The sequence below is a fragment of the Humulus lupulus genome, chromosome 8 (assembly GCF_963169125.1).
Source record: "Humulus lupulus chromosome 8, drHumLupu1.1, whole genome shotgun sequence".
Classification (NCBI taxonomy): domain Eukaryota; kingdom Viridiplantae; phylum Streptophyta; class Magnoliopsida; order Rosales; family Cannabaceae; genus Humulus; species Humulus lupulus.
The window spans coordinates 33483135-33547885 of record NC_084800.1 but is presented as its reverse complement, the minus strand read 5'-3'; the positions used below and the strand labels follow the sequence as shown (position 1 = coordinate 33547885).

At 35.5% G+C, this 64751-nt stretch overlaps 2 protein-coding genes and 1 non-coding gene across 10 annotated transcripts; 1 reads left to right on the top strand and 2 right to left on the bottom strand.

Annotated features, from left to right (window-relative positions):
- The first annotated feature begins 13764 nt into the window (after positions 1-13764).
- On the top strand, positions 13765-19627 carry LOC133796717 (uncharacterized). 5 transcript variants are annotated; one of them, XM_062234362.1, is made up of 8 exons: positions 13765-14026; positions 14747-15062; positions 15350-15560; positions 15805-15875; positions 15951-17613; positions 17716-17846; positions 18068-18254; positions 18367-19627. In XM_062234362.1, the coding sequence occupies exons 3-8, from the start codon at positions 15410-15412 to the stop codon at positions 18951-18953; spliced, it is 2790 nt and encodes a 929-aa protein (XP_062090346.1). In that variant the 5' UTR covers positions 13765-14026; positions 14747-15062; positions 15350-15409; the 3' UTR covers positions 18954-19627. The 5 variants fall into 5 exon arrangements, with proteins under 5 accessions (XP_062090346.1, XP_062090345.1, XP_062090343.1 ...); XM_062234361.1 differs by having other exon boundaries at positions 14715-15062; XM_062234359.1 differs by lacking the exon at positions 13765-14026 and adding an exon at positions 14054-14375.
- A 1192-nt stretch (positions 19628-20819) lies between these two features.
- Positions 20820-24949, bottom strand: LOC133796716 (uncharacterized). 4 transcript variants are annotated; one of them, XM_062234357.1, is made up of 5 exons: positions 24706-24949; positions 22590-22694; positions 22058-22144; positions 21540-21613; positions 20820-21431 (listed from the first exon to the last, which is right to left on the bottom strand). In XM_062234357.1, the coding sequence occupies exons 3-5, from the start codon at positions 22115-22117 to the stop codon at positions 21176-21178; spliced, it is 390 nt and encodes a 129-aa protein (XP_062090341.1). In that variant the 5' UTR covers positions 22118-22144; positions 22590-22694; positions 24706-24949; the 3' UTR covers positions 20820-21175. The 4 variants fall into 4 exon arrangements, with proteins under 4 accessions (XP_062090341.1, XP_062090340.1, XP_062090342.1 ...); XM_062234356.1 differs by having other exon boundaries at positions 22612-22694; XM_062234358.1 differs by lacking the exon at positions 22590-22694 and having other exon boundaries at positions 22058-22135.
- Positions 24950-46411: 21462 nt separating this feature from the next.
- On the bottom strand, positions 46412-46518 carry LOC133798831 (small nucleolar RNA R71). The gene has a single exon (XR_009876049.1). It is a non-coding gene; the product is annotated as a small nucleolar RNA R71 (small nucleolar RNA).
- Between the last annotated feature and the right edge of the window lie 18233 nt (positions 46519-64751).

Here is a 64751-nt window from a genome sequence, read left to right as displayed (position 1 = left end):
ATGGAACATGTGATATATGATTGGCGGCATGACTTACTTGTGTATGACACTGACTAGTCAGGGACCGACTCTAAAGTCGAGAATCACGCATTGAATGGCTCTATGGCGTTAATGCTAGACCGACTTTAAGGTCGATGAATCATGCATTGAATGGCTCTATGGCATTAATGCTGGACCGACTCTAAAGTTGAGAATTGTGCATTGAGTGGCTCTAAGGCACTAATGCCAGACCGACCCTAAAGTCGATGATCACGTATTGAATAGCTCCATGGCATTGATGCGGGACCGACCCTAAGGTCGAAGAACTTATAAGCGCTTGCCTGGTCTACGACCAGATGACTATAGCCAAGGTATATGACCCCGGTGACCGTTTGTCACATGGCTAAGGGACGTTGTCCATAGTTTCGACTCTATAGTCGTGAGGAAGGTTATGTTGGTGACTAATCACCTTGCACCTGTCCTAATCAAACTTAAGAAAGAATCACTTATCGGTTAAGCCCTGGTGACCCTATCGTCACATGGCTAGAAGGAGCGATGCTCATTATTGTGACTTTTGGCTATTGTCACCTATTTTCCTGGACTGATAGTCCTGAATGGTTATTATGATCGTTGTTGATATAATATCATGTTTTATTGTGTTTTCTTGCTGGGCTTTGGCTCACGGGTGCTACGTGGTGCAGGTAAAGGCAAGAGGAAGCTGGACCATCCTTGAATTAGAGAGCTTAGGTAATGACGTGTACATATGCAGCTGCTCGTCCGCCACGACCGAGGTTTAAAATGGAACTAGGGTTGAACCCTGTTTTGCCGCTTAGAACGACCTGTTGTAAATATTTTCTGTAATAAACTCTGAAATTATATTTTCGGGATCCCAATGTATATATTAAACGTTCTAGTGAAACGTTACATCTTAACCAAAATGTTTAATCCCTTAAACGCTAATCATACTTAGTTACACGTTTTTGGCCAAATGACTCGATTAGCGAGTTTAGCACTGTTTACAAGGCACACCGTAACGGTCCCTGGAGTTGGGGCGTTATAGTGGAGTGCTTTTTATTCCATACTACCTTGTTCCTTGCTTTCCAAATTGCCCAGCAGTGCATGGCGATGAGGCAAACCTTGTCTGCTGCAGCATTCATAAAAATAATCTCCAACCAGCTGCCAAAAGAACCACCGAGGTCAAAAACTAATGGAGTTGCACACCTGCTCCAGCAATCGAGAGCAAACTGGCAAGACAGGAGAATATGACTGGTGGTTTCAGGTTGAGAGTTACACACTGGGCACGTGACAGGAACATCAACATGCTTAGTCACCAACTGAACACAAGTGGGGAGGGTTCCTGTAACCACTCTCCACAAGAAATTTTTGACTTTTGGGGGAATTTTTAATTGCCATAACTGGCGCCAGAAACCAGAGTTCGCAGCCACCACATCGTTACTTACTTGGTTCTGAATCAGCTTATAAGCACTTTTGACAGAAAACTCACCATCTCTTTCCCCTATCCAGGACCATGAATCATTGGAAGTATTTAAGCTTAAAGGAATCCCCAGAATGATATCAGCATCACGGTTGTTAAACATATTCCGGATAAGCTCGGAGTCCCAAGAGTGGCTATGCTCATGGAAGAGGGAGCTAACCTGTTGATTCAACAAGCCAGGGTGTTTTGTAGAAACATATGGATCCTGCTGCACAGGGAGCCACGGGTGGTTAAGAATGCTGACTGTGTTCCCTGATCCAATCGATCTTCTGGTGCCCAAATGAAGAAGGGACTGGGTTTTCCAAATGCTTCTCCAAACAAAGCTAGGATTACTTCCTAACTCTGCTGACAGGAAATCAGATCGAGGATAGTATCTAGCTTTATAAACCTTCCCAACAAGAGATTCAGGATTACAAAGCAATCGCCAACCTTGTTTAGCGAGCATAGCAATGTTGAAGTCATGTAAATGTCGAAAACCCATGCCACCATCAAATTTATGTGCCGCCATACGATCCCAAGACATCCATATAATACCTTTCCCTTTGCTGGAAGAGGTTTTCCACCAAAAACTAGCCATGAGTTTTTCAATTTCATGACATGTACCGACAGGAAGAAGGAAGACACTCATATCATATGTAGGGAGCGATTGGACAACAGTTTTCAAAAGAACTTCTTTGCCGGCACGAGATAGAATTTTCCCGTCCCAACTATTGATTCTCGAAATCACCTTGTTCTTTAGAAATCCTAAAACAACATTTTTGTTTCTCCCAATTATGTTCGGTAGCCCTAAATAGAGACTTCCTTCAGAGGCTTCAGGCATATGGAGAATATCACAAATCTGAGCACGTGCAGAAGAGCTAGTATTAGGGCTGAAGAACACTGTGGACTTTGAAAAATTCACCTTTTGGCCAGATGCGGATTCAAATTGGTTGAGTAAATTAGATACACTTCCAGCAGCACTAGGGGTTGATTGACAAAACAGATAGCTATCGTCGGCAAAAAGCATATGAGTGATAGAAGGAGCACCGTGAGCAACCTTGCATCCTTGTAAGAGACGATGGGATTCAAACTTCTTGATAAAAGAAGATAGCCCTTCAGCACATATGATGAAAAGATATGTTGAAAGGGGATCACCCTGCCGAATACCTCTCGTGGGAATGATAGGACCCAAAGTATGACCTCCATGAATCACAGAATAGCTAACAGATGACACACAAGCCATAACAAGATTTATCCATCTCTCAGCAAAACCCATACGAGTCATAACAAGTGTGAGGTAGTCCCACTCCACACGGTCATAGGCCTTTCTCATGTCAAGCTTGAGGGCCATGAAGCTCTTCTGGCCTTTAGTTTTCCTCTTGAGATAGTGCATCACTTCAAAAGCCACCATAACATTATCTGAGATAAGGCATCCCGGGATGAAAGCACTTTGTGTGTCTGAAATAACATGGTCAATGAGGCTTCTCATACGGTTGGCCAGAACTTTTGAAAGCACTTTGTAGGCAACATTACATAGAGCAATTGGACGCAAGTCACCCATAGAAGTGAAGTTCTTCTTTTTCGGAATCAGAACCAAGTATGTTTCGTTGAGTTCACGAGGAAAGCAACCCGAATCAAAGAAGTCAGATACCAGTTTAACCACATCCAACCGTACAGTATCCCAATGTTTCTGAAAGAAGCCAGGACCCATACCATCTGGGCCAGGAGCTTTGTCAGGGTGCATCTGGAAAAGAGTTGTTCTAACTTCCTCTTCAGTAACCAGTTTCAAGAGCTCTTCATTTTGTTCATCAGTCACGGAGCAAGTAATTTCATTCACAACATTATTATTCAAAGAATAGTGAGCAGTAAACAGATCAGAGAAATAAGAGATAATAACCTGATCTAGGCCATTTCCCCAATCGGTCCAAACTCCATCTAAGTTTTTAAGGTGCTGAAGCTGATTGTTCCTTTTCCTGGCACTAGCAACAACATGAAAATATTTGGTGTTTTTATCCCCATTGTGGAGCCAAAATTGCTTCGATCTTTGTTTCCAAAAGATTTCTTGCTGGGCTAGGAGTTCGAAGTAATTATTTTGTTCATTGATGAATTCGGTATTGGAAAGGAAGTCCTGTCGCTGCTTCAGCCGAGCCATTGTCTTCTTGCTAGCTGAAATTCTTTTTTTAAAGTTCCCAGTCAACTCCGTACCCCACTTATCCAAGGTAGCACCACATAATTTAATTTTATCATAGAGGGAGAGGTGACTATTACAGCTCCAGCAGTCTTTCACAATCTGTACACATATGGGTTCACGGGACCATGCATTTTCATAACGAAATCGGTGAGGAGAGGCAGTGATATGATTAACATCGGGTTGTAAGAAGATTGGGGCATGGTCGGAGCTTGAGAAACCGATGTTGGTGAGTGTAGCTTCAATGAAAATACCCAGCCAGCTATGAGAGACTGTAGCTTTATTGAGACGAATTTCAACACAATGATCAGTGCCACGCCCATGATCCCAAGTAAAGGGATAACCATGAAGGTCCAGATCAATTAAATTGCACTCATCAAGGACCGATTGAAAGCCAGAAATTAAAGATGTTGGGTAAGGGCGTCCAACTTTCTTATTGCTTTGGCTTGAAATGTTGTTAAAGTCATCGATGATGCACCAGGGGAGGGACGATTCGTGATGCAGAGATCGAAGCAGAGTCCATGTTCGGTCACGCAGTCGTCTGTTTGGTTCGCCATAAAATCCGGTGAGACGCCACTTCGGTCTGCCACTGCTACATACTTCAATGTCAATATGATTTGAAGAGAAACCAAGAAGGTTAGCTTCTTCAGAGGTTTTCCAGAAGAGAGCTAAGCCTCCTTTTCTGCCTGTGGCATCAACGGAGAAGCCACCTTCGAACCCGAGTTGAACCCGTAACCGCTCCACTAGTTCTTTTTTGTTGAGCGTTTCACACAAGAACAAGAATTTGGGCTGCTTTTGACTGCATATGTCAACTAGGAACTGAACGGCCCGTGGGTTCCCAAGCCCACGGCAGTTCCAACTGAGTGTGCTCATGATGTGTGGTGGGCCTGGACACCAGAGCCCACCATTTTTCCATTTTTTGAAAGCTCAGCTGCAGTTTCAGTAAAATTCATATAATGCTGCATACTATCTTGTATATCGACTGGCCCATTAAGCAAAGATAAGCCCAACCGCTGCCTTTTAAGTTCAGAAATGGTTAATTCCATATCTGATGAAAACATATCATTGGTTTCTTTTATGAGGACAGCTGGCTCATTAACATCGAAATTTGACTACAACATACACAATCATAAAAAAAATTACACCGAAAATCAACCGATACCAAAAACACGAAAATCATACACTCATGCATCTAAAAGTAGGGTGGGTCAAGGGTGCACCCACCAATTTCCCAATACTATTATTTTACTTTATTTCTCCAATCCCTTTTTGAACCACTTTTATTTTAGCCATTTATATACTAGGTAAAAATAACGTGAAATGCATGTTTACTTAGTTTTAAAGTTGTAAATATGCTTATTCAAACATGTATTTATTTTTATTATTTTTAATTATCATATAAATTTTAAATAAATAAACAATATCATAAAAATAAATAAAATATGTTTAATATAATGTATGACATAAATGTATTAAAAAATTAGGGCAAAACATTTTCTATAATTTTAATAAAGCCCGATTCATTTTTTTTTCAATATACAATAGAATGAATTAAAATTCTATAGTATATATATGTTATTCCCGTTTCTTCCAGCTTATACGGATTCACACTCTAAGTCCATGGGCCACCTTCCTGGGAGTTAAGGCCTAGATCGGGCCCATTAGACGAAGGGAAAACGGATGTAGGCAGCCCAAGTCTCGGCAAGGCCCAAAGGGTATCCGGGAGTGTAAGCCGGGACCATCGCCGGGGCAGGTTGTACAAACCCGGGACCGCGTACCGGGATGTCCCCTGAGATGCGGTAAATGAGGTCGCGGCTCCCAAATCCGAGATTGGGCCAGGATCGCTGTGGATAAACCCGGGTCCTGGTAAACGGACCGGGACCCTGGTAAACAGAGGGGGACACTGGTAAACGGACCTGGATAGGTTGGCTGAGTTTGGCGTGATAAAGTATCCCCGATACTGACATCGTCCCCAGAAGCATGGGGTGTTTTCCCCACGAGTAACCTGCAGAGGAGGCTACTTCGGGATTGTACGCCGTTGGTTCAGAACTGCGCTGCCACTACTCTGACTGATCTTGTACCCCACATCTTCCTCGTAGTCCATAACACTCAGACTGAAACACCAGTTTGTCTCGTGTCTTATAATAAGATATTGTTTGGGCTGGCCCAATGAGTTTTGATTAATGTATGTTTCATATTTCCATCATTTGTATTGGGCTCCCATCAGTGAAGCCAATGGTACTTACACCCTTATTGGGTCCGGACTAGCCTGGCCCAAGCCCAATGCACTCGCGTACCTATAAATACAAATAGTGATGCACTGAGGAGGGGATCCTAGATTTTTATTGTAAGCAGTTACTCTGCTCAAACTTGCAGAAAACTCCATTGTCAAAAGCCCTCTAAGCTCAAATACAACTGACTCGTGGACTAAGGCTCATTAACACCACAACCATGTAGAAACCTTGTTTACATTTCTTAAATCATTTCTTTCAAGCTCTCTAATCTTATATAATTATAGTTTCCGAAAAACTCGGTAAACAATATAAATATTTATATCAATAATCTATACATATATGACATCTAAACACAACATTGACATAGATATATATATTTACATGGCTACATGACATATATATGAATTATAATAATATTTAAAAGAAATTAATAATAGAATAAAATAAGAATACAAAAAATTATAGTGTAGAGTAGTATACATGCATCAACTACTTTTAGTTTCTAATGTAAGTCGCCATGCCCTTCGGTGAATTTGATGAAGAAAAATAGCTCAAATCACTTGATAAAAAATAAATTATCACACAAATTTATAAGATAAAAAAAATGATATGTATGAATTTATTATTTTTAAATAAATATGATTTAATTATATAAATTATCATAAAATATCTTTAAAATATCATATTTTAATTAATTAATTAATTTTTGTTTAAGTTTATGTTTGTTCTAGTTTTTGAATTTGACCGTGATAACAAGAGATTATATATTATATGTTTAATATAATATTAATATTATACATAGATTTTAAATTTAAGTTTGTTGCAAATTTTTCTTTAAAGAAGTTTGTTTCTATTTGATAGTAGATTATATTATGTTATATAATTAATATGATATTATTTTATTATGTGAAGTTTAAGTTTAATTAAATTTTATTTAATTTATAAAGTGTATGGCTTTATTATTTTTAAATAATTATCATTGTAAAATATCTCAAAAATATCATATTTTAATTTATTTATTTAATTTTATTTAAATTTAAATCATGTTTATAATATTCTATTAAAAATAAAAATATTATGCTATATATAAAAATATTCCGTTAAAGTTATCGAAAAAATATAAAAAACTGTTAAAACAAAGAGTTTTCATTATCTACACATGTATTATATGCAAGAGATATATTTGTAATAGTAGTAATACTGTGTCATCAAAATTGAATAGCACGCAGATTAGTTTAGTAGAATTTTGACTTGATAATTTAAGCTTTTAAAAACCTACTATATTTTTCTACCCAATTGCAATTTTTTTTTCATTTTTAAATAATGCACAAAATACATAAATTAATATTAATAATAACCATTTCAAAAGAGATCCAAAAAATCTATTTGATTTTTTTAACTAGAATTTAAATTTCTTCAAAATATCATTATATAATATAAATATCTGTTTAACAGAAATTGTTGTATTTCGTTAGATTTAATTTTTTTTTATTGTTTTCTAACCTCATTAGCTTTAAAATCATCTAAATTAATAATAAATAAACAAAAAGTAATAAATTCATTTTAAATAAAGTAAATAAATTGAAAAAAAAATAATATATGAGCCATAATAATTTCTCACAGCATATTTTAAAATTTCATATTAAACTATTTAAATTACTCTATCAATTATTTTATTAAAACTATAATGGAAAAATATTTACATGCTTAAATTTATTCTTTTATTAATTATTTATTTTATCATTTAACGTATTTTTTTTTTCCAAACATATTTTCTTATTTTGTTGTTTATGATTTTTTTAATGAGAAATTATTTATTTTAATTATTCAAGCCATAAATTAAATAATATATATTTATATATAACTTTTTATTGGCTTATTTTTTAAAATTAAATAATTAAAATTTGATCAAATTCATAATTTTAATTTATAGATTTTTTTAATATTTTGTTGTATTTAAATTCATAGGTATTTTTTCTAGAAAATAATATATTAATTTTAAAACTAGAATCCACCAAATATAATATATAATATATAAATCAAAACATAAAAAACACTAAATTTCAAACTAATAAACAAGATCAAATAATTTACTTGTTAAGCACACACAAATAACCTAATATTCATATAATTTACAAAAGAAAACACACACACAGAGTTCATAAATATTAATGCTATGAAAAAAATTATTGTTTTTTCATATTTATTTTAGATTTTGTTATTAGTTGTCTTAGTTTAGACTTAAAAATGACTAACTAAATACATGTAAAATCTTATTTAATTGATATATTATTTATAACTTTAAAATATTATATAAATTATTCAACTTAGTTGTTTAACTATGCAATTAAATACAAAAATGATAAAATAATATAAATAAGATAATAAAACTACTTTGTACGTATAGCTTTTTTATATTCTTTTCAATTTTAGTTTTAAATGATTTTATTAAATTGTAAAAAAAATGTATCCCTAACAATAAAAAAATATGCCATTATTTTAATATTTAGATTTTATTAATCACATTTTTTTATTATATTTTTTTATCTATATAAGTTAAATTAGAATTGCAGTACACACCATAGAACAACAGTCCTAATGGATGCTTTATATATGTCAATATGTAAAATAAATAGCTAAATGGGTTATAATCCTTCTCCATTAGATGCTCTAAATACTTAGTTAAAATACATTTGCACAAACACCCATAATTGTAAAACTAAATATAGCTAAGCATCAAAGGTGAATGTAAATATTTTTTAGATATATTTTTTCATCTTTTTTCCTTTCTCTCTCCCATTAGTTATTTTTTATTATTATTTTTTTCTTTTTCAAATTTTTTATTTGATTTTAACTAATAAATAATATTTATAAATATAATATTTAAATGATGTAAAAGAAAATATAAAGAAGTTGATGTATGGTGTAATGTAAAAGTGTGAAGTAAAATAGAAAAAAATAAAATTTTGATGAAATATTTTAAGATATAGAATAAAACATCTATTAAGAGTGCTTTTATGTGTACTTTTAACATTACCGTCTGGATAGCCAATTTTCCTAATGAAAAATTTGTACATTTTATTATTGAACTTCTCATACAAATTTGTATGTCCTAATACAAGTTTGAAAAATGATATTGGCTCAAAAAAAAAAAAAAACTGTTGTTGGCTTGTTTATATTAACTTATTTGGTAAACAAGAGATATTATTTTTAAGTTTTAATGAAATTTTTTAATTGTTTATTTTATATTAATAGTTCATATTTTATCCTTATTTTAATTAAAATAAATTACATTAAAATATACTTTTGTGATTTGAAAAACTGTATTATTCAATTTTTTTACTTTTACTCTTCAATTTTTAGTTTTAGAGTGTAGAAGAAAAAAGTAGAAATTTAAGTTTTTTAGTTAGTGACCACTAAAGATCTACTTCTTTACGAAGGATTTCCCAAAACAAAAAGAAAAGAAAAAAGAAAATTTACCTAAATATTTTCCAAAATAACTTTTAAAATCTGGAAGTACTCTCCATAAACTATGTAAAAGAGGTGATCATACAAATATTATGTGATAATCCTTTACGTCTTTTTTCACAATTTTCTTTTTTATACTCCAATACGTGTGGTCCCATTATAAGCATTTAGAATTTTGTTCACTACAAACAAAAACAATATATCGACTCCTTTAGCATACTACAAAACTTGGATACCAACAATCTCATTCACAGTTAGCCTGTTGTTGTTATCACTGTTACTAATATCATTATTTTTATATAATACACTTCATAAACTATGTAACGAATATGTCTTCTTTTTTTTAGCTCAATTATTAAAGAAATGTCTTCTTCATGAAGTCCAATCTCATTTATCCACCTCAATTTTTTTTTTTTTTAAAAAAAACCTATAATTAAATCAGAAAAAAAAAGTTGAGTCTCGTGGTGTAAGTACATGAATACTAAGATGAGATTTTGATAGTTTATAGAAAGGGAGACAAAATGCATGAATTAAAAAAAAAATAGCTTCTCGTCTATTTTTTCATATTCGACTTTAATAATAATGGGAAATTTACAAAAATACATTAACATTTAAAAAATATATGAAAAATACGGTAGATTACAAAAATACGGAACTTTTATGAAAAACACGGAGTGGCAAAAGCGTAAATACGGAGTAACAGTGAAATATAACTTTTTTTGTTAATAGTCGTTACAAATTCGTAAACATGTGTTACAGATACGTAAACCAGCAACATAAAAATATTTTTGTAAACAACATTTACTAATATATAACTAAGTTTTACATATTTGTAAACAAGTTTTACATTTTTGTAGACAATATTTACAAAATAATTCGTCGCTATTTTTTTTTTTTTTTTTGTAACAATGGTTTACATAACTGAAATTTTTTATATTTGTGACTAATATTTTTAAAAGTAAGTTGTGAATTTAGTTAACGTATAACATACAAAAATATATAAAACTAAGTTAAAATGTTAAATTGCATTAAACAAGTAACATATATATATTTTTTTAATTGTAACTAACATTTACGAAAATATTTTATAGTTAAGAAATTATAACCAAAATATACATAAAAATATTATACTTTTCCATATTGTTACAATATTGTACCAAAAAATTACAAGAACCTTCATATTTATGCTATATAACTTAAAAATATAAATTTAAGATATTCATTATTTCTAAAAACACTTTATTAAATATATATATATATAATGGTGAGATACAATATTTTTTTAAACAAGTTTTACATTTTTATAACAACAGCTTACAAAACTAATTTCACAACCAAAAAATTTATTTTTGTAACTATCATTTACATAAATATTTATAAATTGATTTAACATGATTGTTACAAAGATTTATAAATTTAAGTTTAATTTCAATTAATTCGATATTAACTTGTATAAATATTTATTTATTTTGAGTAATTGTATAAATATTTATTTTAATATTAATAAATATATTCATTTTAAATAAAAATAAATCAATCTACTGTATTGAAGGTAGTATTATTATATTATTTGGTACACCTGAATTCTCATTAAGAATGGAGACAAAAAAGCAACAAAAAAAAAATTAAAAAGAGATGAGTGAAAGAAAATAATTTTTATATATATTATCTCTTATAGTCAAAGCTAATGGATATAAATACATAAATATAATTTAGTTTGAAATTATGCATCAACCGCACAAAGAAAAGAAGGGCCAACATATATACGGTTGGGGACATCCGTATTTTTGTAATTAATGTAATATACCGTATAAAACGAATTTTTTTTTAAATTACAGTGGGACATGTAATTTTTCCAATAATAATCACTTAGAATTATTATTATTGATATTATAGCTTGCTTTCCCCACATTGGGAATAGTAACCAAAAACATATGGAGACATTATTACTTTATTAGCTGGTTGTCTTATATATGGGCCTTAGGATTAGACAAGTAATTGGTGGTATGTGGGCCCACTGATTTGGTGTTCCATCACCCGAACTAAACTTCATTTAGGCCCAACTGCTCCTCTCACATGCACTATGACAAAACATTTAAGTACCTAAAAATGCATGTAAAGTAATTTTTTAAATTGTAAATTTATACATTTCCCATACAAAAATTACCTTTTTGTTTTTACTATGGGAATATGAAAAATTCAGTGCCAATTTCTGCACTAGATTTATCATATTGTAATGTGACAAAATGGAATGGTACTTACCAAATATTCAAGTGCTCAATTTAAAGGGATCTTTGGACTTTTTGTTGGACTTTCTAGTAGTAAAGAATAAAAAACAATGTTTGAGGAATTATTTTAAGTTTTTGAGTTTGATATCAAGAATATTCACCAATTTAATCAGTTGTTGTTTTCTAGTAAACAAACCTAAAAAAATAAAAAGGAATCAACTATTTTTTTTTATAAAAAAAAAACTGTACTAAGTAAACATTGTAGGTTGTTACCACTAGATTGGTTTAGACTCTTAAACAAAATAAATCAGAAACTTAAAATTATACGGGTATTAAATTTTATGATTATTGTTTAATAAGATATATAATATAATCGATGATATAATCATCATATTATTTAAATATTTTTAATGAGTTGATTACATTTTTTTAATGTCAATTCTAGTGAAGATTTATATATTGTATTCTAATTATACTCTTTTTTATTTCATTTTTTATTATTTAAGTCTAAAGTTTAAAGCATACTTTAATTTGCTCATAAAACTTGATGGTACATTTGTTCTTTAGTAGTCAAAATTCAAATTATTCTAAAGTTGAAGTTGATATAATGACAGCCCTTAATTTTTCATCTAACCAGCATATGCACACACACGCACATATATATATATAACTTTGAGTGTGTCAGAAAAAGGAAGCAACATACTTGTATAAACTAAAAACAAACAAACAAACAAAGAAAAAAAAGAAGCAACAAAAATTAAGTTGAGCCCTCCCACTAACACTTTTGCAATGCTTTCTTTAGTCTACATTAAGCTAAGAAGCGGGTTTTTATTCAAAACACTAGCCATCATTATAAATTATAATGGTTTTGAAAAGAAAAAAAAAAAGATCAAAGAATAATGGCAAAGTGGCTTAAAATTAATCTCTATGCTTTTTATATTAATTAATATCTATTTATAAAAAATAAAAATAAAAAAAGTGCCCCAAATCATATCTCCTTCAGTGTAACGCGTCCTCCTACCTACTATATAACTATAATAATCATAAACGTGTACACAAATTCGAATATATATAATGTATTTGTACACATATGAAATTTGTTTGTTGTGTTTTTTATTTTTGTATTAAGGAAAAATATTATTTTCGTCTATGTATTTTTTCTGAATACAATTTTTTTTGTGTTTTGTTAAATTACAATTCAGATTTTGTGTTTTACAAAATGTATCAAAATAATACTCTAGACCTAATTTTGATCAAAAATATTTTCAATTATAAGATCAATTCTCGGGTCGTTAGTAATGCGATGAGTTCAAAGAAGTGAAGAAAGTGGTCGAAGAGTTGAGAATAAAATAATATATTTGAAATTTTTTTAACCAAAATTTGGTATAAAATACTATTTTGATCAATTTTATGAAATACAAAATCTAAATTGTTATTTAATAAAATACAGCGGCCAATCGGATATTTGTGAAAAACACTTAAAGACATTTCCCTTTTATTAAATCCAAAAGAAAACCCACATGATTATGTTTGGATAAAATAGTGCACTAACAATATATATATTTTTTTTGGAGTGAATGACATTCTTTCAATTAAGAAAAATTTATGCATATTTACACACATATAAATATTGTGAAAGAGACCATTACTTGATGTGTTACCAATACTTGGAAGTATATGATATGGAAGAGAATCCTTTATAGATATATAATCATAAATGTATATTTTATTATACTAACTAAACTGACCTAATAAGTTAATAATGATCCATCGATCTCCCCAACCCAAAAAAAAAGAAGAAAAAAAGCATGGCAGCTGTGCTTAATTTTCTTCTAGTGTTAGGTGGTTTATTTTAGATAAACGCCTTTTTTTTAAGACTCACTATATTAAATGTATAGAAATTAAGTTAGGAAAAGTGGAAAAAACTATTTTTTAAATAATTTGTATTTGGTGGCTATATATTATCTAAAAATGGAAAAGAATATTAAAAATAGTAGAATAAAAGGAAGGAATTAGATTTTAGAGTGATCATACCCAAAGTCCAAGTATCATATTCGTCCCTCTTTTTCATCTTAATTATTCTTCTACCCCTTTTCATTATTTTTTATTAGACACGTATATTACTCATGTCATGATCCAAATTTGAAAAACAAAAACAAAAAAAATCTGATAAGCTCAACTCAGAAAATTTCTCTAACTATAGCTATAGTACACACACACGTCAACCTAAATACGCTTTTTTCTACCGGTAATACCTGCAAAGCTAGAGAGAGAAAGAGAGAGAGAGGAGAGAGAAGCGGAGTGGTGAGTTTGATGATGGTTGAAGGTGGAAACTGTAGAGGAGAAAAATGGAGGAGACACACCTGACTTTTCTTCCATATAAAGCTCTCTCAATGGACCCCATTGATTTTACCCCAACTGGCGTATTCTACTGTCACCCAACAACAACAACATTGTAAAGCTCTCCTCTTTTACTTTCTCACTCTTCTTTCTCTCTCTTCTATTCTTCTCCACTTTCCTCAGTCTTTTATGGCTGCCCGCCTCTATGAGAATTTCTGAGTAAAAAACAATTAGTGGGTCGGCGCTGGATAAGCATTTTGGCCTCTCTCTTTTTGGTTGTCAAGAAAAGATACCCCATTACCCACTGAAAAAAGAAAAAGATAGTTTTTGTTTCTAAGCATGTGTTTAAGTTGAATTTGGTGTAAATTTGATCTGGGTTTTGCTAAAAAAGTGTGATATTTTGGACCCTTTTGTCAGAAAATTATTTTTAATAGTGCGGTGCTGAAACCTTGACATTGTTGAAGGTAGAGTTTTAGAAAGGCTTTCTCTTGTGTTAATTGGGTTTTTTTTGGGGGGGTGTTGTGATGTAATGAGTCATTTTCAAGGATCCATGATGCTACATCGTGGAGAGTCAAATACCTCAATATGCATGCTTTGTTCTATTTAATTGGCTGGCAGCATTGACCTTTGGAAATGGTTTTTGAATCAAAACTGATTCCTTGAATCACCCGAATTATTGATTCAAGTGTACAGAAATTATGAACTTTGGATTTGATTTGTGGTTATGGGAATTGGGTTGTGTTTAGAAGGCAAACTTTTATATTTTTGCTTCTCACTAGCTTTTGATCATAATTCTTTAGCAGGAGCTTATTAGTTACTGGTTTTGTTCTTGAAGATTGACAGCCTTACCAAGTTTCCGATTCTGAAAGTTGGAGAGGTTTAACTATCTGGGCTGGTTCTTTCTTTGGAGGGAAGAAGAGCACTTCTCCACATGAGAGCTTTTTGCGAAGAATTTTTTATTACCTGTTTAAAGCTTTTCTCAAAAAACGAAGGCTATAATATCTTGACATCCAAGGAAAGTTTTGGTGCCCTGAACTTCACTCTGTTACAAAGCTTTAGATTTTGAAACTGGAATCTCTGGACTAATCTGCACTAGATTTCTCCAGCAGCATTATTCTTTTCGAGCTTAACGAATTTCGACTCTATCTAAGGTACTTCTAACATTTATATTTTATTTTTATGATTGGTACTCTTTCCATCCACTATTCCCTCTTGTTTTTTCCAACACTATTAGCTGAAATTTTACATGTTTTTTTGGTTTCTCGAGAAAGCATTCTTTTTCTTTGTGGTCCTACTAAATATTCATCCAAAAACAATTCAAAAAAATGAAAGCATGGGAGTTAATACGAGCTAATAGATTAGAGATTACCCCCATGATCTGAATCCTATTGACCCAATTTTGTTGATTTCTGTACTTGTGTTGGTTTTTCTGATGCAGCGAGAGATTGGGAAGGAGGCATATAAATCTTTTTAAGGGAAAGAAAATCGTTGATTTGATATGGCTAAGAGGTCTCAGAGACGCGCGGTGCGGTATGAGAAAGATCAGTCAGGGTGTATGTGGGGTTTTATTAGTATATTTGACTTCCGCCATGGCCGCTCTACTCGTAAGTTGATTACCGATAGGAGGCATGGAAGCAAGCATGCTATTGGTAAGAACTATGTCCCATTTCTAGTTAACATGTGCTTATAGATAAAGCATGTTTGGAATGAAGAAATGGCATTCCTACAAGCTAAAGGCTTTTTTTCCCCCTTCTTTTTGACTTCACTGGATTTAGAAGTAATGATTAATTTCATTTCTGGTGTATTGAGTAGGGAATTCACATTTTGTTTTACTGGAAAAACCATTTTCTGAGTAGCTGCTGAAGTTTTCTTTCTTTTTCTCCACTACTGCAGGAACTGGGATTACAAAGAATAAGTTTGAATTATTGGGTAACTTGGAAGAGCATTGTCAAGGCACCAATGCAGTAAGTAAAGTGTTTGCTACAGTTGTAATATATTGTATAAAGACTTATTGATATAGAAATTGATCCTTATTTCAGGATGGTGAAAGAAGGACAGCAGCAACTTTAACATCTGATACAGTTAAGCCTAGTGTCAAGAAACTCATAGAAGAAGAGATGGTTAACGAGCAGGGCTTGAAGAAAGAGACTAGGGATACTGCAGTGGAACCTAAGTATTCAGATTCTGCTTATGAAGGTGATGTAAGGACGGACCATAAGAGGATAAAGAAGACTCGCAAGAAAAGCCGTGATATGGACACCCAAAATCTGAATGTCGCTCAAAATGTGCAATCTGAGTGCTCTTGTAAACATAATGCTTACCAACAACCTATGAAAGATCTAGCTATAGATGAGATAATGGAAGAGTTCTCTCGCCGGATTCACCAAAAAAGTGTTAGTTGCACTAAGGATGGTCTGAATGGTGAAGCTCCTGAGCTATCAACCGACAGGCATTCTGATTTTGAAGAGAAATTGAACGGCGTAATTAAGGAGTTCATAATTCAGAAGTTTACCGATGGGAAACATCTCAAGGAAGACCAGAAGATCCATCTCCAATTCAGAGAACTCATGGATAAACTACAGCTCACAAGCTCAGATGAGGAATTGTTTATGAAGCTCTTACAAGATCCACAATCTTTGTTAGTCAAGTATGTTCAAAGCTTGCAGGACTCTCAAGTGGAGAAAGATGCAGAATGCAAGCCCATTGGAGGATCCGACTTCTCAGAACAGAAGCTTGTCAATTCAACAAAATCTGAAGATGTTGTCAATAATAAACATCGCTCCTTTTTCAGGAGGAAGACCAAGTCTCAGGAAAGAAACCAGTTGGAGGAAAATGAACACCCTGACATTTTGAGTAAAATTGTCATTTTAAAGCCTGGGCCAACGGGTTTGAGAAATTCTAAAGATGAAAGTAGCCTCGGCCAATCCAAAGAGTATCATGATATTGTCAGAAGTAAAGAACCAAGTGATAGAATTGGATCCCACTTTTTTCTTTCTGAAATTAAAAGAAAATTTAAGCATGCTATGCGAAAACAACAAGAAATACCAGGAACTGGAATTTCAAGTAGTTCTTCCACCGCTCATCAGTCTAAGGGAAATAGTGAAAAGGGAGTTGGGAAGGGAAATGTGGGAAGAAATTCTCCTACTAAAGATCATTTCTATATTGAAAGAATTGCTAAACCTTCCAGTGGTCCCAGGAAAGTGGACAAGGTTAATAAAATGAGTGAAATAAGTAAACACGAAACTGATGCTTTTCCCAGTGAAAGGATGTCTAGTATCTATGTCGAGGCCAAGAAACATCTCTCTGAGTTGCTTAGCAATGGAGATGGTGCAGACTTATCAAACCGGCAGAATCCTAAGACCCTGGGGAGGATTCTTTCTCTTCCCGAGTACAGTGTTTCTCCTAATGGTAGCCCTAGAAAGGACTGGGAGAATAGCTTTGTGACTGCACAAATGAGATTTTCTTCCCAAGACAAATATCAAATGATCAATGAGAACAGATGCTCTTCCAAACCAGAAAACAATGTCAGTCCTCTAGGTAGGGAAGCAGAAAATTTAGAGAGTAATTCACCTGTTGCTGGCAGCAGCCTTGATCATAAAGTAGTTTCTCCTAACTCAAACACTGGTATGTCTGATGATATTGCTCATGAAATTGAAGTAGAAGAAGCAGTTATTTCCATTAAAGAGAATATCAGTTGTGAAGGTAATAGCACGACCATCTGAACATTAATACAAAAATCTTTTAGAAATCATCTCGTTCAGTTAAAAAAGAAATCAAGTTAAGTCTGACACAAAATTTTTGTAGGTGATTCAGAGTTTGTAAAGGAAATTAGCATTACTTCAGATGGTCCCTGTGAACCATGTAGTTCTTCCACTGCAAGGGATAACCAGAGTGGTGATGTTCCTGTCACCTGCGATTCTCTTTGCTTGAAACTGGTATTATTATATTTATTCACTTGTTTACTTTTGGTGCAAATAAAACTTATTGTCATCATATCAGGTGTTCCGTTTTCCTGTATATTAATTTCAGTGTAGATTTATCTAGATGAATATGAATGAAGTTCAGCATAAACACTATACAATGGGCTGGTTCACTAGTCCAGAATCTGTGTATAAAATATTTTTTGTCCTAATCAACATTTATGTCTATTAATTAGGATTTACATGAAGAGATCCAACCCCAATCTTCTCCACCTGGGTCCCCTTCCAGGTCTTTCGCTTCCAGAAAGGTTGCAGATTCAGAAAGTTCTATCGATATACCAGAGAGGCCAAGTCCTGTTTCAGTTCTTGAGCCTCTATTTGGGGAGGATGATATTAGCCCTGCAAACTCCATATCTCAACCTGGTAAGCATTCATACCCTCATTAATTATTTTCTTTGCATCCTTCATTTTCTCCTTTGATTTTCCTGTTGTTCAATCCTTATTGACTAATGTCAATTCATTCACTATACTTCAGTCAACTCAACAATACAACCTCTACGAATTGAATTTGAAGATCCTGGTTCTCCACCTGCTGCTGATGAAGCTCGCAGTGGAAAAAGATTATTGGAAGACAAGGAGTCAATATGTGCCTATGCAAAAGCTTTGATGCAAGCATCTGGCTTGGACTGGGATGAAATATGTATAAAGTTGCTTTCCTCAGACCAACTACTTGAACCATCATTGGTTGATGAGGTTGAGTTTTTCTCCAACAAACTCTGCTGTGATCAGAAGCTTCTCTTTGACTGTATGAACGAGGTCCTTGTGGAAGTTTGTCAATACTATTTTGGTTCCTCTCCTTGGCTATCATTTGTTAAACCTAGTGTATGCCCAATCCCAGACATGACAAATGTTATTCTTGTGGTTTCTAAAGGAGTTTATTGGCATCTTCTTCAACTGCCTTTGCCTCATAGTCTGGACCAGATTATCAGAAAAGATATGGCAAGAACCGGAACATGGTTGGACACTCGGTTTGATGCTGAAACCATTGGTTTTGATCTGGGCGAAACCATTCTTGAAGACTTAGTGGAAGACACCATATTTAGTTGTGTAAATGAAAGTTGAGAAAGCGAACATGGTTTGCTTCCAGAGTTGGGGGAAAACGCAAGAACTGTCGACTTGTAGAAGACAACTAGCATTTTGTTCATACTCGAAGTCTGAAACTGACCCACATTGCGTCACAATGCCATTCTATTTTGTTCATTGGGGGGATGGACAACTAATTTGATCTGATAAGAAGAGAAGGCCTTGTGTTGCTACTTGAAACATCCTGGATATCGTTTATCTAAGCTTTTCTTCTAACTTCGTGTAATGAATCAATCTGTACAGAATCTGCCGTATCAAAGAATAAGGGGTCATGGGCATTTCTAGGTGTTGTGTTTATCAACCTATATATCCTTCATGGGAAGGAGGGTCAGAAAATCCAGTTCCACAGTGTTCCTTTCATCAACATAAACAATGCTTTTTTCTTTAGGATAACAATGGTTAATGGTGTCGACTGTCTAATTTGATCGGTGAGGCAGCTAGCTATGTAGATTTTGTAGAGTTTTGCAGTGTTCATGTGTTAGTTGAGGGTGTGTTTATTTTGTTTGATTGATTCTTTCTTCTTTGTGTTTAGTTCTTGTGCCTTTTCTGGTTTTGTGTTTTGCAAAGCTCGTTTATCCGGGATTGTGTGAATTGTTACTAGGAAATGTAATAAAGAGAAAATAAAATAATTTTAATGCACTTCCATTTAATAATCTTTTTATGTATTAAGCTTCTATAGTTACTTGTTCAACATCCATAACTCAAAATATTTATTATCTGTTAAAAATAATTACAAGTAACTACTTTCTTCTGTCAATTTTCTTTTTGGTTATAAAAGATGAAATCTTATCCAAAAAATCAGAAATTACAAAAGTCAAGTAATATTGAAGAAGTGAGGCCATTCCCAACTACACTAAACAAACATTTAATATCATAAGCTAACTCTTGAGCATTCTCACCCAAATCAACAAGTCCATAATCAGACAAATCTTTACAAAATTAGCATAAATAGAGTGATCAGCACCCTTCTCTGAATGATCAAGAATTTTTTTTTAAGATCACATCCACAATGTCAAGCCTTGTCAAGGTAAGTATTTAACCTCTGAAGAAGATCACATGAAAACTAAGGAGGAAGAAGTTTTTGGTTACTATAGAAGCCAGTAAAATGCCAAAAAAAAATTATTACTTTTCCAGAGCAACTACAGACCTCTACTACTCCCTTCACAACTCACATGAAGCTATTAGAAAAACCCTTTTCAAACTTATTAAATCCTGCAAAACTGTACAGGATTTCAAAGCCCCTCTACATTCCAACAAAACCAGTATTCAAAATAATAATAATGTTGAGCTGCATTAACACGGCACCATATTGGCACGAGAAATTTGCCTCACTTCACCAAGCAATCTGTAAGTTACGTAGGGACCAAAACTTTATTTCTAATAAAGAATATGCTACTGGCTACTGCTAGTCTCATATCAATAACACCCTGAGATTTTGACTTACAGTAACATGATTTTATTGTTTATAAAAGACTCTTTGAAATCCATCAGAGTCTCTTTAAAGCCTCTAAATAATCGGTGATAAATTTCAAATTTTAAATGCCCCTCCAGAAATTCAAAATATGGAACAGACCAAAGAAACAAACCCCTTCATATCAGCATTTATAGCATTGTGATATATACCCCACAATACACAGCGATTTAACGACATTTATGAAAATCATAGTGCAACACTTTGACCAGTAAAAGTATGATACGTTTCTAATTTCTTGCCATGTTTAAATTTTGACATGTAAACTTAAAAGAAAAGAAATGAATGTTCTTTCAAATGATTTTGTGTGCGTGTGTATATATATATATATTTGAAATTTTTAGTTTCTTTGAAAATTTTCATCAATCCAAAAAGGATAAAAATTTGCGGCATATTTGTATATAGGGATATTGATCTCTGTTACAGTGTTCATAATGCTCTGCAAAGACTACTATTCCCGTGACCTCTGCCATCAACTACTCCCTCGATTTTTACATCAAAAAAAGTCCACAAGGATGACACTGCCTTGAGTTACTTTCCAAAATCCCTACATACTTAAACATCAAGAACAAGAACCTATCCATCCCCTTGATAAGGAGAACAATAATAAATAAATTATAACTCGTGTGGAATACAACTCATTTGCCTCGTGAACTAAACCCACTAACTTGCACATATAAGAAAGTTGGCATATTTTTTGAAAAGACAGCGCACAAAATTTGATGTTGAGTCACTTCTTCTTTTTCTTTGTCTGTACAGATGGCGGCGTCACTGGGTTTGCTGCTCTTTTCTTGTTAAATACTTGGGTTCTGCTTTCTATATCTTCACTATCGTCAGAGTCATCATTAGGCTCATCTTTAGTAGCTAAGTTAGACTCCTCGGTGCGTTTAGTTCGAGTATCCAATTTGGCAAAGAGTTTTCGTTCGATGGGATCAGATAATGGTCCAACATTGAATTGTCGTGAAAATTTGGCACCCAAGCCAAGCCTGCAGAAATACACGACAAGTTTTTACACAGATTGCAAAGAAAATATAAACATTAAAAACAGCAACCCGTTAAGAAGTAAATATAACTACGTTTGTGGTTATACTGACCTAGAAGGTCGTCCCTCTACTTCAGTTTGTTCATCATCTACAGCTTTAGTCATTTTACTAACCCATTGTTCAGCCTGCATACAGTAATATATTTTCGGGCACAAAAACATATTTTTCAGACTCGGAAGATAGAGAATAACGGTCAGCAGAGGAATGCCAGTATTCAAACAAAGAAATATGTCTTTTGGCACTAGCATGTGGATTTTGGAAATCTTATAGTCAGTAAGATCTCAATTCATCGGCCTTCTAAAGATGTATTATTTCTGAAAATAACTTGAGGAAAAATCTAAACGCCAAAGACCCAGATAGAGTTTAGATGTCATCCAAGTCATTGTAATTATAAGGACTTTATGGAGTCAGAAACTACCACTCAAGATTTAAGAAAATTGGTATAACATAGTTCAAGTTTGCCCATTGTGAAATTTAAGAAACCATCATCATCAAGCAATTAGAAAAAAATTCATATAAAAAACTGAGGCATGTTGACTCAGTGAGGAAAAAAGAGAGAGAAAGATTACCAGAGTTAATGCGCTGTTTGACTTAACAATGTTAGGAGGACTGAACTTTTTCTTTGTCATGGTGTTCGCTGTAGCTTCCTAGTTGACCTACATAAACAATGCATCCATAATCAAACCAAAATCCAAATACTACAACAACTTAAATAGAAGCAATGAAAAAGAAGCTATCTGTTTTGGAATCAATACATAAAAAATATGGTAATAAATTCATCTGAATATTCACAACCAAACAAATAATCTAAAACCAGTTTGATGCCTTGCAGAATTCTTTAAGGCCTACTCAATCTACCTTAAAGAAGAAGCTACTGAAACCATTTTAGTTCTTTACACAACTTTTTTTTTCTTCCATAGTTTACTGATATCAATCATAATTATTGTTCAAAATTACTCTAACCACAATCTCATTTTAGTTCCTTTTCTTTTCCTTGCATAAACAAAACATTTAGTACTAGCCCTGTGTTATGTAGGCAAACTTCAAATTAATAAGCAAAACTAGGGAAAGTTCACTTCAAATGGTTTGAGACTTAGCTACCAGGAAAGGAAAAAAAGCCAACAGTTTTCTTAAAGGCACATGGTTGAACAGCTCTTGTGCAGTGTTCCACTGTTCCCTTTAACAGCTCTCTTTGTGTTCTATCACCTTAAAGATTAAACCTACACAATCTTAGAGTCCCAGCTAATACTTTTAGCAATTATTTTTTCAGACAAAAAACCACAACTATAGTAACATAACTGCACTAGTACTAACTTTTATTTATTCTTATAAATAAACCTCAGATTTTATAAAATAAATATATAAGTAAACAACTAAATACAATTAAGGTAGAAGAAAGTATAGCGAGAATATGAAGGAACAACAACAATATAAAAAAATATGTATAAATATCCCAACCCCAAATTATCTCTCTAGTTCTTCGTCCTTTGTAGAAGGAACATTTCAGTCAATTCTGATAAAAAATTAGTCATGAACGAATTAGAAATCAGATTTGTTTTAGAAGGTTTCACAAATAATGATCACTAAATGATTCAAATGCATGATTTCTAAAATACAACTAATGCTAATTAGCCTCATGCCAACCAAAAAACTGAAATTAATTTTGGACAAAAGTGTAAGATATTTAAATGAAACTCAATGCATTAAAATTATTGCAAGAATGCACACAACATGAACTACAAGACAAGTTTAAGAACATAAAGTGAAACAGCTTGCATTTAGGAATGAGATGAATGATGAACACGCAAAAATCAATTCTCCTTTAAACAAAAACATTTATTAATAACCAAAAACTGAAACCCATTGCATATATCCCTTGTTCTAGAACTGAAACTCAGTGGTCTGAGATCATTTGATAAACAAAATATCCTAGAACTAAAGCAACCAAGGAAGAAAAGAAAACAGAACCAAATCCCAAATACCAATACAACCATATATCCCATGCAACTGAAAGCTCCAAAAAAGGGTCAAATCCAACCAACAGCTTCTTGAACACAAATACACCCATCAAATCTAATAAACAAGACTACAATACCGAATATTTTTACATTTTGAAACACGAACAACAACATGGGTTTGAACAAATTCAAGGAGCAAGCTTCATAGGGGACACAAGCAAGCTCTCGCAAAGCTTCATATTGGATATAGAAGATTTTTGTTGTTATACATGTCACAAAATATGAACATAGTATTAAGTAAAATTGTTAAACTCAAGACAATGCAGAGACATAATCATGAGCACAAGCATCAAAACTCAACTTGAACACGTTACACAGGTATATTTTTTGTTAGTTAAACTTGTACTAAAGTGCACACCTAAACTATAAAATGTACTAAATAACTATAAAGTGTGTGAACACATATAAACACCAAAATAAATTGAAACCTTGGCCTACATGAACTTGAACTGCATCACAAATTTAATTTGTTATGTCAAAAAGGGTCAGTATTGATGCAACCACCTCCTCGCCAAGAACAATCTGTTAAGCCCATAAAAGTCTATTATGAAGGCCAATCTATTTTTATTTTATTCTATTACCAAATCATGTTTGAACTGACATAGGACAAAACAAATAATTAAGCAACAGTATTAATGATCCCAAGAACCATTTCACAGTTGCAAGCATACCTAGTTAATCCCAAATAGAAAGCGCAAGTCTGTTAACAGATACAAAGTCCAAAACACTCTGCTTCAAAGTGTTAAATTTGGTTCTATTTTTCTCTAATCAAAACTACAAAAAAGCTTCAAAGAAACCAAAGCTACAATAAATCTCAGATCGAAGAATTAAAATTAAACTTATTTTTACCAGTTGATGAAGTAAACATAAATTTACTATTTAGACTTATTTCCTTGTTTCTTTTTAATAAATTCATTAATGAACATTACTCCTTTGCCTATGTAAACTTCAAGAGGCTTACAACTACGAACAGTAGCTGCAAACTGGTGGACTCTTTGAGTCAATCCCACACATACATGCATATATATATATATATAATATATATAAATTATCCTGCCATACGTAAAGTCAATTAAAGAAATGACTGGGCAGATTAAACACCAAATCAAACACTGCTTCAGTGATATAAAAACGACCAATCTAGAATCAAACCCCACAAAGTCAGCCTCCAACAGAGTGAAACCAAAGTTTAGTAATACCGTATGGCTGATGGCAAGAACACGACAGGAGAGGAGAGGGAGAACCGGAGTTAGAGTCGACTGGGCAGTGAGTCGACTAGGTCCGCCGATTTGGAACAGTCGCGCCGTCGAGGTTGGTGCAGCCACGCCGCCGAGGACAGGGATGGGAGACGGAGATGGTCTGAAGGGAGGGGAGGGGAGGGGACCAGGGGAGAAGAGAGAAAGAGAAGATTGTGATATTGATTATAGAAAGCGTGAAATTGTATAGATTTGAAAATGGTAAATAGCAATTGGTCCGAGATTTAGTATTTGTATCACTTAGGTAACACTTTCTTATACTAATTAGTCTTTATATTTTGGAAGGTTAAACTTAAAATGTTATATTTTATTAAATAAAATCTAATTTAGAGAGGTAAAGTGATATTTTTAACCAAAAAAATGTAGCATTTTTTTATTTTTTCTTTTTAATTCAATTAATTAATTAGTTATTACCAAATATATTATTTTGATAAATTCACATTAATATTCTTATCAAATATTAAAAATTTATTTTCTATTATAACTTTAAAAGATTTAATATCACTTATATATTAATTAGTTTATTATTTTTAATAAAAAAAAATATGCATTAAATTTTATTAAGAGTACTTCTATCTATAATATCATTTTTTTCTCATTACACACATTTTTATTTAAAGTGGAAATAATTTTTAACAATTTATGAGAAGTTTAAATAGAAATGTGTGTAGTGAAGAAAAAAATGATGTTACATATAGCCACATCCTTAATAACTTCCATGCTTCTAAAATTTAAAATATGTAAAATAAAATTATTATTTCTTAATATTTCAAAAGAATATTTAAGTCAAATACCAAAATAATTAATTAATTAAGAAAGGTGTAAAGAGAAAAAAAATGGTTGAGGTCTTCGCGGTGCTCCGCCAGTTCGGGATGAAGCTTAACCCCCAAAAGTGCACATTTGGGGTAGCCTCCAACAAGTTCCTAGGCTTCAGCATAAGCGCTTGGGGGATTGAGGCGAACCCCAAAAAAATCAAGGCTCTAATCGAAATGCCCTCTCCCTGGAAGCATAAAGATGTTTAAAGCCTGACAGGAAGGATCGCAGCTTTGAGTCGTTTTGTCTCCAAGGCAACGGATAAGTGCATCCCCTTCTTCAATCTTCTCCAAAGGAGTCAGAGGTTTGAATGCACAGAAGAATGTGAATAGGCGTTCCAACAACTCAAGGCGCACATGGCAAACCCTCAGATCTTATCCAAGCCAATGGACAAAGAACCTCTTCTGCTCTACATGGCTACGGAAGACGCCATCAGTGTCGCGTTGGTAAGGGAAGAAAGTCGCGTTCAGCACCCTGTCTATTTTGTCAGCAAACAACTCCTCAGGGCAAATATAGGTACCCACTGATGGAGAAGTCAACCTTTTGCTTAATAGTTGCCTCTCGGAAGCTAAGACCCTACTTTTAGGTGCATCCAATTAAAGTCCTCACGAATCACCCACTCAGACAAGTCCTTCAAAAGCTTAAGTCGTCGGGGAGGCTCTTGAAATGGTCGGTGGAGTTAAGCTAGTTTGACATCACCTATCACCCGAGGACTGCCATAAAAGGTCAAGCACTCACCGATTTCATCACCGAGTGCACTGGGAATCAGGAGAGAACCGAGTGCACCCCAGTGGCCGGACCAACATAGAAGTTGTTCATGGATGGGTCTTCGAACTAGAATGGCGTCGGAGCGGGACTTATTTTGGTTTCCCCCGAGGGGCATAAGGTGTATAGTGCTCTCCACTTCGGGTTTAGCGCCTCTAACAACAAAACAGAGTATGAAGCCTTAATCCCTGGGATTCGCGTGGCATTGGAGCTCAAGGCCGAAGGGCTCGAGATCTTTAGCGATTCCCAACTCGTGGTGAACCAAGTTCTCAGAGAGTACCAGGCCCGAGGAACAAAGATGGCAGTTGTTATCCCCAAAATTTGAAAACGATGACGTGGCAATAAAAGTGACAAGTGGCAAGAAATGTCTGGGACAAAGGGTTTAGATTAATCTGGTGATATTACTGGCATAGAAATTGTTTATCTGGTTTGGAAGTGATCTGTCCAACCTGGTAGAATTTTTGTCCGACAGGTAAGATTTTTGACTGACCAATCAAGTGCTTTGGCCGACCGGTGGAGTGCATGACCAACCAGTCAGCTGTTTTGGCCGACCGGTCGGCTAACCAGTCTTTCTTCAAGGAGTGAAGTTGACCGACTAAACAGATCATCGTTATGCAAGTGAAATTCCAATAGCGACTTCGGCTAGAATTAGTCGTACCTACGCAATAATCTCTCAGATTATCCCAAAGAAGTCGCATATTGTTGTATTTTAAATGTTATTATTAATTAAATATTGTGAGAGTAACAGAAATATCCCGATTATGAGGGGATTCGAATTTTGATTTTGCCTAAAAGAGTATTTGTATTCTGAGAGAAATATTGTATTCTTTTTATTTACACTGAAGAAACTCAGTTGACACAGGTTCATCTTGTAACGCCCCAAACCCCAGGGACCGTTACGGTGTGCCTTGTAAACAGTGTTAAACTCGCTAATCGAGTCATTTGGCCAAAAACGTGAACTAAGTATGATTAGCGGTTTAGGGATTAAACATTTTTGGTTAAGATGTAACGTTTCACTAGAACGTTTAATATATACATTGGGATCCCGAAAATATAGTTTCAGAGTCTATTACAGAAAATATTTACAACAAACCGTTCTAAGCAGCAAAACAGGGTTCAACCCTAGTTCCACTTTAAACCTCGACCGTGGCGGACGAGCAGCTGCATATGTATACGTCATCACCTAAGCTCTCCAACTCAAGGATGGTCCAGCTTCCTCTTGCCTTTACCTGCACCACGTAGCATCCGTGAGCCGAAGCCCAGCAAGAAAACACAATATAACATGATATAATATCAACAGATAACATGATGTAATATCATCAGGTAACATGATATAATATCAACAGATAACATGATATAATATCAACAGTAATTGTAACAGCCATTCAGGACCAACAGTCCAAAACAGGTAGGTGACAATAGCCAAAAGTCACAGAAGTGGGTACAGCTCAATTGATAAGTGGTTCCTTCATAAGCTTGATCAGGATAGGTGCATGGTGATAGTCACCAACATAACCATCCTCCCGACTCTAGAGTCGTAACTAAGGACAGCGTCCCCCAGCCATGTGACAAACAGTCACCGGGGTCATATACCTTGGCTGAAATCATCTGGTCTTAGAACAGGTAAGCGCTTATAGTTCTCATTGACCTTCCGGTCGGTCCAGCACTGATACCCTATATGGATCATCCAATGCCGACCTCGATTAGATCTAATCTCCATTTGGCCTGGCGTTCGCAACGCACCGCCACATCTGACTCTTGGGTCGGTGAAACTCGACCAATGCTCAGCCCGTTGTGAACTTAACCAATAAGTTACAGCTTCACAGACGGATCTGACACCATTGCCGATTCTGACTAATAAGCCAGCGCCATACACAAGTAAGCCATGCCACCAAACATATATCATGTGTCCAATATCTATAAACAAGGCATTCAACATGCTTACTAAACAAGTACTAGTACAATTAGGTCCATGCACAACACAGAGGCTCAAGCTCTGAACAACATCATACCCAGTATACAAAGCATGTCCTAATCACATGTTTCTCGTGCATCACATGCATCATACTTAATAATCCAACATGCACCAACAACCGCCATGCATGTCACATTCAGCAATTAACCAACATGCATCAAGAATAACCATGCATGTCATACTTAATAATCAACCCACATGCATCAAGAATAGCCATGCATGTCACATATACACAGGGTGCAGTTTTCTTAACTCAAAGTCGAGCTAGAATGATTAAAAGAACGACCCTTGAGAACGATCAACTTTTAGTCCTTTAGCGGCCACCTAGTCATAACCAAATATAAGGTATCATCAATAAAAATGATCAACTTAGGTTCCCAAACCAATATCTAGCCTCCGAGACATCAATCCTCACTTAACCGGGTACTAGGTTCAACCCCGAGGCCTATGGCAAGCATCCCTTAGCTAAAAACACAATTTTGGTCAAATCTGCCCTGATGGGCCGCGGCTCACCAGAGCCATGCCACGGCTCATCTCCCTGATAGAGGCATTTTTGCCTCAGAAGCCACCTTAGGCCGTGGCACACAAAAGCCAGGCCGCGACTCATTACCCAGATCAACCAAAAATCAGCAACGCACCAGCTCGACCCCCCTGCGTATTCCCTTAGAACCAAGCCTTCAAACTAGTTCCAAACCTTCTCCAAACACTCAATTAAACCTCTAAACATCACCCATAACTCCCCCTCATCAAAACCCAACCAAACATACACAAAAACTCCCCTTGATTCCCACTTTCTACATCAAAAACCTTAAGCTGAAAACCAAAAGGAAATAAGAGCATAACCTGAATTCAATGGCTAGAACTCACCTTAGAAATGATTTTGAGTCCCCTTAAATGTCTGAATCAAGTTCCCTAACTCCCACCTTTGATCTCCTAGCTCAACTCCTCAAAATGGCTCTCAAAATTCAAAGAAAGGATGAAGGAAGAACTTGTACGGGAAGAAAGGGAGAAAGATGAAGATAGGCTCTATTTTATTATCATTCCACAGCCTTCCAAAATTCCCTTAGGCTGATATAAATCCTTAAGGTCAAAAGACCATAATGCCCTTAAGCCATATAAACCCCTCTAAAAGCTTCCGAGGGTAAAAACGTCATTTCCCGCCTATCTCGTTAATTATAATTAACGCTCTCCAATTCTCGCTATTCTCAATATTCCCAAATACCAATAAATCATATCCCATTACCCTTTAATTCCTGGTAATGCTCTAATCATTAAATTCACCCCGAGACTCACCCCGAGCCCCGAACTTAAACTCGTTATGACTAGACCGAACACTTACATCTCATGATCGTCTCATGCCAAATAGCTCGAACCAACCCACCTTATAATGTGGCTATATTAATTAATCACAACCATGCACCCAAAATACACAATTACGCCCACAGTGGCCAAATTACCAAAATACCCTCACAATAATAAATCCTCCCATATGCATGCATTCACCATCATATAATAATATAATTCACGTAAACATGCATATAATCATTAAATACCATAATAAATCAATTATGACCCTCCCGGCCTCCTAATCAAGGTCCTAAACCTCATTAAGAAATTTGGGGCATTACACATCTCATCTTGAGTGTAGATCCATAAATCATAACTCTAAGTGGATTAGGCTATTACCAACATATTGGGGTTGAACCACTATAAAAATCATCAGTGTCGTTTTTTCTCTTGAAGGTTTATTGTAGTTTTGATGTCTGCTCGTCGTTGGGCAAAATCGTGGTCAACATTTTGGTGCTTTCATTGAGAGCCTGAAGAGAAAAACAGACAATGACCATATTATTATGGCGCCCAAGAACACCAATGCGGCCTCCAAGAAGTCAGGCTCATCTAAAGAGCTTGTTAGATCAAAAGGTCCTGGCCCTCAAGACCATGAGAATGAGCCCAGGGTTTTTCTCGAGGAGATGACTCCAGAGGTTGAGCAACTCCAGGAAGCCATGGTGGCCTTCCAAGAGGAGATGGCGCAATTCAACGCCCGGCACGAGTCATTCGCTGAAGAGATGGCCAGACAGAAAGCTGCTTTGAACAGCAAAGACGGGAGATGGACGCCAGGAGCGAAGAGATCAGGCAACGGCAGGAGGAGACCAATAGGCAACACCGCAAGGTTGCACTCACTCTGGAGGCGGCTACACAGCTAACCCAGGCCAATGCCCAAGCTGCAACACGAGGAGCAGCTACCCAAGGAGCAAGGACTACGGATGCTGGTCGAAAAACCACTGAAAGACCCAATTCTCGAGGACCGAACAGAAGCGGGAGTAACCCTCCTGGTCGGGAAGATGATGGAGTTCGATCTGGCACTGCCTCGACTTAAAGGGGGAACTCTAGAACCCCCTCTAGGAGCCACCGATCAGAAACTTCTAGATCCGGGAGTCACCGATCGGGCAGTAAAAAGACCCCACCTGGGCAGGGACAAACCAGAATTCCTCGAGGTAAAGGAGCTTCGCACTTCAAAGATGGGCATGGTTGTGATGAAGCTGATATTCATCACACCGACCAGTCGAAGGAAAAAGATGACAACGACCAGCAAGGAGGAAAAGACTGCCCACCGTAGACAGGGAGGCCACCACTGCATCCCAACCAGCAGTGCAGTGAGAAGGAGCACGTCTCGCGTAGTAAGCCTTCCGAAAAAACTCAGAGCACAGTGTTCGATCGATTGGGGAGACGTACCTCTTAGAAGGATTTAAGAGATGTCATTGCCGACAGAAGAAGGACCATCCCGGTCGAAGGACGAGATCCGACCCGACCTACCAGTCAAGTAGAAATACTTGATGACGGTGCACCGAATAGGAACGCCCGACCAGGCGGTCCAGACCTTGAGCCCCCAGCGGTAGCCCCAGGCATCCAGGTCCAGCTTGATGCTCTAACGGCTGCAGTTCAAGGTTTGTCGAAAAGACCTTCTGCAATCGATCCGGTAGACCACAGAAGTGGTAGCCCATTTTGTGCTCGAATCAGAGCAGCCCAGCTGCCAGCAAAGTATAAAGCACCGGTACTGCCAGTTTATACAGAAAAGGCAAACTCGATAAGGCATGTTGGGAAGTTTGAAGACCAAATAGAGCTGCTCGAAGTGAGCGATGACTATCCCTGCAGAGTTTTCCCCACTACATTATTCGATACTGCCCAAGAGTGGTATTGGAAATTTAAGCCGAACTCCATTACCTCTTGGGAGAGTTTCAGGAAAGGATTTTGTAGGCAGTTCAGCGTTGCTCGGACCTCTCCGGTTTATGCCACTCACTTGGCAGATATCAAACAAGGGAAAGATAAATCTCTCAAAAACTACATACAGAGGTTCATGAGAGAAGCCAACCGAGCAACTGCGGTTGGAGATGAGGGGAAGATGGTTGCCATATCTTCAGGCATAATCTATCAGAGTCCTTTGTGGGACAGTATTCATCACAATCCAATTTTAACACTACAACAATTTCTTGACCGGGCGGACAAATATATGAAATTGGATGACGCGATTGAGAAGGGAGAGAAATGCTTGAACAATCCAGGCGGATCAACTGATCCTCCTAAGAATGGTGGAAATGGACAAAGTGGTGGGAAGAAATATGGAAATAACGAGTCTGACCGCCATGAGGAAAAGAAGGCTAAGTCGAAAACAAACGACAAGCCAACTAAGTATGAACCTCGGTTCACCAATTACACCACTCTTTCGTCCAGCCGAGCAGAAATATATCTGGCGAGTCATCAAGAGGTTCCCTACCGGAAACCCCCACCCATCAGGAATGAGATGAGTAAGAGAGACTTGAATAAGTTCTGTCATTTCCATGGAGACTATGGTCACGACACAAATAAATGCAATCGTCTCAAAGACGAGATAGAGTTTCTCCTCCGGTCGGGAAAAATAAAAAAGTGTCGAGCAGAAAAGACCCAAGGAGAGGGAAGTAACAACAATCCTAGGTTTAAGCGACAGCAGTCTCCACCCTTGCAATCCGAGCCTGTGGACTTCACTCTAGACACTATATGTGGGGGTCCACATCTGGCTGGGGATAGCAACTAGGCAAGAGAGAGATATGCTTGAACGCTCCGACATGAGTTGGACACAGCATTGATGTCTGAAGTCATGACTGTAGAGGAGCGAGCTCCAAAGAACCCACGGTATGAAAGTGAGTCTCTCACTTTTACTAAAGATGATGCACGGCATGTGAGATATCCTCATAATGACCCCCCCGTCATTACAGTCCAAATAGCAAACATGAAGGTTAAGAGATGTCTGGTCGATACGGGGAGCTCTGTGAACATCATTTACAAGTCATCTTTTGAAAGGATGAAACTATCTATTAATGACTTGAAGCCATGCTCTCGGGTCATTTATGGATTTACTGGAGAAGGGTTGTCATTGGCCGGAACGATCAAGTTACCGGTCACAATAGGAGATGCTCCGAAGCACGAGACATTTATGATGGAGTTTTTGATAGTCGACTGTTCGTTAGCTTATAATGTGGTGATTGGTTGACCACTACTCATGGCCTTGCATGCGACAGTCTCTATAAGGCACATTTCTATGAAGTTCCCGACCAGTGCAGGAATAGGTTGTGTCCGAGGAGACCAAAGAGAAGCTAGAGAGTGTTACAATGCCTCGGTAGCTAAAGTGCGAAAGGGAGCTAAGGAAAACAATATGATTGTGTGTGTAGATAGAGAAGAAGTAGAGGAGATGGATGTCGACCAACAAAGCATTATGGTTGTAGCCGATCAAGAAAGAATTTTAGAAGATGTTGGCCAAGAAAGCACTCTTGGTTACAATAAGCAACAAGCTCCATCCGGTGATGAAGTCACCAAATAGGGCATTGCCCAAAGCGAGGGAATGGACTTTGATCCTCGCTTTGGGGATTATGATAGTGATGTGGGACCCATGGAAGAATTAGAGGAAGTCTCAATAGATGAGAATGACCCGACCAGAGGGGTCAAAGTTGGAAAAAAGTTGAAGTTAGAAGTAAAAGCATAGTTGGTAGAATTTTTGCGAAGGAATCAAGATGTCTTCGCCTGGTCTCACAAGGATATGATGGGTATCTGTAACATCCCAAATTTCCTAATGTGGCTTAGTGCCTGCATTAGGGGGCCGGGAGGCAATAATTGAGTTATTATGTGAATTATACTATAGTATAATTAAGCTTGCATGTTAGGGATATTAATATGTGTATGTGGGCCCGTTTCTTATAAGAAGGGTATTTTAGTAACTTGATCCGTTCGGGGTATAAATGCAATATATGTGATATTTGTGATATATTGGTGATATATTTGTGATGCGTGATCCGAGATGGTCCTAGGGGGCCAGTTAGCTAGAAAGTCACAACGGGTCAGATACCCGGCTAGGGAGGAGCCTAGGGGTATTTCGGGAATGTAAAATGAGTTCGGATTTATGGAGTAACGGGTAGTAGTTTAGTAAGGAATTGGACATGTTGGGATTAATGGGGATTTATAAGACTACTCGGGGACTTAACGGGGTATGGAAAATGACTAAATTGCCTTTGGGTTACCCAGGAGGTAAGGATAAGCTTAAGGGGCAATTAGGTCTTTTGGTGGGGATATACCTGGTTTAGGTAGGCTGAGGGGTCTAAGGAAGTCACTGGAAATTAAGGGATTGGAAAGAAAAAGAAGCAGAAACTTTCTCTCCCTCTCACTCTCTTGAGGCTTGGAAGTTTTGGGGGACTTTTGAGGAGAAAGCTTTGAAGTTAAGGCTGAGAGTTGGGGAATCAAAGCTAGGAACAGGATTATAGACAGCTGAGGGTCGAAACCATTCTTGAGGAAAGGTTCTTTGCTCTGGTTTTAATGAATTCCTGCCATGTTTTAAGAGTTTTCCTCTAGGTTCAAGTTTAAGTTTTGATTTTGAGTTTGATGAAGTTGTTGAATAGTTCCTGGGGTTCTAGAGCTGCTTAAAGTATATTAGACTGGTTATGGGACTCAGTTTCTGGTGTTGGGGTGTGTTTGAAATGATTTTCAGGGAGGTTAGCTTGTAAAAGTTGCATGGAATTTCTGGGTTTCGGGGTTAAGTCGCGGTCCGCTTGAGTTTATAAGCTAGTGGGGCGTCAAGAAATTTCCCAGGCACCGCAACGCAAGGTTTGAGCGCCGCGGCCCTAGGCTGGAAGATGCGAGGCATGTTTGCCTCTATTTTGGGGCGCGCTGCGGCGCTTAAGGGAGGCTGGGCTGCGACCCAAATGTGGATTTTTGGCAAAATGAGGGTTTTTAGCTCAAGAACTTGAACGTTAAGGCTCGGGAAGGTTTCTACTACCTGGTTTGGTAGAAACCAGGGTCCCGGAGGTTAGAATTTTATCTCTAAGTTGTTTAATGGATTAGAATGTGGTGGTTGATTATTATTCATGCGTTGTGACTAGGTTTTCTTCAAGGCTCGAGTTAAAGGATTATGCTCGTGATCGCGGTGCATGGATAACTTGGGTCACAGGTAAGAAAACTGCACCTGTTATGTGAATGCATGATTAGAGCTTAGTCAAGGTGATGAATAAGGAGATGAATAAAGCTTGGACTATGTTGATGAACATGATTATAATTATGTTTGTGAATATCTTATTAGGTACAATGTAATGTGCATAATTATGATTATGCCTATGACTGATGTGTGAATGTAATATAATGCATTGTGATTGTTGATAAGTATGCTATATGAAACATGTGACCGTCTGTTATGACTGTGAAGCTTGGTTTATAAACTAGAGGGTTATTAGGGTGTTAAGTGGGAATCAACTTATAAGCTGAGAATATGATGGACTCTGGGAGACTCGCCTCATAAGTTGAGAGTCCCAAGGCTTCAACTTATAAGATGGAGGCACGTGGTGGCTTGACTTATAAGTCAAGGGCTTAAAGAACTTAGTTTATAAGCTAAGATTGGCATAATGCACGTGGAGTCCAGGGCACCATGGCTGGGCCACCCTGGGCGTGCGATATGCACTTGACTGGCTCAGATGCCAACAACTTGAAAGAAAGTGCAACATGCACTTGTGTGACTCTATGGTCTCCAGTTTGGTTTTATGAACGCACCAGTTTCAGCTATTACTGTTTGATAGTCGTTTTATTCTGTGAACTATTGATTGCGTTTTATTGCTGAGTCTTCTGGCTCACAGGTGCTTTGTGGTGCAGGTAAAGGTAAGGAGAAGCTCAACCAGCCATGAGTCAGAGGGCATTAGCAGTGGTATGTACATATGCAGTCTGCTCGACCACCACGGTCGAGATGCTCGGGGGAACTAGGGTTAAACCCAGCTTTTGCCTCCTAGGTCAGCTTATCATGTAACCTGAGTATTGTAATTAACTTTTAAACTGATGTTTTTGGGATCCCATGTAAAGAACATGTTTTAAAACTTAATGAAAATACTTATGAGTTGATCAAAAGTTTTAATACCTAAACCTTTAGTGGCTTAATCACATGTGTTTGTCCAAATGACTTGTTTAGCAAGTCCAGCACTGGTTTTAAACACACTTGGTATCGGTCCCTAATTAGCAGGGCGTTACAGTATCTCACCAAGTGTGATCAGCCACGTGCTCAACGTGGATGAAAGCTACCCAGCAGTGCAGCAGAAGAGAAGATTGCTTGACAAGGAGTGAGCAAAGGCTTTCAAAGAGGAGGTGGAGTGACTAAAGGAAAACAGGTTCATAAGAGAGGCTTATTACCCCGCCTGGGTTTCAAACCCAGTATTAGTGCCCAAGTCCAATGGAAAGTGGAGGACTTGTGTGGACTTTACTGATCTAAACAATGCATGTCCTAAAGAATGTTTTCCTTTGCCAATGATAGACCAGTTGGCTGATGCGACATTTGGTCATGAAACTTTGTCTTTTATGGATGCTTACTCAGGGTATAATCAGATTAGTATGCACCCTCCCGATGAGGAGCATACCAGTTTCCGAACAGACATTGGTTTGTATTGTTATAAGGTCATGCCATTCGGCTTGAAGAACGCGGGAGCCACCTACCAACGTTTAGTGAATGGCATGTTCCGTGACTTAATCGGAAAAAACATGGAGGTGTACTAGACGATATGCTGGTAAAGTCAAAGGAAGTTGAAGGACATGTACGAGATTCGGAGGAATGCTTTGCAGTATTGAGAAAGTACAGCATGAAGTTGAACCCCCTCAAAGGCTTGTTTGGAGTAAGTTCTGGAAAATTTCTTGGGTTTATTGTTAACTCGCGAGGAATAGAAGCGAATCCGGAGAAGATAAAGGTGCTCGCGAAAATGAAGTCTCCAGCCAGGATTAAAGATGTGCAAAGCTTGTGTAACGCCTTGGGTAGCCAAGACCGTTACACTGTGTGTTTATAAAGTGCTAGACTTGCTAATCAAGTCATTTAATTAAAAACGTATTATTGAAACTATAAAGGAACTAGGGTTAAAATGTTTTGGTCTCAAAAGTCACATTATCATAAAGAAACGTTTCCTGTTTACACGGGATCCCAAAAATATTAAGTTTAAAGATCGTTTACAAAAGACATAAGGTTTAAGTACAATATCAAGCCATATTAAGGCAAAACAGACAATTAGACAATCCTTGTCCTGATTCACTCCTCGACCATGGCGATCGAACAGCTGGCAATGTACATTCAACCCCGCAGCTCTCCATCTCAGGGTTGGTCCAGCTTGCCTTTGCCTTTACCTGAACCACGTAGCACCCGTGAGCCAAGGCCCAACAAGAAAACACAACAACAGAGCATAAGCAATCAGCATACAAATCAATCTCACATAATGCATCACATGTTCTCAACCATATAATCATTCAGTATAATCAAGTATTCAACATACTAGACATATCAACTCATATCATATATCAGTTCACAAATGATAACTAGGGCTAGCGCCCTCAGGCCGCTCCCTCCGCTCACTCCGGCCCGCTTAAACCGAGCTCAGTGAATATTAAGCTGTCCTCGGCTACCAGTGGCCAAGCCGCGCCATGTGTGCAAATATTGTGTACGGAACCCTTAGGCCGCTATCACATGTCCCATGGCATAAGACCATCATTGACACAATACAAATATCGGGAGCACTTAGTCCCGTCACAATATATAACCGGGTGTAGTTTTCTTACCTCTCAATTCGCAAGCCTTAATCACTTGACTCCTTGAGCACGATCCATCTCGAGCCCTAGCGCTCACTTAAACACAACCATAGGTTAGAGTCATCACCAAACCTCAGGACCAAGCCCAAAACCTAGCCTCGGGACCAATCCCAAGCCCCCGGGAAGCCCTAGTTCCACCAAACGAGGTGGTGGAATCAAACCCCAAACCCTTGGTCAAAAACCCTTGTAAATAACCCTAAAATCCCTTACTGAAAACAGGGGAGCGCTACAGCGCTCATTGGAGGGCGCTACAGCGCTACAAACATAAGCAAAATCCCATCAGCATGCATGGCCTAGTGCTACAGCCCCCAAAGGCTAGCGCTGTAGCGCTAGTCACAGACAGACACCACCTCAATTTTCCTTCCTGCGATTTCCTCGAACCAAACTCAACCAAAACTTCTCCAAACCTTCACCAAACTCAAAAACAACCTTATGAACATACTCCACTCATCCCAAGCACCCCAAATACTAAAAACCAATCACATGCATCCATAATCCTAAAATTCACCATGGCCACCTCTAGACAACAAAACCCAGCAGAAATTAGTTAAACATCAGAGTTAAAGCTCAGAACTTCATACCTGTAATGGGAATTCGATTTCAAGACAACCTCTACACCTCCTTAGCTTGCTCCTCCTCACCCTTTGGCTTGAATTCCCTAAAATTCCCATCAAATCCAGCTTATATACCATAGGTCAAAAACTAAAACCAGAAACTGAAGAAGCCACAAAGTCTTACCTCAAGTGATGGTGTGCTCTTGCTAAACCTCTGTCAACTCTTCAAGCCTAGCTTAGGATCCTTGATGCTCAGCCTAACCTAGCTCTCCTCTGAGCTTTGCTCCAAGAAAACCCAAGAAAAGTGGTGAGAGAACCACAAACCGACCCTAGAGAATACAACTCTGTTTTTCCTTCCTTTTCAATTTTCTTTCTTTCCTCTCTTTCAGACTTCTATATTTTTCTACAACTTCCACTAACATAAAGCCTCAGTAATACCCATCTTTAAAAGGCTAAATGACCTTAATGCCCTCCCTATTAATTCTAAACCCTTTAATCCACTTAGGGGCATTTTTGTCATTTCATCCTAATTCCCGCTAACTCTTCGAGTGTCTCCAATATTTACCACTTAATTCCCGATACCTAATTAATCACCAATAATATTCCTCGATGTCAAAATGGACTCCAATATACTCACTAAATTCCCATTTATACCCCTAGGCTTACCTCGAGCCGGGTATAAATCCCCGCCATGACTTTTTCGCTAATCTGCTCACTTGGATCGTCTCGAGTCACAGATCACAGATATATCCACATAATAATGTGGTCTCAACAATTATCACATATATCAATACAGTTATGCCCATAATGGCCAAAATTACGATTATGCATTTCTAACCTAATCAGGGCCTACATGCAACTAATACACATAGTCATGCATCTCATATATTCAAATAGTCATAAAACATGCTTTAAATCATAATCATGCATTTACTCATCAAAGTCACACATAATTCACATTATGCCCACTACAAGAAATTCTAAAATTAGAGGCGGACTTAGTTCGCTGGTAATATACGGGTTATTAGCGGTAGACTACTGGGTCCGCCGCTAATAATGTGGAAATTAATAAAAAAAAATTATTTTTTTATTAGCGGCGGACTTACCAATTATTAGCTGCGGGTATTTTCCCTTAATAGAGGCGGAGTATCCGCCGCTAATACTATTAGCGGCGAGTAAATATCCGTCGGTAATAAGACTATTACCGGCGGGATATATTAATAGCGGCGGGTAAATATCCGCCGATAATAAGACTATTACCGGTGGGATATATTAATAGCGGCGGGTCCCGCCACTAATAATTTATTACTGGCGAGATTATATTAATAGCAGCGGGTAAATATCCGCCGATAATAAGACTATTACCGGCAGAATATATTAATAGCGGCGGGTCCCGCCGCTAATAGTTTATTACTGTCGGGATAATATTAATAGCAGCGGGTCCCTGCCTCTAATAATCTTACATATTAAAAAATTTGCACATCGTTTCGTTTGTCCCTCTCATTTCTCTTCTCTCCCTCTCTCTGACACACTCTTCTCTCAGTCCTCCCCTTTGTCCGAGCACCACCACCACCCCTCTGTCTGAGCACCACCACCGCCCCTCTGTCTGAGACCTCCCTCTCTCTCTCTGACTCTCACTTGTACTCTCTTTCGTTCTCGCTCTCTTTGTCTCTCTTTGTGTCTTGCTGGTGGCGGCACCCTCTGGAGCCAATGTGGTGGCCTTTGGTTTCGACGAAGCTAAGGGCCTCTGGGTGTGCATTGGCCAATGGTTGGGGTTGAGGTGTATGACAGTGATACACATGGTAAGTCTATCTTTATATCTCTCTTTCACACACACTCTACCTATCTCTCTCTAACTGGTTTTTCTAATATTTAGGTGGTGGTGGTTCATAGTGGGGCTATGAGGTTCGTGGGTTTGACCATGGCAGAGAGTTTGGGCACTGATGGGGTTTGGACATGGCATGGATTTTGTTGACGCAGTTCTTCACCTACAGGTAATTAAGAAAATAAGAGGAAGGGATTAATGCTTAACAATGAACCGAAATAGAGGAATGATCTTTAAATGGACCGATGACGCAATTATATTTTTTAGGTGGTTCAAAGGTTAAAATCCTTCTACTCCACCAGCCAAAATTATTGCTATATGCCTGGTATTCTTTACAGGGTATTTCCTTACACAATAGAATCCAACCCTTTGCAACTCCCAGGGTCTCCATATTTATAGGAGAGGGCACCTGGGAGTTGGTAAGGGGGGTCATTCCGTGACCTTCCTACCTATCATGTCACTCATGTCACTTCTGTGACATTCATGATTAATTCCTAAAACCTGACACATGAAGTGTGGTCTAATCAATAGGTAAGGGGGATAATGGGCCGCACAGCCCAACCCAGTCGTGGGTGCCTGAATACGCACGTTCATGCTGCGTGTCCGAGAAGTCAGGGATATATCAAACATGTGATGTCTGATATATGCACGTTTACCTTGCGTGGTTGACTTTATAAGAGGTCATAGCTTCCAACTCCAGCTCGTACCACAAACTGGATGCCTCCTCGACCTATGGCCTTCACAGACCTGACTCGGTCCTTAAGTAATCTTGGAAAACCTCTTGATACCTCGAGCTAGCGAGGTAGGTCCTGACGACAACAGCTCTGGTCATGGGGGATCCACGTGGCTGATATAATTAGGCCATATCTCAGCTCGCTAATGGCCCGTTGGAAAATTAGGGCGTACAGATTTCATGACAGTTTTCAGATTTTTGATGTTCTTAAGTTTGTTATGTTGTTTTATGAATTTTTTTTTATTGTATATGTTTCAAATTTCACATATTTCAGATTTATGATGTTCTTAAGTTTATTGTGTTGTTTAATAAATTATTTTAACGGGATTTGTTTCTGGATTTCATATTTTTTCAATTTTGTTTGTGTTTTTATAAGATGTTTCCTATTTTGATGGTGTTATTATTTTATTTTTTTGTTCCTTAAATTATGTTTATTTATTAGCGGCAGATTACTAGGGGCGGAACTACTGGTATTAAATAAGTCAAATCTTTTATACCGGCGGAATCCCGCCCCTATTAATCTGCCGGTATTAATAGAATACCGGCGAGGAGTCAGTCCGCCGGTAATACCCCTAATCACCGACCGAGTATTACCGGCGGAATGCCCTATTATTACCGGCGGAAGCCTCCGCCTCTAATACTCCTTTCTATTGTAGTGGCCCTCCAGGCACACTAATCAAGGCCTTTAAACCTTATTAGCGAATTTGGGTCGTTACAGCTTGACTGGGTGGATTGCTGCTCTAAGTAGGTTCATTTCCAAATCAACGGACAAATGTGTCCCATTTTTTAACTTGCTTAGAGGAAGCAAAAATTTCGAATGGACGGAAGAATGTGAGCAAGCTTTTCAAGCCATAAAAGAACACTTGGCTCAACCTCCTGTTCTTTCAAAACCAGTAGATGGGGAGGACCTTTTTGTTTACTTAGCAGTCACAGAGCATGCTGTCAGTGCTGCTCTAGTGCAAGAAGAAGATAAGGTGCAGCATTCGATATACTATGTTAGCAAGCGGTTGATAGGAGCGGAGTCAAGGTATCTCGTGATCGAGAAGCTGACCTATTGCTTGGTACTTGCATCTCACAAATTACGACCGTACTTCCAGGCACATCCCATTAAAGTACTCACTGACCAGCCCCTACGCCAAGTCTTATAGAAGCCAGAGTCATCTGGTCGTTTACTTAAATGGGCGGTTGAATTAGGCCTATTCGAAATCAAATATCAACGAAGGTCTGCCATTTAAGGACAGGCTTTGGCGGGTTTTATTGCTGAATGCACTGGGATTCCTGATATTCCCGACCAACAAGAGCATGTGACTGGGCAGAGAGAGGATTTTCCTACTTGGCAACTTTTTGTTGATGGGTTGTCAAACGAACATCATTCGGAAGCGGGAATTATATTGATCACACCAGAGAAGCACCGAATTCATTGCGCGTTGAGGTTTGGATTTAACGCTTCTAATAATGAGGCGGAGTATGAAGCCCTCCTAGCAGGATTGCGCCTGGCTAGAGATGTCCGTGCCCGGTCTGGAAAACCTTCCAGGAGGTCACCCATCATAAGACTACTCTAATTCAAGCACGCTTAACTTTGGAGTTCTCAAGTGATGGGCTACCGAAAAGAAGATGCATCTTGTTGGCATAGGTAGTACCCATCAATCCATTTATGCTCTCTTCAACTGTGTAGTCCCATACCTACACAATCTTAGAATCATCACACTTGACCTTCCCTAGGCGATTTGGGATTGCACAGCGTTTTACCCGGTCTTTCCCCCTACGGATCACAGGATTCTGACTGTCACAATCACCCTCCCTTAGGGGTCCGACGTCCCCGTCAGCCACGTTTTCGGCTAGGTCAAGGCTCTGATACCATTTGTAACTCCCCACGTCACTATGACTTCTTCCTGAAATAATGACTGGTCCTACAAACCAACACAAGTCTTTCCATCATGCTTTGCCCTCACTCGCACGCTTCCTGTGAAAACTTTCGGGAGGTCACCCATCATGAGACTACTTTAGGTTAAGCACGCTTAACTTTGGAAGTCTCAAGTTATGGGCTACTGAAAAGAAGATACATCTTGTTGGCATAGGTAGTACCCATCAATCCATTTAAGTATTCTTCAATTGTGTAGTCCCATACCTATACAGTCTTAGAATCATCACACTTGACATTCCCCAAGCGATTGGGATTGCACAACTTTTTATCCGGTCTTTCCCCTTATGGATCACAGGATTTTGACTGTCACACTGATATTGTATCAGTGTTGTATTTATTTTATTTATTTAATTAATTGATAATTTGAAAATGGTTTTTTCAAATTTGGTAAGTTAGATATTTGCCTAAATCAATTCCTATCATCATTATTATATTACTATTATTATTAGGATTAATAAGGTAATAGAAATATCTATATATATATGATATAGAAGAAGAATAGCATAGACATATACAAATACACAAACAATACACACAATAGAGAGAAAAACATAAGTCAAAAGAGAATTTCAGAATTCTTGTCAGACAAAAAGAGTTCTTCTTCTTCTTTATTCTAGCCATTCACAGACCATAATCCAAGTTCTTATGTGTTGAGAAATACTTGTTGTTGACGCGGTTCTTCGCCAACAGGTAATTAAGAAAATAAGAGGAAGGGATTAGTACTTATGTTGAACCGAAATAGATGAATGATCTTTCTAGGAATGGACTGGTGACACAATTACGTTTTTAGGTGGTTCAAAGGTTAAAATCCTTCTACTCCATGATAACTCTACAAAATAGAGTTATTTTACCATGTTTTACATGCTAATTGTTGCTTAGTTCATGAGTTTTTAATTAACTTATTAAGTTTTTATGTAATTTTTAATTTATTAGTCTTATTGTAGTTTTCTAGATTTTTATATGTTTTTATAGATATGTTATTATAATATGTTGTAGTTTAATTATTTAAAATTTGTATTGTTAGTTTGAATGCTAAAAATATGATTTTATTGAAATTAAATGTTATGTAAATTAAATTTTAATTAATGTTTTCATGGGAGTTATATGATATATTTTATTAATGAAAATATTTAATTTTAATTTAGTTTATAATTTATTGTGTAGGAAAATTATTGCCCTTGAAAAGCAAGAAAATCAAAGGAAAGATGGTAATTTTGAAAGAAAGTAACAAGAAAAATGGTGTTTCTCCAAAAGCCCAACCACGTGAGGCCCACTCTAGGCCCAACCCGTGGCCCCCCCTCCAACACCCAACCACTACATTGCTGCCATTTCCCTTATTGAGCCCAACAAAAATGCATTTTGTCCCTTTGTCCCCTATGACAAAAATGCCAACTTTTTACCCTTTTTCCTACACATTTTCACCACAACATCATCATTACACCCTATAATTTACCTCTACATACCATATTTATTTTATTTAATTAATCTAATCAATTTAATTAATTTAAATTGATTATTTTAATAAACTCACTTTGGCTATAAATATGGACTTTCAAGACCATTTTTGGGGTGCTTAATTTTTTGGTTACCATCTTTTTCTCTCATTTTCTCTCTACCATTCTCTCTTCCATTTGGGTTTTTCAAGAGCATTTTGCAAGTATGTATGTCATTTATTTTGTAATTTCTATTCTAGTTATGTGCTTCTAATCTTTTTCATAAGATTATTAAGATCATGATGAAGCAACTTGTAACTAGGTAATATTTATGTTGTATGTTGATTTCCCTTGTAATGCAACAAAGTCTATGGATTTTTCTTCTTCATATATTTCTTTCATCTTAAATATCTTGTATTTTAGATTGTTAGAACATTTTTACACTTTGTTCTTCATTAGTGCATAAACATAATATTCTTTGTGTAATATGTGTCATTAAATTGTACACATCCATGCTTAGAACAAAAATATTATGTTTTGCCTTATAAATAATGTTCATTGATTTATTTGTTATTTCATTAGATTGATTTACACTAAATGCTTTGAAATTATAATTTTGAAAAGTGAAGAAAAATCCTATCTTTTTATAAGAAAATTGTGCTTAAAATTATAAATATTTTTGGAAAATGATAGTTTAAATTATTTTAACTATCACTAAAACTTGGGAATCAATATACTAATAAATATTATTAAACTTACATTTTGTGGATTCTAGTATCTTAATAATCTTTTCTTTTAATACTTATTTTCAACTCATTATTGGTTTATTTTCATTATCTTAAAAAGCTTTATTTTTCAATATTTCATTTTATGTTCATACTATTAAAACTCATCAATCTTTGGAACTAGGTTAGAATTTATTACTTTTGATTTAAAATAGTTTCATTTTCGATTTTAGACAACTCCTTTGGGTTCGACATCCTTGCTTACGATCACTATTCTATATGGACGATTCGTGCGCTTGCGATATATAAATTTTTAAACATACCCGTTTAGGGTCCATCAAGTTTTTGGCGCCGTCGCCGGGGAGTTGCAAGAGAAAAGAAACGAAAATTATCTCAAGGTTAGTAAATTCTTCTACTAGTTATTTTAATTTTTGCACTTAAAAAAAAAACTAAAAAATATATATACTATAAAAAAAAAAGATAAGAAGAAAATTTGGGACGGTTCAACCACCCATAAAAAATATATACTTATATTTCTATATTTATTGTTTTTTTTTATTTAGTTGACGGCACTTGTGCCTCCTATCTATCCTTTTAAATTTTTATAGTCGATGGCACTTGTGCCTCCTAATTTTGTTGTAATTTTATTTCTTTTATATCTTTGTTAGTTGACGGCAATTTTTGCCTCCTAACCTTTGTGTAATTTTCTTTATTTATTTTGTTGTATTTTTATTTTATTTAAATTCCGCAAATTACTAGTTGATGGCAATGTTGCCTCCTAGCTAGTTGATGGCAATTTTTGCCTCCTAGTCATCTATCTTATGTTTAAGTTGATGGCACTTGTGCCTCCTAGTTTTTACCTTAATTTTGTTATGGTTGATGGCATGCTATGCCTCCCTACTCTTGCTTAAATTTTAGTCTTATTTAATTTTTGCCTTATTTTTCTTTGTCTTCTTTAATATTTTAGCGTAATATTGTGAAAAATACTTGAAAAAAAAAAAAGAGAAACCTAAATCTTGTCCTTTCACCATAAGCAATTCTTGCTTAAAGGAAATTTGACCAAAATTCCCATCCGCCTCTACTAATTAACCTCGGGGAGTTGTTAGTAGTGCGCGAGTAAATGGAATCAAATAGGCCTGGGGACAAGTAAACCATAAGAATTATATTGTTGTGAAATCTCTAAAAATTCTAAGTATGCTCTGTGGTTGCGGTTTTAACTGATCTTCCACATCAGAAAATTGTTTGTTTGAGATTATCCTTGTTGCCTTGTTTGTGAAAAATTGTATGCATCATTGGGAACGTAACTCTAAAAAACGATTAGTAAAAAGACGTTTATCTTTGTTTGAAATTGAAAGTGTTAGTAAAAATTTGAGCATCATGGAACCTATTGCTAATATTGTTGATGAAAATGTTGTGCCTGAAAAAACTTTGCTTGAATATTTTGCACCTATTTCATCTAATGCTCCTTCATGCATTGTTTTACCTACTACTTCTGCTACTCATTTTGAGCTTAAACCCGCAATCATTCAATTATTGCCATCTTTTTATGGGTTAGATAGAGAGGATCCTTACATGCATGTCAAAGATTTCTTAGAAATTTGCTCAACATTTAAATTTCAAAATTTTTCTGATGAGTCGGTCAAACTAAGATTGTTCCCTTTTTCATTAAAAGACAAATCAAAAGCCTGGTTAAATTCCCTTCCCACGGGGTCTATAACTACATGGGATCAACTTTATAATAAATTCTTACTGAAATTTTTTCCTATGTCTAAAACTGATAGTCTAAGGAGAGAAATCTCCGAGTTTTTTCAAAAAGATAATGAAGAGTTTTATGAATGTTGGGAAAGATTTAAAGATTTATTATTAAAATGTCCTCATCATGGTTTTGAAAAATGGAGACTTGTAAAATATTTTTATGATGGTTTGACTCCCTCTAATCGTCAAATGATTCAATCTATGCATACTGGAAAATTTTTAAAATTTCAAGGACAAGAGGCGTGGGACGCCCTTGAAGATTTATCTGTCAATTCACAACAATGGAATTATTTTGATCCTAGGTCTAGGTCAACTAATTCACCAAAAAGAGGAGGAAGGTATGAAGTAAAAGAAGAATTAGACTTAAGAACATCCTTAGATAAATTAGCGAGAAAAGTAGAAGCTTTAGCCATAAGCCAAACTATAAACTCTCCAATTCAACCTAGAAAAGATGTTTGTTCTATATGTTCTAGTCCTTGCCATAATGCCCAATCATGCCCTTCCTACCAAGAAGCCTTTTCTGAGGAGGCCAATGCACTTCATGCTTATGGGAAACCAAATGATAGCCCATTTTCGTCCACCTACAATCCAAATTGGAGAAACCATCCGAACTTTTCATGGAGACAAAACCAACCCCAAATGAATCAAGGGCACCAATACAACACACAAAACCAAGCTCATGCCCCACAAAATCAACCATATCTGCAACAAAGAAAACCTTCCTTAGAAGATACTTTACAACAATTTATGCAATCCACCCAACAAATCCTACAAAATCAATCTCAATCTATTACCAAACTCGAGACACAAGTAGGACAACTCGCCACTGCTTTAGCTGATAGAGAAAAAGGAACATTCCCTAGTCAACCTATCCCTAATCCAAAAGGTCAATATGAGATAGGAAAGTTTAGTCATAATGGAGAAGTCAAATCAATTTCAACTCTTAGGTCTGGAAAGAAAATTGTCAAACCCGATTACATACCCGAGGTTGAAAATGAAAAAGAAAAAGAAAAGAGTCAGCCTCCTAGTTCTAATCTCAATGACTCATCAAACAAAGAAACTCCAATCCATCCTTTCATTCCAAAAGCCCCATTCCCACAAAGATTACTTCCAATTAAAAAAGGCAGCCAATATAATGACATCTTAGAAGTTTTTAAACAAGTTAGTATCAATATCCCTTTCTTAGATGCCATTAAACAAATTCCTGCCTACTCTAAATTTTTAAAGGATCTTTGTACTGTTAAAAGAAACACTAATGTTCCTAAAAAGGCGTTTTTAACTGAACAAGCTAGTTCCATTATTCAATATAAGAGTCTTGTTAAATATAAAGATCCTGGGTGTCCCACAATTTCATGCATTATTGGTGATCATTTTATTAACAAAGCTTTACTTGATTTGGGTGCTAGTGTAAATTTATTGCCTTATTCTGTTTATAAGCAACTTGGTCTTGGTGAGCTAAAACCTACCTCTATAACTCTTCAATTAGCCGATCGTTCTGTAAAAATTCCTAGAGGCATTATAGAGGATGTTTTGATAAAAGTTGATAAATTTTATTTTCCTGTTGACTTCATTGTTCTTGATACTCAACCTGTGGAAAATATGCATGCTCAAATTCCTATCATTTTAGGTAGACCATTCTTAGCTACATCTAATGCAATCATAAATTGTCGTAATGGTGTTTTGAAATTATCTTTTGGAAATATGACTGTTGAATTGAATGTTTTTAATGTGGTTAAATCTGTTGAGTGTGAAGAAGTGCATGAAGTTAACATAATAGATAGTATTTGTGAAAATGATGGAAATGACTTATTTGATTTTTGTGAAAAATACTTTGGTATGAACTTGCATGTTGATGACTCTAATGATGATGTGAATTCTTTGGTAGAGCCTATACCCTTAAATGAAACCAAAGTTGAACCTTTTTCACCCTTAGGTCATGTTCAATCAATTTCTGAGTCTCCAAAGTTAGACCTTAAACCTTTGCCAGAAAATTTAAAATATGCTTTTCTAGGAGAGTCTGAAACCTTACCTGTTATCATAGCATCCGCTTTAGATAAAGAACAAGAAGGTAAATTGTTAGATGTCCTTAGAAAACATAAAGAAGCCATAGGTTGGACCATTGGAGACATTAAAGGAATTAGCCCATCCATATGTATGCATAGAATCCATCTAGAAGAGAATGCTAAAACCTCTCGGGAATGTCAAAGAAGATTAAATCCAAATATGAAAGAAGTAGTTAGAGAAGAGGTCATAAAATTGTTAGACGTAGGTATCATTTACCCTATTTCTGATAGTCAATGGGTTAGTCCAGTTCAAGTTGTGCCTAAGAAGTCTGGGATCACAGTTGTTGAAAATGAGAAAAATGAATTAATCCCTACTAGAGTACAAACAGGGTGGAGAGTGTGCATAGATTATAGAAAGTTGAATAATGTTACTAGAAAAGACCATTTTTCATTGCCTTTTATTGATCAAATGCTTGAACGATTAGCTGGCCATGCATATTATTGTTTTCTTGATGGGTATTCGGGGTATAACCAAATCCCCATCGCCCCAGAAGATCAAGAAAAGACTACTTTTACATGCCCTTTTGGAACTTTTGCATATCGTCGCATGCCCTTTGGATTATGTAATGCACCTGCGACTTTTCAAAGATGTATGATTTCGATTTTTTCTGACATGGTTGAAAGATTTCTTGAAGTATTTATGGATGATTTTTCTATGTTTGGTTCCTCTTTTGATGAATGTTTGCACCATCTTTCACTTGTTTTAATTCGTTGCAAAGAGAAAAACCTTGTGCTTAACTGGGAAAAATGTCATTTTATGGTTAAAAAAGGAATTGTTTTAGGTCATGTAATCTCATCTGATGGAATAGAAGTTGATAAAGCTAAAGTTGACCTTATTTCAAAACTTCCCCCACCTAAAACTGTGAAAGAAATTAGATCATTCTTAGGCCATGCCGGTTTTTATAGAAGATTTATAAAAGACTTTAGCAAAATTTCTCGGCCTTTATGCCATTTACTTGGAAAAGAAAATGCTTTTGTCTTTGATAGTAATTGCCATGTTGCCTTTGAAAAATTAAAAAATTTGTTGACTACTGCACCCATTATATGACCTCCTGATTGGAAAATACCTTTTGAAATAATGTGTGATGCTTCTGATTATGCTATAGGTGCTGTCTTAGGACAAAGACTTGAAAAAATACCTCATGTAATTTACTATGCTAGCAAAACTTTAAATGATGCTCAATTAAATTACTCCACAACCGAAAAAGAATTGCTTGCTGTTGTTTTTGCATTTGAGAAATTTAGATCTTATTTGTTAGGATCTAAAATTATTGTCTATTCTGATCATGCTGCATTAAAATATCTCTTATCGAAAAAAGATGCTAAGTCTCGTTTGATCCGTTGGATCCTGCTTTTACAAGAATTCGACTTAGAAATACGTGATAAAAAAGGATCTGAAAATGTTGTTGCTGATCATTTATCTAGACTAGTTGTTGAAACTATACATGATTCCACTCCTATCACTGAAACTTTTCCTGATGAACAATTAATGCATATTTCTTCATTACCTTGGTATGCTGATATTGTTAATTATTTGGTCACTAAAGAAATACCATCTCATTGGTCTAAGCATGATAAATCTAAATTTTATTCTGAGGTGAAAAACTTTATTTGGGATGATCCTTACTTGTTTAAATACTGCCCTGATCAAATAATTAGAAGATGCATTCCAAACTGTGATCAGTCTAAAATCATATCTTTTTGTCATGATCATGCTTGTGGAGGACATTTTAGTGGTAAGAAAACAGCTGCTAAAGTTTTACAATGTGGTTTTTATTGGCCTACTATCTTTCATGATACATATGTTTATTGTAAAGCTTGTGAACGTTGCCAAAAGTTAGGAAGTTTAACTAAAAGAAACATGATGCCTTTAAATCCTATTCTTATTATTGACATATTTGATGTTTGGGGCATTGATTTTATGGGACCATTTCCTAACTCTTTTGGTAATCTTTATATTCTTGTTGGAGTCGATTATGTATCTAAATGGGTTGAAGCTATTGCATGCCACACTAATGACCACAAAGTTGTGCTTCGTTTTTTGAAAGAAAATATATTTTCCCGTTTTGGTTCACCACGTGCTATAATTAGTGATAACGGTACTCACTTTTGTAATAAGCCATTTGAACATTTGATGAAACAATATGGCATTACACATAAAGTCTCAACACCATATCACCCACAAACTAGTGGTCAAGTTGAAGTGTCTAATAGGGAAGTTAAGCACATTTTAGAAAAAACTGTGAATCCAACTAGGAAAGATTGGTCCTTAAGACTCATTGATGCATTATGGGCGTATCGTACCGCGTACAAAACGCCCATTGGCATGTCACCCTACAGACTTGTGTATGGGAAGGCGTGCCATTTACCTGTTGAGTTAGAACATAGAGCCTTCTGGGCAATTAAGCAGTTAAATTTTTCTTTAGACAAAGCTGGTGAGAAACGAAAGCTTCAACTCAATGAACTAGACGAAATTAGGAATGATGCATATGACTATTCAAAAAAGTATAAGGATCGCATGAAATTTTACCATGATAAAAATATTTTGAGAAAAGATTTTTATCCAGGTCAGAAAGTCCTTTTATACAACTCTCGTTTGCATTTATTCCCGGGAAAGTTACGCTCTAGGTGGTCTGGTCCTTACATTGTTCGTATTGTTTTTTCACATGGAGCTATTGAAATTGAAAATCCTAAAAATGGTGATATATTTAAAGTTAATGGACAAAAATTAAAACCATTTTTGGAATTAAAAACTGATGAAGTGGATGAGATACTCCTTGAGGACCCTGTTTACCATGCTCTTTGATTCCTGTGTGATCTTGATAACTTGTGTTTTATTTGTATTGTTGTTTTATGTGCGATTTAATTTTTGTTAGTTGTATCCTGTTCTATCTTGTTCTATCTTCGCAATGCACAATATCGAGGTACGACCATTCTAAACTTTACACTCTTGTCAATTTTAATTTATATTTATATTTTGACACATTGAGGACAATGCTTAAATTAAGTTTGGGGGTATCGAGTTTTATTGTGTTTGTTTTGTGTTTTATTTATGTTTGCTTTGCATTGTTTTTAATGTTTTGTGTTTTATTTTATGTATGCTTGTTTGAAAAGAAAAAAAATGTTTGTTTGAATTTTTTTTTATTTATTTATATGTTGTGGTTTTGTTAATTTTTTTTTTTATTTGTTCATTTTCATAAAAATTCAAAAAAAAAACAAAATTAAAAAAATTATTTACAAAAAAAAAAAAAAAATTTGGTGATATTTTTCATTTTCAATGATAAAAATTCTGATTGAGTTTGAAATTAATTCTCTTAAAAATATGAATAATTTTTAAGCTTTGTTTTTAATTATAGGGTCAATTTTGCTTGTAACAAAAATTACATTTTTCATAAAAACTCTTATTTCCTATAAGTTTAAGTGAAAAATAATTTTAATAAAAACATATTTTCTAAAAGCAAAATTGACAATTTAATTAATTATATAAGCTTAACTTTTATTCATAATAATTTCTGAGAGTTATTTTCATTGTGCAATTTTTGAGAAAATCATTTTTATATCACCAATAAAAAATATATATATATATATATGTGTATTTTAATTTTTCTTTTGCTTGAGGACTATCAAAACTTTAAGTTTGGGGGTGTGATAACTCTACAAAATAGAGTTATTTTACCATGTTTTACATGCTAATTGTTGCTTAGTTCATGAGTTTTTAATTAACTTATTAAGTTTTTATGTAATTTTTAATTTATTAGTCTTATTGTAGTTTTCTAGATTTTTATATGTTTTTATAGATATGTTATTATAATATGTTGTAGTTTAATTATTTAAAATTTGTATTGTTAGTTTGAATGCTAAAAATATGATTTTATTGAAATTAAATGTTATGTAAATTAAATTTTAATTAATGTTTTCATGGGAGTTATATGATATATTTTATTAATGAAAATATTTAATTTTAATTTAGTTTATAATTTATTGTGTAGGAAAATTATTGCCCTTGAAAAGCAAGAAAATCAAAGGAAAGATGGTAATTTTGAAAGAAAGTAACAAGAAAAATGGTGTTTCTCCAAAAGCCCAACCACGTGAGGCCCACTCTAGGCCCAACCCGTGGCCCCCCCTCCAACACCCAACCACTACATTGCTGCCATTTCCCTTATTGAGCCCAACAAAAATGCATTTTGTCCCTTTGTCCCCTATGACAAAAATGCCAACTTTTTACCCTTTTTCCTACACATTTTCACCACAACATCATCATTACACCCTATAATTTACCTCTACATACCATATTTATTTTATTTAATTAATCTAATCAATTTAATTAATTTAAATTGATTATTTTAATAAACTCACTTTGGCTATAAATATGGACTTTCAAGACCATTTTTGGGGTGCTTAATTTTTTGGTTACCATCTTTTTCTCTCATTTTCTCTCTACCATTCTCTCTTCCATTTGGGTTTTTCAAGAGCATTTTGCAAGTATGTATGTCATTTATTTTGTAATTTCTATTCTAGTTATGTGCTTCTAATCTTTTTCATAAGATTATTAAGATCATGATGAAGCAACTTGTAACTAGGTAATATTTATGTTGTATGTTGATTTCCCTTGTAATGCAACAAAGTCTATGGATTTTTCTTCTTCATATATTTCTTTCATCTTAAATATCTTGTATTTTAGATTGTTAGAACATTTTTACACTTTGTTCTTCATTAGTGCATAAACATAATATTCTTTGTGTAATATGTGTCATTAAATTGTACACATCCATGCTTAGAACAAAAATATTATGTTTTGCCTTATAAATAATGTTCATTGATTTATTTGTTATTTCATTAGATTGATTTACACTAAATGCTTTGAAATTATAATTTTGAAAAGTGAAGAAAAATCCTATCTTTTTATAAGAAAATTGTGCTTAAAATTATAAATATTTTTGGAAAATGATAGTTTAAATTATTTTAACTATCACTAAAACTTGGGAATCAATATACTAATAAATATTATTAAACTTACATTTTGTGGATTCTAGTATCTTAATAATCTTTTCTTTTAATACTTATTTTCAACTCATTATTGGTTTATTTTCATTATCTTAAAAAGCTTTATTTTTCAATATTTCATTTTATGTTCATACTATTAAAACTCATCAATCTTTGGAACTAGGTTAGAATTTATTACTTTTGATTTAAAATAGTTTCATTTTCGATTTTAGACAACTCCTTTGGGTTCGACATCCTTGCTTACGATCACTATTCTATATGGACGATTCGTGCGCTTGCGATATATAAATTTTTAAACATACCCGTTTAGGGTCCATCACTCCACCAGTCAATATTATTGTTATATGCTTGGTATTCTTTTACAGGGTATTTCTTGCACAATAGAATCCAACCCTTTGCAACTCCCAGGGTCTCCATATTTATAGGAGAGGGCACCTGGGAGTTGGTAAGAAGGTCATCCCGTGACCTTCTTCTTACCTATCATGTCAACTCTGTGACATTCATGATTAATTCCTAAAACCTGACACATGAAGTGTGGTCTAATCAATAGGAAATGGGGATAATGGGCCGCACGGCCCAACTCAGTCGTGGGTGTCTGAATGCGCACGTTCATGCTGCGTGTCCGAGAAGTCAGGGATATATCAAACAAGTGATGTCTGATATATGCACGTTTACCTTGCGTGGTTGACTTTATAAAAAGTCACAGCCTCCAACTCTAGCTCGTACCACGAGCTGGATGCTTCCCTCGACCTGTGGTCTTCAGAGTCCAAACTTAGTCTAATCTTGGCGAACCCTTAGGCTACCTCGAGCTGAGGAGGTAGGAACTTTCTATGGCAGCTCCGGTCTTGGGGATGTTCACGTGGTAGATATGATTAGGTTGTACCTCACGATTAGGCCGTATCTCAGCTTGCTAACAACCCGTGGGAAAACCAGGGCGTACACTTGTGATTCCTAAAAATTGCAAACCCATGTTCTCTATGTGCCCACACACATCTTGAGGTTTAGAGTACACTCCGGAAGATTGTGGTTTGAGTGCTCAAAGCTTTGGATAGGAAGATTGAAAAATATATAAAAAGACTCAATGACACTTGATAGGCTTCAATAGGTAATTGTTTATGCTCTTGATTTTTTTGTGATTATATGTTATATATAAATATATTGTATATTTATATATTTGGTGCATGGTTAATAATATTGTATGTTAATGTATCTGGATTATTTTCTTGTTCATATAAACTGTTTATACGAGTGATGAAATTTTTTTAATTGTTGTTCTTTCGAAAACAATGGGTCCACCACGCCAATTTCGCTGCGTGCTCTTAATGTTTTTCCAATAGCATCACCATAGTTTCAGCCACATTCTCTTGGTTAGCTTTTAGAGTGGCTAACTCATCTTGCAACACTCCTAAATCTGTTCGCAAGGTTTCAACATCCATCTCCTCCTTTTCCAATTCCACATGTGGCTCGTCCTCTGCTACACCTAGTGGAGGAGGTGGATTTGACACATTTTCAGATGCCTGTCCAGTTTGACTCGATCTGTTGGAGTTCTTCGCCATTGTTGATTGAAGTTCTTAAGTTCAGCTCTCAATGAAAGCACCAAAATATTGACCCTTATTTAGTCAATGACACAGAATCACTAAAAACGATAAAAATTATAATCCTGAACACAAGAACTAAAACGGCACAGTGATTTTATAGTGGTTAAGCCCCAAAGATTGGTAATAACCTACGTCCACTTAGTGTTTTTATTGATGTAAACAACAAAATCTGCGATCAACGAACTAGGGTTCACTAAGTTTCACAAGCTCCGAAGTTGAATATAAAGAATCATTTATAAAAGCATTTGTTCTCTCTCTGAATACATACTGATATATCTTAAATGAATCTCATGAGTCATATTTATAGGTTCAAGACTATACATATGGGTCTATGGGTCATTCTTAACTTGTGCTACAAGCATATTTAAATAATAGCATAAATAATGATATTTACATATAATGAGAATCAAATATTCTGAAAATATTTAACTCATAAATGTCCCTGAATACTCGCTTCGGTCCTACGAGCAAATCAGGTCACATATGTCAGCGCATCTTCTTCCCTGCTGCTCAACATATTCCTTGCACCTATCGGGCAGCTCAATTTCTTCTTGATACCTTGGTCGTTGGTAGACTAGGTCTTCATCAATAATCAATCATGTGTTGTCCATGCGCATCTTAAACATGCCACGCCATTATGCAAATATTTTAAGAAAATAATTTTGTTTAGATAAAACGTAAAATATAGAATCAATCTAATACACATAATTTAGAACACTAAAAAAATAAAATTTATTTATTTTTATAATTTTTTTCTCATATATATTTTAAATGTTCTTCTAGCAACCTTTTTTTTCTCTCCTCACGACTCCATAATTTATTAAATTAATTACAAATGCAATAATGTACAAACTAACATAAATATCTTCTTATAATTTTTTTTTGGGTGAGAACATACTGTATTGTTCAAGATAAATATCTGTGCTTCCTTTACAATCTTGATCATCCTATAATTTTAAACCATATAAATTTTATTTCTTAATATATTGACTCTCAACACATTAAATGTATATAATTATAGGTAAATATTATTTTATCCTATAAAATATACAAAAATACTTGGTTGGACCATCTATTTTGTTAAATGACCAATCAGACCATATATTTTGCAAAATATAATAAAACAGTACAGTGGGACTGATTTTGGTCAAATATTTTGTAATATGACTAAAATACCTATATTTTTATTAAATGTTTCATTTTAAATGTGCTAAATAAATTTTAAATATTACAAATTAAAACTAAATCTAAAAAATAAAAATAAAAACTCTAATTTTGATCCTAAACTTATATAATTAAACTAAAATCTTACATAAACCTTAACTAAATAGAATTAAAAGAAAAACATAAACCCTAATTTCTCTATTTTCCCTCACGCTCCTCTCTCCCAATAACTGTAACGTCCTCCTAATCTAAGATTGTTATACTGTGTAATTTAAATAGTGATTAACTCGCTAAACGAGTCATTTGGACTTAAACCATGTAATTAAAACTAATTTGATAAGACTTTATGGTATTTTCACTAAGGTAAAGTTCAAACCGAAAGGTATTTTACTTTATGCACCAAAAATGTCTGAACTAGAGGTTGATGCTTGTATTTAACCAAGTGGATGATTGTTATGATTGGTTAAATACAAATGAAAAGTGTTAATATACAAGCTAGGTATAAACACTTAGTGAATTTCACATGGTGTGGATGTGGAATTTGAGTTTCAATTGTAGACACTTTAAAAATTTGTTTTTGGGTCCAAAGTGATACATAGAGGTATCTAAGGATCCCCAAGAAGTTTGACAGCATTTGGAGCAATTTTAAGACCATTGGAAGGGTCAAAATTCAGAGGGGGTGGCAATGTGTTGCCCCCTAAGTGGCGCAGCATCGCCAAAATGCGATCGCGTGCTAGTAGGCGACGTATCGCCTAGTAGGCAATACATCTCCTGTCGTGTCTGTACATGTGTAATGCCCTAATTTCTCATAATATTATCAAGAACACAATGTTTGATCATAAACATAAATATTGCTCATTTATTTAAGAAAATCATAATAAGCAAATGGATCCCATGTCTTTACAAAAATAAAATAAGGTTTGTAACAAAAATAAAGAGCAACATTCAAATATTTAAAAATAAAGACACTAAAAAACATAAAAAAATGCTTTGAAACTAAAACCATAGGCTCGTTGATCATTCCTCGACTATATGGTCCGCACGAATACATCACTAAGCTTTTAGGTTTTACTCGCCACCACCCATTCTAACCTCAATTATCTACACATAAACATCATAAGGAGTGAGCCTCTAAGCCCAGTAAGGAAAATACAAACAAAAGTCATATACCAAGTAATCATAACAGACATATCATGATTCATACAAAAGTTCATAATACCCTAAAATATAAACATAAACTAGATCTTAACTATAGGTCATAAGAGGTCATAATTACAGGTCATAGTCATAGATCATAATAATAAGACATGTATAAGAAAAAGATACGTGCTTATACACGGGTGGCAATTAAGCCCCGGACATAAGTCCGTCATACAATTTTGGCAACCGAGCCTACCGGGCATCACTTAGGTCCGTCATACAAATTTGGCAACCGTGCCTACCAGACATCAATTAGGTTCATCATACATTTCTGAACACCTTAGGTCCAGCCATACTTATCTTATTTTTTGTACCTAAAATGTTATGGTCATACATATCACAAACTAGGTCATAAACTAAACTACCTAATTTTCTTTACCTTGAGTGTGGAAAGAGAAGAAAAGAAATTGCTTGTGCTAATATATCTCGCCCAAACCTTACACATGACATAAAAGATTTAAATTAGAGACTTATAATAAAACTATACTTCCAAGAATTCTAAACCTCATAAAGTCATACATTCACCCTAGAACCAAAAGATCAATACTTCAAAATCCCGAGCCTTCACAACAATGCATATCTCCAACAATAATACCAAGAGCTTGAGAGCTATTTCGAAGTGTGAGAAAATGAAGAGCATAAAAGGTCTATTTATAGGGTTATAGTCCCAACTTCTCTCCTAATTCTACTCCAACTACTCTCAAGTTTGAAATTTAAATAAAATAGAATCCTAATTCTAGAGAAAATATCTCTACATTATCTTATTAATATTTTTATTAAATAATTGAGTAATAATCTAACCATCACACTACCTAGGAAAGAATCTCTTAACCTCTAACTACCTTATCATTCTCTCTCTCTTCTACATCATCTCCCTCTCGCTCTAAAATTACCTTTCCTATAAATCTCATAACTATGCACTCACCTTTAGTAAAATTAGTATAACTGGAACTGTAGGAGTCTGATCTAGACATTCTTTATACCATTGGAAATCTAATTCAATTATCTACAATTATCAGAAATAATAGTTTTCCAAAATCATAAAATAACTGGGTCAAAAATGGCAGTACCCTAAAGTTACGAAAATTCTATTTAATTGTCTAGTTCACAATAAAGCAACAACCTAATCCACAAATATCTTAACTAACCATAAAATAACATCATAATCTACAACCAACTATAACTAATAACCATAGAGATAAAATAACAACTTAATCCACAAATATCTTAACCAACCATAACTAATAACAAACTCTAATTCTCTAGGCTGGTTTCGAATTTACTAAGCCCAAAATCTTATTGGGTTTTAGGGCTTTATGTGAACTCGATCCATAACAAATTTTAATAATACCATAATTAATTTATTCTTATGCAATCACATCTTTTTCCACAAACAATGCTACAAATATCATAAAATGAATAACAAAATAATAGCTAAAACAAAACTCAGGGTTTACAACATGTTACATAATAAAGCTCCAAATGACTTGTTAATTGTCTTTAATTCTATTGGTCAGACCTAATGACGGTGCTTACACTATAAAATGGTCATCATAGAGTTTCAAAAGACTTTATCACTCTCTCCAATCTCTCTCTAGTTTCCAAGAATCTCTAGTTTTCTCAAAGAAACTCATAAAGAAAATGCTTGAGTTTGTGAGCTTAAGGCTTGTTCAATCTCAATCCTCATTTCCTCTTAGAAAATATTTCAAGCATTAATGGTGGCTAGGAGATAGAGTATTATGACAGTGGTACGAATTGTGTATGAGCCTGGTTTTATATTTTTGCATTTGTTAAAAGGAAAAGCTCAAAGTAGTGGTTCAACAAGGGTTTGGAAGGTTCATCAAGGTTGAAGAAGATCATTCTACAACTTTGCATCATTTTTCTCAATCTTTATTTAGTCTCTGTCAACCATTATTTTGTGTAGATTCTAGATTTTGTGGTGGTGTTATCTCACTCTCCCCCATTAGTCAATACCATCATGCCAAGCCATGTAATTATACCTAATTAAAAACTTACAAGTGGATTGTGGGCCATGGATAACGACTGAAACAAACAATTGCAACAAAATGTATTTATGCTGCCAAAAAAAGAAATTAGGTATTTAAGTACAACACATATATAAAGTTATGCATTTATGCCACGAATATCCATTTAAAAAAATAGTATATTCTCTATTGTTATTATTTAATACGACTTTTGTAGTGCATAAATTTTTCATCTACCATTGGGAGGAACTATTAGTGAAAAATATACAAATAAAACTTGGTTTTGAGGTAATATTTGAAATCCTAATAGATTCAAGTTTTTCTTAAACTTAAACATCATTCAAATTTCTTCCAAATATCTTTATTTTTAAACTTAAACATCATTCAAATTTCTTCCAAATATCTTTATTTTTCTTATGCTTCTCAAGCCTCCATCTTCTTAAGTAATTGCTCCATACTTTTGTATAATATGGCTTGAATGGCATTCTCACTTATTCACACCCAATAAGGCATAGTTTTATTTTATTTTTGTTAATAATTTAATTACGAATACTAAGTTTGTGACGCCCCACGTCACTATGACTGCTTTCTGGAATGACGACTGGCCCTACAAACCAACACGAGTCTTTTCAGCATGCTTTGTCCTCACTCACATGCTTCCTAGGAAAGCTTCCCAGGAGGTCACCAATCCCTAGATTACCCCAGGTCAAGCACGCTTAACTTTGGAGTTCTCAAGTGATGGGCTACCGAAAAGAAGATGCATCTTGTTGGCATAGGTAGTACCCATCAATCCATTTAAGCCATCTTCAACTGTGTAGTCCCATACCTACACAGTCTTAGAATCATCACACTTGACCTTCCCCAGGCTGTGTGGGATTGCACAGCTTTACCCGGTCTTTCCCCTTACATATCACAGGATTCTGACTGTCACAAAGTTTAATGATTTGGTACTATTTATTTTGGTAAATTCGATAAATTGTTAAGCATATATAATTTAAAATTTTTGGGGAGTAAATGGATGAATAGTAGTTTATCATACTATTAGAAATTCATACAACATTATATTGCATATAACTTAGAATACTATGAGTAATTGAATAATATAAATGACATACTTGATTGATCCATTAAGATAATATAGATTTGTAGTACAATACTAATCTAGTAAGCCTTCCACCCCAGATCAATATTTCTGAAGCAGAATATCATACCATACAATTGTAATGAGACAATACATAATTCTAAAGTTAAGGAAGGGACCTAGCTACAAAACCCTAATTGGACTGGGCATCCTCATCAACTTCTGCTTCAACTAGACTGTAATGCCCCAAATTCTCCGATGTGTTTAACGGAATGAATGGTAGGCCGGGAGGGCCATACTTGCTTAATTGTGTTATTAATTGATAAAATGCATGTATATGTTGATTATATTATAATATGATGTGAAATGCATGCATGTGAGTCCATATTTTTAATTACAGGGGTGTGATGGTAACTTGGCCCATTGAGGGTAAATTGTTTATTTGGATGTATGTTGGTGGTATGTTTTAAGGCCACATTATAATGTGGATTTGTTCGAGCTATTCGGCATGAGACGATCTTTAAGTGTTAAAGTAGCGGTTTAGTCATAACGGGATTAAGTTCGAGGCTCGGGGTGAATCTCGGGATGTTTTAATGATTAGAACATTGCCGGGAGTAAAAAGGGTAACGGGACATTAATTATTGGTGTTTGGGAATTTTGAGAATAGCAGGAATTGGGAAGCGTTAATTATGATTAGCGGTATAGGTTCGAAAGTACCAACTTTGCCCTTGGGAAGGCTTTAGAAACTTTTAAAGACCTAGGGGTATTTTAGTCATTTGGGTTTGGATTTATATGGCTTTGGATGGCTGTAGAAACAGAACAGAAAAACAGAGCAAGAATTACCCTTCCCGTACATCCATTTCTCTTTTTCTTCCTTTGAAATTTTTGGTCCCAATTTGAAGATACAAGCTAGGAAATCAAAGCTTGGAAGTTGTAGACTCGGTTCATCCATTGAAAAGGACTTTAATTCCATTTGAGGTGAGAATTCATCCATGAAAAATAAGCCCTACTCTGTTTTACTTTATAGTTTTCAGCTTATAGTTTTGGTGTGGATAGTTGGAATCAATGGAAGTTTTTGTGTAAGATTGATTGGGTTTTGATGAGTATATGATGTAGATGAAGTTTAGGGGTTGAATTGGGTGTTTTGGTAAGGTTTTGGATTGGTTTGGTTTCAAGAGAAATCGCAAAGAAGATGAACCAGAAAGTTTCTGGTCTGTAATTGGCGCAGCAGCGCCACTTAGGGCGCAACAGCGCTAAGCAGGGCTCAGAGCTGGGCTCTCTGACTAGGAAATAGGGCTGCAGCGCCATTTATTAGGGTTGCAGCGCCACTCAATAGGGCTGCAGCGCCATTTGGTAGGGCTGCATCGCTAGTCCATTTTTCAGCAAACCTATTTTAGGGCTCGGAATGTTCCTTAAGGCTCGGGGTTTGGTTCCTTTGCCCCGTTTGAGTATATTAAGAATCCCGAGAGTGGGGGATTGATCCCGGGAGTGTGGTTTTAGATTGTGAACCATTTATTAATTTATTTTATTAATGGATTATAATTGGTTATGATTAGGTAACCGCTAAGGAGTCTAAAGGTTGATCGTTCTCAGGGGTCGTTCTTTTAATCATTCTAGATCGAACCAAAGGTAAGAAAACTGCACCCCAAGTGTGACATGCATGGATATTCATGAGGCATGTTGGTTGTGTAAATATGGACATGGATTGAATATAGAATGCTTAGCATATGTTGCTCACTTGTGCATGGTACTGACTCGTTAGTCAGATTTGGCAAAGGTGTTAGTATCAACTGTGAAGCTGTAACTTATTAGTCAGGTTCGGTAGTGGTATTGGGCACTGGTCACATTGCGCTGACTCATTAGTCAAGACGGCCTTAGCGTGTAACGCAAGCCAACAAAGATTGGATCTAATCAACTATCAGCATTGAATGGCTCAAAGAGCATTAGTGCCAGACCGACCCCGAGGGTCGATGAATGAAATAAGCGCTTGGAGGCTAGTGGCTTACCTAGCAGCCACTCTCCCACTTGAAACAGTGACATGCCTGACAGTCACTCAGTAAGGTTTACCAAAACCTGTTGAAGGCTAGTGGCTTACCTAACAGCCGCTCTTCCATTTGAATTAGTGACATGCTAGTCAGTCACTCAGTATGGTTTATCAGGACCTCATGTGTTGTGTTCTCACTTGTTGGAAAGTTTTATGCTCAGTGTGATTATAATGATAATCACTTGATAATGTTATTGAAAAGTGTTATGTTTTCTTGCTGGGCTTTGGCTCATGGGTGCTATGTGGTGCAGGTAAAGGGAAAGAAAAGCTCACCTAGCCTTGAGTGGAGAGCTGATGTGGTGATGTGTACATATGCGGCCGCTTGACCACCACGGCCAAGGAGTTCTCAGAGGAACTAGGGGGTTTACCCTATTTTTGCCGCTTAGGTCGGCAGGATTGTAAATTTTAAACAGTAGTGACCATTTTGTACTGAGAACAACTTGTAAACGTTTTGTTTAGTTCTGCAGAGCAGTTTGTAATGAAACTCTCCATTTCATTTTTATTGGTTTTATACCTTAACCTGTTAATTACACTTAGAGCACGTTTTTGACCAAAGGACTCGGGTAGCGAGTCAAATTTCTGGTCCACCGTTCACCATAACTGTTCTGGGGTAACCAGGGCGTTACATAGACTACTATAGATGTTAAGCCCATTAACCATAATTCACTTAAAATTACACGAGCTAAAACGATAAAAACTATTCATTAACCTATATTTTAGTAAAATAATTAAAACATTAATGTAAGTCCATAAATATTATAACATCCTCCCACTTAGGCTACATTAGATTTCTGTAATACGTATATATATATCAAAATAATTTTATATATGAAAACGACTCATGGGTTGGATACCAATAAAAACTTTGTGGCCACTTTGAAGAAAAATAATAGTTATTTGATAACATCTAAAACAATTGGTCCAATTTAATCTCTGATACTGAACTATGACAATCACTTTGCTTTCTAATCAACAAAAGACATTTATAGTTACAAATACCAAATATTAAATCGACATGGCTAATAAGTCTAGTAGTGTGGTAAAGAATTATGTTCAACATGTGATCAATAGTATAACATAATCTCCTTATTAGTTCTCAATTTCACTGATATTGTGATGTCTAATAAATAAGCCAGTGAAATTACATACCACTAATTCCATGATGCTTAACAAGTTAGCAGTGACGATAACCATACAACTGCTTAATAAATAAGTCAGTGTGATATCATTAACTCTGCTTAGGAAATAAGACAATATGATGCAATCAAGCTATTAAGTTCAAATGACGATAACCACAACATTATGAACCACATGCTTTCGATTCAACATTCTCGAGAATATAACAACATTATATTGCATAAACCTTAGAATATTATGAGTAAATGAATGATATTGATGATATACTTGATTGATCCATTAAGATAATATAGATTTGTAGTACAATACCAATCTACTAAGGCTCCCTCCCTAGATCTCTATTTATGAAGCATATTATCAGACCATACAATTGTAATAAGAAAATACATATTTATAGAGTTAAGGAGGGGACTTAGCTACAAAATTCTAGTTGGACTAGGCATCCTCATCAAAGACTTCAGTTAACTAGAAATCCCACACTTGTGCTTCAACTATACTACTATAGATGCCAAGCCCATTAATTAGAGATCACTTAAAATTACACGGGCTAAATTGGCAAATAACTAATCATCAACCCATATTTTAGTAAAACAATTAAAACATTAATGTAAACCCGTAAATATTCTAACACTTACGTCATGTGCAATTATGGATGTGTTTATATTGTAGGTCTATACTATTTTGGGTCTCTGTGTTTTAGCGTAATTTCACAATGAACCATCTATTTTAAAAAACACATTTTTGGATCTTGTGTTTTGTCAAATGGTAAAAAAAACGGTCATTTGAACTCAAATTTGGTCAAATATTTTCAAATTTAATTCCATACAAATCGATGCCCATCCAAGATTCACACATTTCCTAAATCGATGAAAGCTTGAGGGCAACAATATTTTGATAGAATTCACGTTCAGGGAGCCATTTTTAACCATTTGACAAGAGACAAGATCCAAAAATATATTTTTTAAAATAAAGGGTCCATCATAGAATTATATAAAAATACAAGAACCCAAAAAAGTATAAAATCTTATATTGTTCCATTTTTTTTAATTAAAATATATAATATTTCATGCAACTTTATTGGCTCTATT

Coding starts and splice junctions, on each gene's coding strand:
- LOC133796717 (XM_062234362.1), top strand. CDS start 15,410: ATGGCTAAGAGGTCTCAGAGACGCGCGGTGCGGTATGAGAAAGATCAG. Junction 15,561..15,804: donor TGGAAGCAAGCATGCTATTG/GTAAGAACTATG, acceptor CCACTACTGCAG/GAACTGGGATTACAAAGAAT. Junction 15,876..15,950: donor ATTGTCAAGGCACCAATGCA/GTAAGTAAAGTG, acceptor TCCTTATTTCAG/GATGGTGAAAGAAGGACAGC.
- LOC133796716 (XM_062234357.1), bottom strand. CDS start 22,117: ATGACAAAGAAAAAGTTCAGTCCTCCTAACATTGTTAAGTCAAACAGC. Junction 21,614..22,057: donor CAAACAGCGCATTAACTCTG/GTAATCTTTCTC, acceptor TACTGTATGCAG/GCTGAACAATGGGTTAGTAA. Junction 21,432..21,539: donor GTAGAGGGACGACCTTCTAG/GTCAGTATAACC, acceptor GTATTTCTGCAG/GCTTGGCTTGGGTGCCAAAT.